Source organism: Pyrus communis, chromosome 13 (genome assembly GCF_041283825.1).
Source record: "Pyrus communis isolate YQ-2024b chromosome 13, ASM4128382v1, whole genome shotgun sequence".
Taxonomy (NCBI): domain Eukaryota; kingdom Viridiplantae; phylum Streptophyta; class Magnoliopsida; order Rosales; family Rosaceae; genus Pyrus; species Pyrus communis.
The window spans coordinates 14,542,485-14,607,269 of NC_142577.1; the positions used below are offsets into that span (position 1 = coordinate 14,542,485).

At 37.1% G+C, this 64,785-nt stretch overlaps 3 protein-coding genes and 1 pseudogene across 3 annotated transcripts; 3 read left to right on the plus strand and 1 right to left on the minus strand.

Annotated features, from left to right (window-relative positions):
* Positions 1-12,040: 12,040 nt before the first annotated feature.
* On the minus strand, positions 12,041-13,572 carry LOC137725035 (protein EI24 homolog). Its single transcript, XM_068463645.2, has 6 exons — positions 13,496-13,572; positions 13,101-13,153; positions 12,707-12,820; positions 12,506-12,569; positions 12,236-12,321; positions 12,041-12,155 (listed from the first exon to the last, which is right to left on the minus strand). The coding sequence occupies exons 3-6, from the start codon at positions 12,784-12,786 to the stop codon at positions 12,041-12,043; spliced, it is 345 nt and encodes a 114-aa protein (XP_068319746.1). The 5' UTR covers positions 12,787-12,820; positions 13,101-13,153; positions 13,496-13,572.
* Positions 13,573-32,334: 18,762 nt separating this feature from the next.
* LOC137737697 (mitochondrial import receptor subunit TOM7-1) lies at positions 32,335-32,903 on the plus strand. The gene has a single exon (XM_068477241.2). The coding sequence runs from the start codon at positions 32,405-32,407 to the stop codon at positions 32,624-32,626; it is 222 nt and encodes a 73-aa protein (XP_068333342.2). The 5' UTR covers positions 32,335-32,404; the 3' UTR covers positions 32,627-32,903.
* Positions 32,904-40,134: 7,231 nt separating this feature from the next.
* Positions 40,135-41,937, plus strand: LOC137736066 (methyl-CpG-binding domain-containing protein 2-like; annotated as a pseudogene).
* A 1,200-nt stretch (positions 41,938-43,137) lies between these two features.
* On the plus strand, positions 43,138-43,569 carry LOC137736067 (uncharacterized). Its single transcript, XM_088683425.1, has one exon. The coding sequence runs from the start codon at positions 43,138-43,140 to the stop codon at positions 43,567-43,569; it is 432 nt and encodes a 143-aa protein (XP_088539551.1).
* The last annotated feature ends 21,216 nt before the right edge of the window (positions 43,570-64,785 follow it).

The window sequence follows — 64,785 nt, forward strand, 5'->3', positions numbered from 1 at the left end:
GTTGTCACTAAACTAACAATAGTGCATCACTCAGAAGTTCATCGCTTTATGCCCCAAACTGTTCGTCACACACCAGACTTGACATTCTTTATCCCTCGTTATGAAATAAAAAACAATGTCATGTCTCATAAGTATTATGTGTCCATATCTTATGTTTGATGACAAATATCAAAAGACCACGCAACTAATGAATCACATGGCATGGTGTTTTCTTTGAACTATCTTCCTTAAGCTCTCATTTCAGTCTAATTTGATTTAACTACTTGCCTAGACACGCCTCTCAGGACAGTAGCTAACTTGACCGTCTTAGATAAACGTGCTAAAGTAGCGATCATTAAACCTCATTTTCTAACAGACTTTAGTTCAAAGGGCATAAGGGTGGCATCGTATAGATTCCTTGTGGTTTACACAATGATTGAAGCAAGGATCAATTCATCACTCCCACTATTAGTCAGTTATAGCACATACAATATGATTTGTATGTTATGGTGTATCCTCATTTCAATGACTGTGTCACATGTCCATTAGACATACACTATACGGATCTTAGTCTAGTCGCTACACAAGCACCTAACTTGAGTCTTTTAGCTTAGTCACCTTCTTGGCACCCTCATATCTGACTTTACAAGCTTCACACATGAAACAAATCTCATGTTCGACTTCTGTTAAGTCTCATCTTAGACATTTCTAAGGCGACATTTACTTTATGCATATTGGTACGTTCAACATACACGTGTTCGGTCTTGCAACCCAATGCGTTGAAGACACAAATGTCTCATCCTATTCGCTATCTTAGCGCCAGGGCGAATCATTCGTGTGAAAAACCAAATCTAGCTTGGTGACACTCGTAAAGATGTGTAAACATACATTTCAAAAATAAATAAATATGAAATGAAAAACTTCAATGCCTTTTTATTCAATAATAATGCTAAATACAAAGAAAAACACATTAAACCCTACATAAACCCATATTCTTTACATGAATCAGAAACAAGTTTTTAATTATGGGTTTAGTCATGGGATTAGCGAGCATATTGCTGGTTAAGATATGTTTCAACATTACTTTACCCTTGGTAACCTTGTTCCTAAAGAAATTATATCGTGTATCTATATGCTTAGAATTGCCATGATATTTAGGATCTTTAGTGTATGCTAAGGCCGAAGTACTATCACAGTAGACAAGTACAGCTTCTTGAGCATAAGCTGTAACTCTTATCTGTCATATAAACCTCATATGCCAAACAACTTCTTGAATAGTTGATCCAAGGGCAACATATTCTAACTCTATTCTGGACAGAGCAATACAAGTTTGCTTCTTGCTACACTAAGAAACAATTCCACCTCCAAGGATAAAAGCATACCGTAAGGTGAACTTGCGTTCATCTCTATCACTTGCCCAGTCTGCATCATTATATCCTCTCAATGTTAGATCTCCTCCTTGGTAACATAAGGCTAAATCTTTTATTCCTTGCAAGTATCTCATAGTCCTCTTGACGACTTACCAATGAGTTTGTCCAGGATTACTTTAATAACGGCTTATCATGCCTACAGCATGGCAAATGTCCTGACACATGCAAAGCATCGTGTATATCAAACTTCTTATTGTAGAGGCATAAGGGACGTTTGCCATTTGTTCTTTCTCTTTCTTAGTCTTTAAACACTATTCTAAGGACAATATCGCACCTCTTTCCATAAGAGTGCTTATGGGTTTGGAGTTCTCCATCTTAAATCGTTCAAGTACCTTCTTAATGTAAATCTCTTGAGACAAACTTAGAAGTTTCCTTGAGCGATCTCTCGTGATCTTAACTCCAAAAACATAATGTGCTTCACCCATATCTATCATCTCAAAATAGGATGACAACCATGCTTTCGTGGTTTTTATGAGGGTTTTGTCATTTCACCCTATTAGGATGTCGTCAACATATAGAGAAAGTATGAGAATACTTTTCCTAGATTTCTTAAGATACACACAATGGTCTTCCTCAATCATCTCAAAACCAAATGAAGTGATTGAATTATGGAATCTAATGTTCCACTATCTAGATGCTTGCGTAAGGCTATATATGAAACGTTTTACGCAGTAAACTTTGCGCTCTTATCCCTAGGCCTCAAAGCCTAGAGGTTAATCCATGTATATCTCCTCGTCTAGTTCTCCATTAAGAAATGTTATCTTAACATCCATTTGGTAAAGTTCCAAATCTAGTTAAGCAATAATAGCTAAAATAAGGTGAATAAAGGAAAATCTCACCATAAGGGAGAATGTCTCTTCATAGTCTACACCAAATTGCTGAGTGTATCATTTCGCCATAAGGCGTGCCTTATATTTGTCAATTGAACCATCTACCTTGCATTTGATTTTTAAAACCCACTTGTTTACAATGGTTTTACGCCCAGGTGGAAGATCAACTAACTCCCAAATAGTATTTTTGTGACACGCCCGACCCTGATATTCCCGAACACCACGGTAAGCACGTACTGGCCTACACCCGAAGGTGACGAAGCCACATTAAGATGCATGAGAAATAATAGATATAAACAGTGCTTATAAATTTAAATACAATGATTATGCAATTAAGGAACATGTTCAAAGCATACAACTAATTAGAACACTAAAAAGAATGATATAAAATTCAATGAACGAAGGAATGGATCCTACATTGAGATGACTCGAAGATGCTGATGCGGGAGTGCCTTGATGTCGGGATTATATGCCTCGAATCTAAGTCTTGAGGGGGCGCAAAACAAACATGAGTATACCAAGTTGATATATACATATACATATATATATATATAATACTGAAACAGTTGTCAACATACTAACCCCCAAAGTTTTTATGAAAACTAATAGCATAATAGGTGATAGATTTGCCGAAAACCCTAGTCTGCCATAAAACCTTTCATAAAAACATATCTCATATATAATGTGCTAACTAGTGGTATCAGTATCGCCCATATGCACAGAACAGTGCCCTACACACGCCCGCCCGAAGGCAATATAAGTATCATCTCCCATACACACAGAACAGTGCCCTACACATGGCCGCCCCCGTAGGCAGAACAGTGACCACTAGATAAACACAAAAACCATTGAACATAGTCTTTCCAACATAAATACATATATATCGAAACCACTTCGTAGTATATAGTCATCCATCATATCTACTACAAAGAGTGTGTAAAAACATGTTCATAAATAGTATATAGTCATCCATCATATATACTACAAAGAACATAAGTTCGATAAAATATGGTATTCCAAAATATTCTCAGTAAAACATGATAATCATATAATGTAAATTCAATTTACTTATAAAACGTTTCATAAAACATAATCATTAAATCATGCTTTTCATGTATGTATTTCTACTATTAAAACATGCATTTTAGAATAGGTCCACTCATAGATACTTCGTCGCCGTAGAGCCATTCAAACTAGCGAAGACGAAAACGCCACGAATAATTGCCCTTAATCACATAAAGGGTCCAATTAATAAAACTCTATTAAAACGATTGAATTTGGGAAAACGAACGTCATAAATAGATCTAGGACATCGAACTTAGCCTAGGAATCGAAACTTGAAAAAAGTCAACGTTGACGGGTCAAAGTCAATGGGTCTGGGTCAACAGGTTTGGGTCAACCGAGTTTGGGCTTGGGTTAGGGTTAGATCGGGTTGGGCTCCTGGGCTTGGGCCTAGGGTTTCTAATTTTTGGACTGAAGGACCGTGGTTTGGCCTGAGTTCAAAAGGGCCTAAGGCCCAAGTCAAAACGGCCCAAGGGCCTAGGTTTGAAAGGGTTTAGACTTGGGTTCAAAGTGGGTTGGGCTTAGCAGCCCAGCCCAAAGGCCTAGGGTAAATGGCTATGGGGATGGGCTGCCCAAATGGGCTAGGTTCTAGTTTGTGGGTCGAGTCGGCCCGGTTGGGGTCGTGGGTCATCGGAAGCAAGGAAGAAAAAAAATCGATTTTTGGCCAGGAAAACTCCCAACCTTCAACGGAGCTCAAATCCCAACTAATATTACAACCCAATCTATGAATTTGAAGCCCGTGAGAAAGTGAATCGAGTTATACCTTTCTCGTGGCCAACCGTGGCCGTAACTCGGTAAAATATGGGCTGTAATTGCGAGTTCACCCGCTAGAAACTAGATTTAGCACCCTAGTGGTATCTCCGTGCAACTCGTCGTCCCAAAAACATAGTCTAAGTTCGAAATAGGCCACATGGATGAAAATAAAAAGATTTCAAGTGTTCCCGAGGTTTACCAATTGTTGGAAAGATAAGGGACTCGTCAGAGTTCCTCTGTGCTCCACAGAGACAAAGAGAGAAATTGAGAGAGGGAGAGCTAACGCGGTGATGATAGTGGTGTTGTCGTTGTTGTCACTGTGTAGGTGGTTGCATAGGTGTGTAGGTGTGGATCGCCGGGGAAGGGAGAGCAAGGAGAGGGAGAGATCTATGAGAGATAAAGAGAGTGAGTTCGGGGGACAAAGTGTGAGCTGAAGAAGATGGGATAGGTGTGAGAGTTGCCATATGGCAAGCAGGGAAGAGGGGGATTGGGGACAAACAAAACGGGGGTGAGCCCTACGCGGCTCATAATTTTCCCAAGATAAAATATCCCATTTTTCGTGAAATTACATAAATGCCCTCCCGATTCAAAATCCGTTAAATAATCAGGGCAGGTTGTTATAATTTTTGTCCATGAAGCTCATATCTTCCTCCATTGCAGTTATCCACTTTTGTTTGGCCGTTGAAGACAACGCTTCTTTGTAAGAAGAATGTTCGTCTTCCTCTGAAGGTATGCAAATGTAGGCCTCCCCATCAACCTCAAAATGACATTTGGGAATGTGGCCTCTCTTGCTTCTTCAAACTGTGTGACCTTGAATTTCATAGGGTACGCTCTCATCATTGGGTGTATTCTCTTGAGTGTTTATGGATACATTACTCCCATTGGGTTGTGTAGTCCCACTCGGATCAAGTCCCCCTACATTATATTCAACGACCATTGGATTGGAAATTAATTCCCCTCCTTCGCTTGAAGATGTTACAAGTTCTTCATCTTTCTCCAACTCATGGAGATTAAGGCTTTTGACAGTATTGCCAAGTTTTGGGAAGTCATTCTCTATGAATTCCACATCACGTGAATCAATCTCAATTCTCCCTCCATCTGGATGTTCACCATACTTCACATAACCTTTCGAGTTTTCACAATATCTTATAAAGATATGTTTATTTGCTCTAGGACCCAACTTTCCAAACTTATATGATTGAGTATGAACAAATCCAGCACAACCCCAAGGATGCAAATTACCCAAATTGGGTTTTACATCATTCCAAAGCTCGTATGGGGTTAAGGGAACCGTCTTTGAAGGCACACGGTTAAGGATATACGTCGCAGTCAATAATGCATCACCTCATAAAAATATGGGGAGATTTGCCTGCGCCATCATAGACCTTACAATGTCAAATAAAGTTCTGTTTCTCATTTCAGCAACATCATTTTGTTATGGCGTGTAAGGAACAGAAAGTTGTCTGCATATCCCCTTACTTTCATAAAAAACCTTGAATTGGTCAGATAAATACTCGCGTCCACGATCAGTGCGAAGGCTTTTACAGTCTTCCCTTTTTTATTCTCAACCTTAACTACAAAGCATTTAAAACAATCTAAAGCTTCATAGCAATGAGTGATCAAGTACACATAAGCATATCGCGTGTAATCGTTAGTCAAAGTCAGAAAATAAGAGTCACCATGACGGGCCTTCACACTCATTGGTCCACAGTTATCAGAGTGGATTAACTCTGACGGTTGAGTAGCTCGAATTACTATTCCAAAAGGCTTTCTAACTGTTTTTCCAACTAAACAAGGCTCACAAACAGGCAGATTGACATTAGTGAATGACCCCAACAGGCCTTTTCTAACTAACCTTGTCATTCTATCTTGCCTTATATACCCTAGTCTAGCGTGCCATGTTTCAGAATTAACATGCTTAATAATAGTTACTAAATAAGTAGAAGAACAAGAATCAATCAAATCCAAGCAAACAAAATCGTTCTTTATTGAACCATATCCAATTTCAACTTGATCCAAATAAATCACCAGTCTAGATAGGCTTAAGTAAAAACAATATCCTTTGTACAAAACTGCAGTAGCTAAAAGTAAATTAAATTGCATTCCAGGGGTGTGCAAGACATCATGCAAAAGTAGTTGACACCCAATGCTTAGTTAAAGTCAATACGAATTAACTCCCAAAGCTTCTGTACGACTTCCTTCACCCACGTACACCTAGTATGACTTTGCTGGAAAACGTTGATAATTTTTGAACCCCCTTTTATCTCAAATCACATGCTTGGTTGCTCTTGTGTCTACAATCCAATTGTCGGATGTGTTAGCAACATGTATATGCAAACATACACAAACAATGATAGATTTAGGGTTAGGGATTACCTTTTTATTCGGCTCAGTGCAATTATAAGTGAAGTGTCCTTTTTTTTTTTACAATTAAAGCACATTGACTTGGATTCATCTTTCTCACCACGTTTACCTATGTGGGCCTTGATCTTATTAGAATTAGGAGCAAGCTTTGCATCTTTTTTCTCAAACTTGGTCTAAACCTTTCCTTTGAACTGGTTATCCTTTTTGGACCCACCTTGAGTCAAAAAGGCAATACTTTGGGTTGCCACTCGACGCTCACCTTCTAGTTCAACATGACGCGAGATGTCATGAAAGTTCTTAATCTGATCATTGTGCGTCATGATCTGTTTAAGGGCATCCCACAAGTCTAGGAGGGACCTAATCATAGCTTGGACTTGCTATTTATCGGTAAGGATACTCCCAACAGCTTTCAAATCTCGTATCATGCTGGACATCTTCTTAAGATGTTCAGATACAGAGTGCTTAGGATCTATCCTGTAAACCTTAACCTTCAACATTAGACTTCTCAGTCTAGTAGTTGAGGTTCCACCAAAAGTAAATTTTAGTTGGTCCCACATCTCCTTGGCGGTCGAGTACCCTTCATACTCACCAATAAGATCATCATGCATGCTGCTTAACATAGTAAGGCACGCACTTCAATCTTTCTTGAACCAAGATTCATAAGACCTTACTCTAGCTGTATGCAGAGCCGCAGTGGTTCCATCTCTCTCAAGATCAGGCTCATCCACCGAAGCCTCCAAAGGCTCTAAGAGCTCTTGTTCATTGAGAAGATATTGGATCTTCCTATGCCAAATATCATAGTTGGTTCCAACCAGCTTTTCTCCTTTGGTCAAATTAGCAACAACATTTTTGGTAGCCATTTCTTTCTACAAAGGTGAAATAATTTTGACATTATTAATTACACATCTTACATTTATTTATTTCAAAAACTCACTAGAAAATATTTCACTTTTTCTCCTAGGTTGAAATTGAAAAATCCGCTAAGTCACTCATAATTACCATTCAATTCTAAGAGTCAAGATCATATTTTCTAATTATTTTCAAAATAAATCTTATTTAAACATTATTATGTTTTAAACTTTTCCATTTTGCATGCAACATCTAATTAAGTGCACAACGATTAGGTTTTTAGATAATGGACTCGACATGTGAGCCTCCTTAAGTGCGGCCAGGTTAAATCCAGGAAGGGTGGTAGTGCGAAGCTTTTAAAAACCAAACCTCTTTGACACCCAAAGTGTCTCCTTAAACATTTTTCCTAGACACAACATCAAATAAGCGAACCCCAATATAATTTCATTATTTTTTATTAATTGGGTAATCTTTTTTATATATTCTCCTAAAGAATATTCCTTTCTAATTTAAAATGCTCAATCAACATGAGCAAATTTGACAGACATTATCTCTTTTTTATTTTCCTAAAATCTTGGCATGTGTTGGATATTGTTTTTTAAAGGTTAATTAAGAACGTTTCCTTAATTTTAGTAAATTAAAAACATCTCTAATACCAAACCTAAATATACACAGTCAGTGAACCACAATGATTCACTCGCCAACCATGTCCCAAAAACACGGCCCACGCGTCGCCCTAAGCTGCAGTGCAAAATTAATTAATTAAATTATTATTCTTTTAATAATTAATTTAATATTGCACGAACCCGCTAGTCGTGGGTGGCGCGTGACACACAAGCACCGTCTTCTGGCAGTTCGATGCTGTTCTTTTGACATCCGTTGGATTGAACTCCCTGAGATGAATCTGATGGTGTAGCTAACATCCACGAAAGCCTTGAGTTGTACTCGTACTTGCTTAGGCCAAGAGTGGAAGAGATGGACCATTGTTCATCATCTTCTTCCGAAAAATTTGGAATTTTTCACTCTTGCGATGCCTGTTTACAGATGCCATAACTTAGCGAATGCGCATCCGTTTTATTCGTATTTTATGTTGTTAGAAGGATCGGATTACCATCTATAGTTAAGTCTTCTTTGGCGAATCCCAAAAACAACTCTAATCGCACGAAAAAAGGGTCACAAAAACCTTGAAAAAATTTGTTTTTCATGCTATTACGAAACTAACGTTTCAATTATCTCTCTAACCACTTGGTTTTAACCCAAGCATTAAAACCCAGAAAAAATAAGCATGGCAAAAACGAAAATTTTAAAGACAAGCATTCATGGCATATTCATATATATCTCATGCTTTCAAGGTTTTCATACATGGCATATTCATATATATCTCATGCTTTCATGCGAGGAGTGTGTGAGTGGCTTTGATACCACTGTTGGAAGACTATAAATGAATTCAAAAGGACATGTGTACCTTTTATGCGGAAGCTTGAATCTCAACACGCTCCTACAAACATGAACAACTACTCTGACCCTCCGTGCACTTCTAGAACCTCGCAGGTCATTGGGTTGGCTACTGTATGTTGAGTTGCCCCTTGGTTTTTGCCTCCCAAGACCTAGAGCCGAAAGTGATAGCTCTAAAGACCTAACTAGAATATTTGAACTATGGAAAAGCTTGTGTTTCTTGTGTCTTTACTCTTCTCCAAAGCCTCCTTATATAGTGGTTGGGAAGAGTGTACAAAGACTGAAAAGCTCATGAAAATCCCAAGTATATTCTAATATGAATATTTCTTGATTTTCATCTAATTATCACATAGATAATTAGGAGGTTAATATCCTCATATGGGTGGAATATCCTTTGATATTTATTTATCCCATAAGATAAATCCTACAGAAACAAGCAAGAATCAAGGGAGAAAAGGTTGGATACGGTGTCTATTCCAGATCTTAATGAGATGGCGGTGGATGATGAGGATGTGATTGACAATCATTTGGCAATTATGCCATATGAGGGCCCTATTCTTTATTCTCAAGGTTAATGGGAGATTATGGCAGATCCAAAATGACTTTCTTTGCAATTAATGGGACATCATGTCAAGCATATTTTTGGGGACTCACATTGGGGAAAGGTTGAAACAATGGACAACTTGCAGATTTCTACCCAAGGGCCAGAATATCCATTTATTGGAAGAATCAGTGATGACCCTCGCCGCTCAGTGGGTACTGCAACAAGGATCATAAGAGAGTTAACAATTGGGTGTGCCCACCCAACTGATTTGGACAGGTTGTCGGGGTCTGACCCGGTTGGATTGGATATGTTTATTTTTAGAAGTGGGGGCCGTGACAATGCTAATAATTTGAAGTCTACACTAGCTTATAGTAAAGGTAGACGTGCTTCATAGAGAAAGAAGACTAAACTTCCTTGTCTTGGCAAAAAGTTTGTCCGTGAGCCAAGGTGGGATTGCGAGAAACATGCCACTAAGCAAAGAGTAGTGGATGAGGTGTCATTGAATTCCATAGCGGCGAAGGCTGATAGGTATTAGTCCTGCCGAACCCAATGAGTTGCTTAAGCTAGAATTGCAAGGGTCTTGGGAATCTCCATGCAATTTGGACACTAAAGAGTCTTATCCTCTGTAAAGATCCCATGGTGGTTTTTTTATGTGAAACGAAAAGTTCGAGAGACCATATGGAAAAACTAAAGTTACAATTAAGGTTTGATTGCTTCTTTACTGTTCCGAGTAGAGGTAGTTCAGGTGGTTTGTATGTGATGTGGAAAGACGGAGCTAACTTGCTTTTGAGCTCCTATTCGAATAATCACATTGATTTTGAGGTTGGTGGCGTAGGAGAACTTAACCATTGGAGACTCACATGTTTTTATGGTTTTCCGGCAAAAGCTGATAGACATAAATCATGGAGTTTACTTGGGCAACTACATGCTAACTCTTCTTTGCCATGGTGTTGTATTGGTGATTTTAATAAAGTTTTATGGACGGATGAACAAGAAAGGGGTGATTTGCGATGTGAGAGACAGATGTCGGGTTTTCGTAATTGTTAGCACGTTGTAGTCTCATCGATATGGGTTATTAGGGGAACAAGTTCACCTGGGCTACGACTCGGGGATGAGGCACTAAAGTTCATCTTGATAGAGCCATTGCTTCGCAAGAATGGTTGGATTTATTCCCAAAGTTTAAGGTGGTACATTTGAAACCCGCGACTTCTAATCATGTACCTATTTTAATGGAGTAGGTGGTGAAGAAAAGGGTGAAGTTTAAAATGATGTTTCGTTATGAGGAGGGATGGTCTACCCGTGAGGGGTATGCCGAGATAGTGAAGGCTGGTAGGCAAACGGCATTCTCGGGGTTGCCAATGTTTCGGGTTACTGAAAAATTTAAGGGCACTCGGGTTTAACTCTTAAAGTAAAAGGAGGATAAACTCTATTCTTTGTTTAGGCAACCATTTACAGAGACGATTGTTACTTAGAGGTAGGAGTTGTATTCCAAACTCCACTCACTTGTGGCGCAAGAGGAGGCATTCTGGAGACTAAGAGCAAAAGAAAATTGGTTGAAGCTTGGGGATTCAAATACAAAGTACTTTCACCAAAAAGTTGTGAGACATCAACGACAAAATGGGTTGTATGGTTTGTTAGATGACTCAGGGGTGTGGCATGAGACTAAGGGCCCGTTTGTTTGATAGGATTAAGGAGGACTGGACTGGACTGGACTATAGTCCCTTGTTTGGTCTGCTGCAGGATTTGGTTTAATGAGATTAGGTGGGATTCGCTCGGATTAAACACCTCCTTACGAGGTCTTAACCAGGATCCCCAAAATTGGGCGGACTCGTAAGCCCAGAGAAAATCGCGAGGGTGACTTCCTGCTCGTCCTCCTTGCCGTCGCTCATCGTCGTCTTCCCTCATCGTCGTCTTGCCCTCGCTCATCGTCGTCTTCCTCACCCTCATCTCTGCGTCTTCCTCATCTGCATCTGCTCGCCCTCATCTGCTCCGAGTTGTCTGGTAAACTTCGAATCTTCGATTTATTTCGTCATTTGTTTTGCAGATCGTGATATTACTGAACTTTATTTGATTTTGTTGTTTTGGGTTTGAGAAATTTTGAATCCTAGACCTCTGCACTTGAACAAATTAGGGTTTTGATTTTTAGGTCAAATTGAGATTGATTAGAGCATCTGAACTTCACTAAAATTCACTGTCAATCTGCAACCTTGGTAGAAGTAGCCTGCTTAGCATGTTGGGTATGTTGATTATGATGTTGTTAGGATTCGGAAGTACATTGGCTTTTGTGGGTTTTATTTGGCTTAAGAAATGGTTATCGGCTTGGTAAATGGTTATCTGCAACCTTGGTAAATGGTTGTCGGCTTAAGAAATCATATGTGGGTTTTATTTGGATTAAATCCTATTTTAGGAGTTTGCTGCTGCAAAAGCAGATGTAAGTGAGATGAAACATGAAACTGGGTTTGGCAGTTGAGAATTGAGCTGAGAAAATGGGGTAGTGTTTCACTTTATCATCCTTTTGTGTTCAATCTGATGTTGTTAGGATTCGGAAGTACATTGGCTTTTGTGTTTTGGTAGTTATAATGCCTTGATTTGTTCGCTTTAATTTTGGATTTCCATATGAATGTTCATCTGTTGAATGCAAATTATGTTACTTTTGGTAAATGGTTATCGGCTTAAGAAATCAAAGTGGCTTAAGGATCAACTTTGTTGTTATAAAATTGCCTTTGCTAGGTAACTCATGTATACAACTTACAAGTACTCCTATATTAATTTGTTTAGTGAATATGATAAATTGTTGTATATTTACCAAAACCAGCAAAAAATGCCCAATTAGATTCAAAGAAATCCAGCCTTTTTTCAAGACGAACTTCAGAAAAATTCCATTTGTACCTAAAAGAGTTCAAAAGGAGCATTAGCACACACTTATCTAGGAAATTAGATTAAGCCAAAAAGGTATATGCACCACGTACTCGAAACAGTAATAGGCATACATCCAGGACAGAAGCAGAAAATTTACTGCCTTCCCCACATATGGTATATATCCAGTCACATATACCTGCAGAAGCCATCGATTCTGTCATCCAAAAAGTGGCACATAAGCCATGGAGCATATTGCAATTTGAATATAAACTCCTCTCTCTCTATCGTTCTCTAAGTCTAATAAGTATGAAAACTAAATCCTGTTCCTCCCTTTATGAATCCATACACCCAAATAAATAAAGAATAAAAGATATCTATACCTCTAGGAAGAAACAGGTCAAAAGAAGTACTGAATACACCTGCTCTCCTATACCAATCATGACCCTGCAGATTAAACAGATGCATACACAACTCATGAGATACATAAATATCTATTCAACAAGAAATGTCTGAAATAATAAATATATAAAACAATAACAATAATAAAAACCTTAAGCTCTATTTAAGAATAAGTTAATTACCCTTCTACGCCAGCAGGTCTTTCCAAACCAACATCATTTTGTCTGACAGGATCCAATGTGGTTGGCGTGGATCTCCCCATTGCAGAAAATCCATACTTAGCAATGTCATTGTACCTTTAGTTAAAATAAAATTGTAGATTTGGATAATCACATAGTAGAAATTGGAAAAAGAAAGACATCGGGAAGTGGAAATGTCAAGACATGCAGAACTTTAAACAAAATATCATATATTAAAAACTATTGTCACTCCAATCAGAACTTTAAACATTCTGCATTGCAAGAAATAGATGTATACCTTACCTGTGCTCAGTTCATACCTATGGTAATTAAAACAGAATCAAGTAAATAACGTAGGGGTAAAACAATTAAGCAAAAGGGGATAATTTGGTAGTACCAGAGGTTGCTCAGGATAATGCTGAATATGTACAGTGGGTAGAACCAAGTTACCTGCAAAGCAAAAATAAATAAATGAAAATTATGTATTCCGTGAATTGAGAAAGGAATTGAATCCCTTCAGTAATTCAGGCATCTATAGTGATAAAGAAATATTTTGTAAGATAACAAACAAACCAAGATTACATACCAGTACAATAATCAGAAACAAGAGAATTAAACATCCAATATTACATGACACATACACTTTCTTTAGCCATATCACGAAGATTACAAAACTTAATGAGGCAAAACATTACACAAAAAATGCATATTCATCCATTTTGCCACTAAGAAATATTCAATAGAATGCCATCCATGCACAAAGTGAGGATCTTAAATTGGCTGCATACTTACATAAAAGAGTTGTACGAGTCCATGCCGCAAGACGGAATAAAATTTCAATGTACCAACAAATGAGCAGAGCTCTTGAGAACTATATTCTGGGCATCTATCAGGTAATATCCAGTGTAGAGTTGGGATGATGACTGAGTTAAGGATAATTATACTGCAAAGAGACAGAATAAGGAATTTGAATGTCAATACTAACGCATGCAGATTTAGAATGCACTTTGTCCAGCAAAACACTGAAAGCACTTTTATATGTAGCTTCTACGTTATGTGATGTCTATGTAGAGGTAATACTGGGAAATGGAAACTAAGATAACCAGATATAAGCATCTATAAGCATCTAAAAGCTATTATCGATTTTATATTACATATTCATCCATGATTCGTACAATATCAGTACTTGCACACATTCTTTCTTTCACATCGGAGTAAGTTAAGCTTTTGAGAACAGCATGTCATTGAAAACTCATGTTCAGGTAACGTTGCAAGGTGATGTCCAAACCAGGTTGAACTAAAATTTGTGGTCAGGAGCTGTATCTTTGTCCATTTGTTTTCACCTATGAGGAAATGTATCTGATATTTTGAACATTTCTGAATCTATCAGTGGCTATGATTTATGCATTGTTGGAAGAGATGTTTCTCTTAGTCTAGTTGTGCAACTTCCTTTACTGATATTTGGAAAATGTCTTGAGTTTGAATCTTCATCCCTAGTTTAAAACTGCTCGAATCTTCTGCTTCATATTATCTGACAGCTCTCATTCAGATTTGTTTGACATGTTTTGTTTGAACCTCTCATTCAGATTTTTCGTACATATTTTTTAAAACCCTCTTCTCTACACCACGAGTTGTATTTTAAACTAAAACACTGCACGATTGATTAGTTCAAGTGCAACTTGTCATTTCCCTACCTATTTTTCCATGATTTCTGTTTTTCTAGGTATAAGTATACCTAGAAATTTTGTACTTGTTTCAGTTTGCTTTTGATATTTGCGGTAATGTTGTTTTATCAGCTGATATAGCATAGCTGGATTATATTATTTGGTTTGTTCTTTGTGCCAGATGGAAAGCATGCAGTAGCATAATGTCCTTAATATTTTTTTCCTTTTTTTTTTTGTTTGGATAGATATGGATCGAAGGAAGTTTTTATTGATCTTATTGTTAGAGATGTCTCATTTAGAGACGATTTGCATTTGTACGATTCTTGTGTTGCTGATGCTAAGGGCAAAACAGAGACATGTTGAACGACGCACCTTGACTAACCGTTCACTTGTTAGACGAGAGATTAGTTTGAGTTATCTGAATGGTATAATAGGGAATACTGATGTTGAATGTGTCAACGAATTGAGAATGGATAGAAGGACTTTTGGCATATTATGTGACTTACTTCGTCAAGATGGGAGGGTAAAAACGGATGGTTTGATCTCTGTAGAGGAGCAGGTGTGTATGACTTTACAAATACTAGCACATCATACTAAGATTCGTAGTGTTGGTGGTAGATTTTATAGGTCGGGAAAGACTATAAGTAGGTATTTCAATAGTGTATTGCAAGGAATTTTGCGATTACAAGGTATCCTACTAAAAGTCCCTCAACCTGTGCCTATTGATTCTACAGATCCTAGGTGGCGATGTTTTAAGGTATGTTGATAATTATTTTCATTTTCCCTAAGCTTTAACTCTTCATTCCCTTTGTATAAATTAACAAAAGCTTTTTTTTTTTTTTAGAATTGCTTGGGAGCATTAGATGGAACACACATTGATGTGCATGTACCTGAAATTGACAAACCAAGATACCGAACTAGAAAGGGTCGAGTCGCAACTAATGTATTAGGTGTGTGTTCAGGAGATATGCAGTTCATATATGTGTTTCCGGGGTGGGAGGGTTCCGCATCAGACTCTAGAGTGCTACATGATGCAATTACTAGGCCTAATGGTTTTAAGGTACCAACGGGTAAGATTATTAGTTAGTCTCAACTTTGTAAGTTAGGTCTAGTTTTGTTTGTGAACTACAAAATACTAATATAAGGTCTTTTTTTTTATTAGGTTATTATTACCTTGTAGATGGTGGTTATACAAATGGTGAAGGATTCCTTGCACCCTATAGAGGAATACCTTATCATTTATCTGAATGGGAAGGACGAACACCTTCTAATAAGGAAGAATATTTTAACATGAAGCATTCTAAGGCAAGGAATGTAATTGAACGTTGTTTTGGCTTGCTAAAAGGAAGGTGGGGGATACTAAGGAGTCCATCTTTCTATCCGATAAGGACACAAGGTCGAATAATTACCGCTTGTTGCCTACTACACAATCTTATTAGGCAAGAGATGTCTGTAGATCCAATGGAGAATGTGCCAATAATAGAAGATGGACAAAATACAAAAGAAGGTGAATATGTTGGTAGTGTTGAAACATCTGACCAGTGGACTGCAAAGAGGAATGCCATGGCTCAGGAAATGTATAATGAGTGGAGAGCAATTAGGAACCAGCAACCGAACTAGCTATATGTGTTAATGATAAGATTTTATTTTAGTTTTCCTTTTTATCATGCATATGTTGGATATTATTAAAATGATTGGATATTATGCAAATTGATTGGATATTATGCAAATTGATTGGATATTATGCAAATTGATTCTTTGTATTGTATTTTAGTACATTCAAATATTTTTTTGTTTAGGTATGGATAACCACAATAATTTGAAGGCTTCTCAAGAGCCAAAGGGAAGAAGGTGTAAATGGGAAGCATTTGAGGAAGAAGTATTACTATCCGTTCTTGAGGATTTTGTTGCTCGGAAGCAACGATGTGACACAGGTGCTTTCAAACAAGGTACTTTGATTGAAATAGCGAAAGCTGTCAATGTTTTATGTCCTAATTCAAATATAAAGGCAACTCCACATATTGAGTCAAAGTTGAAGAAATGGAAAAAAACATATAGTTTGGTCCTTGACATGATAAACACAAGTGGATTTGCATGGAATGATGTCAAAAAGTGCGTTGAAGTTGACAGTGATGACGCATGGCTTTCTTATGTGCAGGTTCATATCCTATTTTATTTATACATTAGTTATATTCTTGCTGCTATATTTGTTATGCATGCTAAATTTTAGTTTTGCTATGTTCATATAATCTTAGAAAAATAAAGAAGCTGATGGATGGAGAAGCAAACCTTTTCCACTGTACGATAGATTTGCATATATATTTGGAAAAGATCGGGCTACGGGTAATGTAGCCGAAACCCCTGCTGAAATGATGGAGGAACAAAGTCATGATCAGGTTGGTGCAAGTGATATTGGAGGTGAAAATGTTGTATCTTCAATGAACCAACAAAGCCAACAAAGCACCCCATCTGAAAATAGCCAAAGAAAGAGGAAAAGAGCTATGGGAAATTCAAGTGATGGAACCGAGGCAATTATTAGTGGACTGAAAGAATTTTATGTTGAAAGTGGGAAGAGGATGCAAATGGTAACTGAAGCTTTAGTTCAAGGTACTGCAAATCATACTGACATAGCTAACGAACTTGAAGCAATGGGTCTTTCTCCTATGGATCAAATTGATGCATTGACTCTTATTTTGGAAAAACCACAAAATGTGGGAGTGTTTAGGGCAATCAATTCGGGACTCAAGAAAGTGTTCGTCCAAAGGCTTTTAAGCGACAAAGCAAGCGGATGAGTATATTATGTGGTGCCCTTAGACATGGATGTATTTTATTAATCGTACAATCTTAGGTTATGGCTTCTAACTTAGCTTTGCACTATGACGTATTTTGGCTAATGTTAACTAGGATTTTGTAAAGTATGGAGATCTACTTTGGAATGCTATACTATAGTTAACTGGCATTTTGTAAAATATCCTGGATGAAAATTTAGTGAATGATGTATTTGTCGGACTAAGAAATCCTTGGATCAAGTTATGTTGATATAAGTATTTGATGGCTAATGACGTTTAATGTGTGATAAGAAGACAAATTAAATCAACTTTTAAGGGCAAGTTGTGGATTGATTACAATAACAATTCAAGAGATTAAACTCAGGGCAATGTGCCCAAATATTTGTAGTAATTTGTAAGATTGTTACTCCCATTTCAATTTCAATGCTGCTACACCTATGCCAACCCCAATTCCAATTCCAAACCCTCCAATTTTTAGGGCGTTGGGCACATGTATTGGAGCTATTAAAATAGAACAATAATGTAATCCTAGTCTAAGCAAACACAAATATGGTGAATAATCCTGTTTTCATTATCCTGCTTCTTAGTCCGACACTGCACCAAACGCTTCACTAAGTTAGTCCAGCTTAGTCTAGTCTAAGCCAGTCCAACTTAGTCCCTGCAGCTAGTCCAGTCCGAGACAGTCCGGTGCAACAAACGCACCCTAAAGGAGCTATGGAACAAATAATTGTCAATTACTTTACCAATTTATTTGATTCCAGGGGGCTTGGGTGGTGGATGATGTTTTTCATTGGGAGAAACCCAAAGTCACAACAGCTATGAACCAGGATCTCCTATTGCCGTTTACGAACGAAGAAATTAAAGATGTTATCTTCCAAATGCATCCCACAAAAGCCCCAAGGCCAGATGGAATGTCTCCAGGTTTTTATCATAAGCAATGAGATGTTGTTGGACAAGATGTGTGTAATGGGGTGCGGCATGTGTTGAATTCAGGAGAATTGCTTTGGAAAATTAATTTTACGCAAGTCACACTCATTCCAAAGAACAAAGATCCAACCAAGATGACGCAACTTCGACCTATAAGTTTATGCAATGTGATTTATAAAATTTGTTCTAAAGTCTTGACAAACAGGCTCAAACAAATTTTGTCGCAAGTTATTTCTCATTCCCAAAGTGCATTCGTCCTGGGTAGGTTGACTTCGGATAATTGCTCATTATATTTATAAGAAGAAGAGTGGTTGAAATGGGGTTGTGGCGCTCAAATTGGATATCAGTAAAGCTTACGATCAACTTGAGTGAGGGGTTTCTTGAACAAATGATGAGAAAATTGGGCTTTGCGCGGATTCAGCTAGTTATGGTATGTGTGACCATGATTTCTTACTCATTTAAGCTTAACGGCAAACCTGTGGGGTATGTTTTTCCTAAACAGGGTATCCGCCAAGGTGATCTATTGTTCCTTTTTTTGTTCGTTATTTGTGCGGAGTGCCTCTTGGCTTTGTTTGATGTGTGGGAACAACAAAAAAGGATTTGTGGTGTGACAATTTGTGTTGGTGCTTCTACTATTCATCACCCTTTGTTTGCGATGATAGTTTTGCATTTGCTCGGAGCTCTTTGAATGAGTGTATACAAGTGAAAAGCTTGTTGGAAACTTATAAGAAAGCTTCCGGACAAGCATTGAACTTTTCTAAAAGTTGTGTCGCATTTAGTGGGAACGTGAATAAATTTGATGGGCAACTACTAGTTAATTGTTTGGGTGTGGCAAGGGTTGAGCACCATGATCATTATTTGGGGCTTCCGGTATTTGTGGGGAAATCGAAAAAAGCAACCTTTGCTTATCTAAAAGACAAATTATGGAAAAAGCTCGATGTTTGAAGAGGAAACCTGCTGAGTAGTGCTAGGAATGAGATTTTGATTAAAACGGTGGCTCAAGCAGTACCGTTATATACAATGCAAACTTTTTTACTTCCTAAAACACTATGTCAGGAGTTGAACAGTATGGTTGCCCAATTTTGGTGGGGTTTGAGGCTGGCAAGAGGAAAATCCATTGGGTCAATTGGAGAAATTTGTGTAAATCCAAGAGTGAAGGGAGCTAGGATTTAAAGACCTTTATGCTTTTAACCTTGCGTTACTAGCTAAACAAGGTTGGAGATTTATTCATCATCCATCCACTCTTGCGCCCGATTGTTTAAGACAAAGTACTTCCCGGATACTGATTTCCTTGATGCCCCGATGAAGAAGAATGCGTCATACATTTGGAGGAGTATTGTGGAATCCCTAATGATTATTTGGAAAGGCACTAGGTGTCGAGTGAGGGATGGCCTTAAAATTAGAATTTGGGGTCATAGTTGGCTGCCTCGAGCTTCCTTTTTTAAGGTCTTAGTCCTATCCCGATGGGTTGGAGTCATGAGTTGACGATACGTAGTTTACTTATCGATGCAGAGAAGACGGAATGGAATGCATCTTTGATCCGTGGTATTTTCAGTGAGGATAAAGCAACCCTAATTTTTAAGTATTCCTTTAAGCTTATTTCACGCACGGGATGTTTTGATTTGGATAGCAGAAAAGAATGGAATCTTCACAACCAAGAGCGTCTACCATGCGACACGTTCGTGCAGCGATGTTTTGGGGATACACCTAGTGGTTCGGCTTTGAGTGCCAAGGTCAAGTTTCTGTGGAAAGCGTTGTGGAGAGCCCATGTCCTTGGAAAAGTCAAGATAGGTGTGTGGTGGGGTTGTTGGAATGCCATTCCAACTCTGCAAAATTTGTTGAAGCGCAAGGTTATGTCGGAGGCAATTTGTATGTTCTGTGGTAATGACTAGGAAACGGTGGAGCATGCCTTATTACATTGTACGAGGACGAGTGCAATTTTGTTATCTAGTGCATTGGGCTTGCGGACTGGTAGGGATTTGTGTGAGGGGTTCGCGGATTGGATCGCTAGGGTGGCCTCTTCGTTGTTGATAGGGATTTTACAACACACGCAAACGAGCTAAAAACTCCTATAATACTTGCAAGAATGATAAAGTTATTGTAGTATAAACGGATCTCGCAAGGTTGTTCTCCACATGAATTATTAAATAATTCGAAACAAACCAAATTCCAACTAATTATTGTCAAATAGACATTTGAGATAATTGCTTTTTATGACCTAATTTAATAAAACGAATTTAATTAATAAAAATAAAACGATCTACAATATTCAAGCTGAAAGAAAAGGAAAAGTTTTGGAGAAATTAAATTAAGAAAGCATTAGGCTTCCACCATCACCTAGCAATCCTATGAACTTTTACCAATTACTTAATATTTACACATGCCACTTTGAAGGTTAGGTTTTCCTAATTTATATTCTACTTGGAACCTCCAACATAGAACGTATATCTAACATGCAATCCATCCGGACGTTCGGATCAAATCTGAACATGAGAGACTCATTATGCTTTATGAAAACCCTTTGAAAAATCATGCAACCCTTAAGACATGGTGTTCATCTTAAGTGAAATTACAATTATTAATCACAAGAAGCCAGCAACAATTTCAGGGAACCTTCCGACCAAAATTGCATCAAATTACTTTTCTAAAGATCCTAATGATTATCAAGCATTAAGACAATTAGATAGTTTTAATCACAGTGTTTAATAAGTCAAAGCAGGCATGCAATCAATCATAAGCAATTAAATAAAAATTACATATTTATGCTAAGGCTCAAGGCTTCACCCTAACAAAAGGAATTAGTTACTAATATTCATAATTAAAATCATAGAAAATATTATTAAGAATAAAAGGAATGAAAACACTTAAAGTAGAAAATCTCTAAGAACCCTGGCAATTCTCTCTGTCTTCAAAGTTTCATAAAAGAAAGCGTAACCCAAAACTAGGGCCGACTAAACCCTTAAATATCTCCCTAAAAACCAGCCGCACAATCCCTGAGAACCAAGTCTCTTATTTCCACTAGGAAGCTAACTAATAATAAAATATATTAAAACATAAAGTCCTAATTAAGTTAGGATAAACTGCACAGAAACTGTCTAGCCACGTTTTATCCTCAAATCTCATCCAAATTCGGCCCAAGATAGCTTGTTTTAAAGATCAAGACATTCTGAACACATCTCCAAAAGGACACAAAACCATCCAAGATCATCTTAGGCTCCAAAAACGCAATTCAAGTCCAAAACGTCACTATTCCAGCACCGCGCACTACTCATTTATTTTATTGCCAGAAAATCATCGCTTGGTAGAAAAATCTGATATTTTGATACGATCAAGCCAAGTGACTCACAAACGTCTTCTAACTGGAATTACTTCAAAATTCATCCATTTGACCATGCTTTGCTCCAGAGGAAGTCGAAAGTCCTATTTTGAAAATACAATTCAAAGTATCAAAATTCTTCCAAAATAATAACCAAAATATACTAAGAATAGGGTTAAATATATAATATAAAATATACTCATCAGTTGTCAAAAGATAGCTTTGAGTTGTTGTTGTTCACGGTGTGGAGCATTTGGACTGACCGAAACTCTTTCTTATGGCGGGGTGTAGTCTCGAGTCCAAGAGATATCCATTCCAGAGTGCAGTCGTGGCAGACAGAATATTAAAAGTGGCATGGAAGTGAACATGGCTACAAGTTGAAAGAGCCTCAGAGGTGGTGTAAACCAGATCAAGGGTGGCTGAAAATTAATTTTGACGGGGCATGGGATGAGCATCGTCAAATGGGTGGCTGCGGAGTGGTGGTAAGGGACACAAGAGGGGAGTTCGTGGCTGCTAAAGCGCAGTGATTTGAGGATGTATGCTCACCGTTGCTGGCCGAGAGCTTGGTTGCTCATGCAGCAGCAGAGTTTGCGCAGAAGTGGGGGGGATGCCCAGCTGCAACTAGAAGGAGATGCCTTAATGGTGGTGGCAAGTATTCAAAAGGATGCTAGCGCCAATTTCACTTAATTTGACCATATCATTGATGACTCCCGACGCTTATTGTGCAATGTTTCCCAGGGCAAGATTAACTTTTGCAAACGGGAGGCTAATAAAGTGGCCCACCGTCTTGCAAGGTTTAGCCTCATCTCTGTTCTTGACGTGGCTTAGTTTGAAGACCCTCTAGATATTATTTTAGATGTTTTTGTAGAAGATAAAATTTAATTTATGTTTATGTTGGTGCGAGACGCTCTTTTTCCATTAGACTAGTTTGATCCCGACAAGTTTTTTATCGAAGCACATGTTATGCACCCTTCTTCAGTTTTATATGTTTTCAACTACTATATATCAATGAATATCGTACTTCCTCTTAAAAAAAAATTGGTACATTATATAATTAATTTTATTTTGTTACATTAGGTCATCCCGTAATTTGAGCATTTCAGGTTTAATTCAAGCAGTAAGGGTGAAGTTAAAATGACTAAATTGTTGTGGATTCAAATTTGATCATTTCTGATATATTTCTTTTCATTTATTGCTTACGAGTTTTAAAATCATACCCAAACAATCTTAGAAGAACATACTAGCTGCTCACGAGTTTTATCTTATAAATGAAATTTGAACGTACCAAAAACAAGTTGAAGTTGTATTGTTTTGCTCAAAATGTGTATGTAGCAATTTACAATCAACTTCCATTACAACAACCAAATTTGTTTATTATTGTTATTTTCATCCATTTTCTTATGCTTATTTATTTTTATTTTTATTTTTGTCAAATTCTTATGGTTAAATTTCACAACATCCAAGTTTTTATTAAGAATTACTAGTCATATGCATATACGTTGTACGTGTGTAATTTAAATTTGTCTACTATTTGTTATAAAAATATTTATATCACTTCTTTAAAAAAAAAACTTGAAAAAAAAAAATTTGGGTGTGAAACTTTGAAGAAGGGATTAAGGGGGTGGTTTTAAAGTGGGAGACGTGGGTTTAAAGAAAAAAACCTCCTCCATTTTTTTTATTTTATTATTTTTTAAATAGGATATGTTATCTTTATATGGTTGTGAGGTTCGTGTAAAAAACAGAAAATTTGAGTGGTATGTAATAGCTGTTATAAACTTTTTATTTAAGTGTGATTGTGTAAAATCTTAGATTATATTTGATTCTAGTTATTCTTCTCTATTAGGACTTATATTCCTTGGAGGATAAGGATTTCTTCCATCCCTTATTACTATAAATTAAGGCACTTCATAGGGAAAATAACACATCCTCTACATAACCCTACAAACACATCTCTCTCTATTCTCTCTGTGTCGCCGGCCCTCTCTCCCTTGTCAGTTAAATATAGGCCACAACACGTTATCAGCATGCTCCTACTGCTGCGCTTAGGATTCAACGTGGAAGTTTTCTACATCAAACCAGTTCATTAATATCATCACACAATCAGGTTTTTTCAAAACAACGGTTTGTATATCGATATTTTTGCAGCCTTGGTAGCATGAACATTCACCATAACGCATGACTCAACTTTACGTTTTTCGAATTTTAGATTCTACATAAATTGTGCATGCATTATATCCATAATTGTTGAATTAAGTGAATTTGATATTTATCATGAATTGCATCAAATATATGTCCATTGTGACAGCCCGTCCCAGACTTTTCGTACTGTAAGGGTGAAATGACAGTTTTGCCCCTAGTTTGGTTGTTTCGTTGTGTGGTTGTTTTTGGGTTTTTTTTGGCTGATTTTGGACCACACACACACCACACTCATTTCTTCTCTCTCTCTCTGCCCTGTCATGAGCCCCTCTCTCTCTCCCATTCCTATTTTCTTGTTTTGGACGTTGGGATTGTGAGTTGCAGGTTTGGCCGGAGTTGGTGGTGTTTTCCCGGTGAGATTCCGTTGGTTTTGGTGCTTGAAAGTGGTATGGATTTGTTCCTCTTGTTGTGAGCTTCATATTGGTACCAATTTTATGAAATTTGGTTGAAAAACGAGTGAGATACAAAGCTTTGAAATTTTCCTGGTTTTCCGGCGCCAGAGTTTGGCCGGAGAAGATGACGGAATATTCCGTCAGTTTGGACGGAATATTCCTAACGACGTTAACGGAATCCGTCAGAGTTAACGGAATATTCCTGACGGCGTTAACTGACGCCGTCAGTGTGCCAGGCACTTGCCTGCGTGTGGGCGGCGCATGGGGGCACATGCAGCGTCGAAAAATTATTTTAAAAATATGGGGATGTTCGTGAGGTTGAGTAGATCACATTGGTGTATTCATACACCCTATTTGAGCATTGTGTGAGAAGTTATTTCGTATTGTTGGTTATGTGCTTTAAAATTTACGTATTTATAGTTGTTTCGCATATAGGTGAGACCTATCCCGAGGACGAGCGCGGTCACTCGAGGCAAGGGGGTTACGACCCTTCTACATACCAGTGAGTGGGCTTTTGGTTTTCCGTATATACCTATATACTTATGTTTTTCCCAGAAAGTGAAATGAAACGTTTATACGTTTATATGCCATGCATTATGTTTGCCCATTTAATTATGCATTATTAGTTGCACATATATATGTGTGTTGGTGCTGCGGATGCACAGGGAAGTGCCAGGTAAGTTATGGTTTATGTTTATGTTCAGTAGTGATTTGAGATGCATAGAGAGCTCATAACCTGCAACCCCGGTGTTAGTGCTCCCGCCCAGAGTTGGGCACAGTCCTTCACGTGATGTTCACCTCCTGCACCACACGCTCATCTTGGATCCAAGTTAGGTGCACAGTCTTGTCGTACAGACCACTTTAGGTGGTTCCGACTCGTAGGTGACTCGCGATTATTCGCCTAGTCTTCACGTGATCGTAGCATTTGAGCGTACTTATATTACACCCAGTCCTGTCGTACATACCACTTTAGGTGGTTTCGACTCGTGTGCAGGTATGGTTAGTGAGTTGGAGATTTGAGCTCTAGATTCAGCCGTACAGGTCACGTTAGGTGACTCCGGCTGACAGATTACATGGCATTGGTTGGCATTACCTGAGTACTTGTATTTTATTTCGAGACATTTGGCATGGCATATTTCTGAGCATGAGATATATATATATATATATATATATATATTCTATTTTTCTGGGAAGTATACAGGTTTTACGGCGAGGGATTAGAACTTTGTTTTTGAAATGGTTTTTGAAAAGCTTTATTTTTGTCCACTCACGCTTTCTGTTTTGTGTCCCTCCAGGTTCTAGTTTGGCTAGCACTTTTGGTGGCTCCCCAGAGGATTTTCCTGGCTTATCTGACAAATTATCACCAGTGTAAGACCACCTTTGGGTGTGTTTATTTAGTGTTGTTTCTCCCGGACTGCACTAGGTCTTCCGTGCTCTGAACTTTTGTTTTCACACTTACGCTTGCACATGTATGTTATTACTTTGTGTATAGCTGAGTTTTTATTTATTCGTGCTTTTATTATTATTTATTAGCTTCCGCACTATGCACATGGTTACGTCACTTCCACGTGACGACCAGCATGCCCTGATCTCAGTCGGGGTGTGTCATCCATGCATTAAAATTATTTGATTAAATATGAATTGAATTAATTTGGAAATTGAAAAAAAATAATAATAAAATATAAATTAGGGTTTCATTAAAACCCCACCACCGAGTGAGCCGCAGCTGTCGGGCTGCCAAGCCCAGCATGCTAGGCCAGCAGCCTAGGCCGCTAGAGCTGAGCCAACCCACGGAGCTAGCAGCTCCATGCCCTAGAACCCATAACCCAACGCCATCATCGGCGTCACCACTGATTTTTGACAAAGGCATGGCTTGCAACCATGCCCAGCCTCCACAGTTGCAATTCCCGACGACCTGAAGTCATCGGTATCATAATCGTGGCCGAGATTCTTCGTAATCTCATCGGAGTCGAAAACCCTAACTCAAACACGAGGGTTTCTTGGATTGTTGACGTTGAGATTTCATTATTTGTCACCTGAAAAAAAAAAAAAAAAAAAAAAAAAAAAAAAAAAAAAAAAAAGGTTCTACGGTGAGCCGTGGCCTCAAGATCACTGCCAGAAGCGAAAGGTCCGGCTTTCTTCCTTGACGAGTGCGCCCAGCATACGGCTGGGGTGTTTTTGGTCCAAGACTAAGCCCACTTAGGCCTAAAACCCAGCATTGGTTTTTTAGGGCTTATATGCTACAACCCACAGCAGCTCCTCCCTTCGGCCACTCGCGACACCATCCTACATGGTTTCGATGGCCCCGTGCATGACGCCGCAGCCAATCCCAGCTCTCTATTGGAGAATCAATGCACTGCAACACGTCCCACTTGATCCACGCCCATTTAGGCCTCTGGTATATTGGGGCTGAAGCCCTCCTTAGCTTGATCAACCCATTCCAGCCCAATTTCTAGGCTTGGACCTCACAGCACAAATTTGATAAGCCCACCCATGGGCTTTCGTCCATATTTTGGACCCCGAGGTTTAATTGTTTTTCTTTTTTTAAGACAATTTGGGTTTTATAATTTTTCACCTGCATTTTAATTTTGGCCCGAAGTCCAAATAATTAATTCAATTATAATTTTAGACCTACAAATCTATTTGCATATTTTCTTGTTGCATATTTCTGTATATATATTTGTGTTTGCCAACAGAAACATATGAACCTAAAGTTCATAATTATTTCGAAGCCTGAAGTTTCTAGAAATATGTCTTGTTTGAAAACCTGAAGTTTTTTTTAAAAACATCACCCATGAAAACCCGAAGTTTTTTTTTTCATGACAATTTAAACCAATACATGTCCATTAGAACCTTAATGTTCTACTCCTATGTGAATGGATTGATTTTTTTCTCCATTACACTAACCACATCTTGTCCATTTATTTTGTGATAGGAACATGTCGAATTTGAACAAACTCAACTTCACTGCTTCAGAGGTTTCTAGAAGAAACTACCTCAAGAGGCTCTAAGATGTGAAGCTCCACCTCACCGTAAAGAATTTGCGTCCTGCCATTAAAGATGAGACGGACAACCCCGGTTGGCAAAGCTGAGAAAGCCACTACTATGATCTTCATCCGAAGACATACTCATGATGCACTACAAACCGAGTACTTTGCTGAAGAAGTACCACGAGCACTTTGGGTCACTTTGGCTGATCACTTTGGGTCACTTTGGCTGATCACTTTGATCACCAAAATGACAACTTCTTGCCTGAAACAAGACATGACTGGCAGCATCTGTGCTTCTAAGACTTTAAATCTATGAATGAATATAATTATGAAGTTTGTCGAATCCGATCACTTCTCAAGTTCTGTAATAAGAACTTGACTGAAGAGGATCTCTTGGAGAAGACCTATTCGACCTTATTTGCCACTAATATTGCCATGCAACAACAATATAGGGCTCAGAAGTTCACCAAGTTTTCGGATTTGATCTCTGTTTTACTTATCCCTAAAAAGCAAAATCAGTTGTTGATGAAAAATCATCAAGCTCAACCTACTAGGGCGACTACTGTGCCTGAAGCACATTATAGCACAAACCAATGCCCAAAATGCCAACATAGGCATGGTAGGGGTGCCTAGAAGCCACCCCATGTCAAGGTCAACAAAGCCAAGGCCCACTTAAGGGAGGAAACCGAGCCCAGAAGGGCCCTAACTTGACTCCCAAGGCCCTAAACTTCATGAATAAGGGTAAAGCACTAGAAACCATGGATCCAGACATGTGTTATTGTTGTTGTTCAAATGACCATTGGATTATTTGTTAGTGATTTGTTTTTGGATATTAAGTTTTTAATTAATTACTACCCTTGAATACTTAAATTATTTTAAATGGATATTTATTTTTAACACTTTTATGCATGTGACCGATTCAAATTAATTTTTATTTCTAGGTATGACTAGTGGGAAAGTTAGTTGTCTGGCAAATAGTGTAACCACGCATACTATTTTACGTGAACGCATCTATTTCACTAACTTCATATCTAAGAATGCACCTCTGACAACCTTCTAAGGCCCATCCAACTTGATCGAAAGATACGGTAAACCACGTATAATGTTATCTAATGGAATAATTTTGACCTTTGATAAGGCACTTTATTCTCCATGTTCCGGACATTGCTGAGTTTCTAGGACATTAGGGATAATAATTACCACGCTAAAACCTATGTAGACAATAGAGTTGAATTTTTGTGCATAACTTCCTACAAATATGGCCAGAAACGTATTCTAGAGAAGATGGAGCGTATTCCGAGTGGTCTGTATACTACAACCATATGCCTTATAATATGCCCTATAGAAAGCCACTATGTGGCCGGCCCTGGGACCGTGCACGAAATTACATTTTGGCATGATAGTTTGGGACACCCTGGACAAACAGCGATGCGCCGTATCCTCAAATCATCACATGGGCATCCACTAACCCGAAGTTTAGGTTCGATTCAAGGAATCGCATGTCAAACCTACTCTATGGGAAAGCTTATTATTAAGCCTTTTTATGACAAAATTCATTAGAATCCTCCTGGTCTTCTACAAAAAATTCAGAGGGACATTTGTGGACCGATTCACCCTCCCTACGGACCATTTAGATTTTTTATGGTTTGACGCTTCCATACGTTGGTCACACGTATGCTTGTTGTCCACAAGGAACACTGCATTTTCTAAATTGTTGGCTTAGGTTATCAAGCTTAGGGCTCACCACCCTGATTATCCGATCAAATCTATTCGATTAGATAATGCTGGAGAATTCACATCTAAAACTTTTGATGACTATTGCATGTCAGTTAGGGTTGAAGTTGAACATCCAGTACCCCATGTTCAGACCCAGAACGGCCTGGCAAAGGCATTCATTAAGCGCTTACATATGATTGCTCGATCGTTGGTCATACATACCAAGCTCCCGATCGCTGCTTGGGGCCACGTAATATTGCACGCAGCCATGTTGGTCTACCTAAAGCCTGTTGTGACCCAACCATATAGCGTTATTCAGTTAGTTACCAAATACGAACCCGACATATCGCATGTGTGCATTTTTGGTTGTGCAGTCTGCATGCCGATTTCGCCATCTTTATGTACAAAAACGAGGCCTCAGCGAAGGGTATGAATCTATGTCGGATATGATTCTCCTTCAATTATTCGTTACTTAGAACCTTTGACAAGCAATTTTTTTCCGCTTGTTTTGCAGATTGTCACTTCTATGAGACAGTCTTCCCGTCATTAAGGGGAGATAAGAACATAAATGTTCATGAAGAACGACACGAATTATCGTAGACGACTCCCATTTTGCCTCATTTAGATCCCCACACCGCTTAATCCGAAACTAAAGTGTAGCGCATATTAAATCTTCAGAGTGTAGCTCAGAGCATGCCAGATGCTTTCACTTATCTAGCGTGGGTGACAAGATCATATATTCCAGCTGCAAATGTGCCTACAAAGATGGATGTACCAAATGTATGACAGAATTCCCTCCTGGAGGCCTAGGATGCCACTTTGGCCGATCCACGTACATTAGCAGCTAGCCAATCATCTGCCCTGGTACATAAGAGGAAACCCACGACACAGGCCCCTGAAGAGCCTACCATGAATTTGACTGTCACTTACTCATTCTATCTAACTCATGAGGAAATTCTAGATTACGGAAGCGTCCTTGAAGAGATGAATCCACCTCTCGAGAATTGTGAGATTTCAATCCATTATGCTAGCTTAGATGATGTTTGGTGTAGAAATGAGATGAATGTTGATGATGCATTAGCATATGCAGTAGCTACTAAGATCATGTTAAGCGATGACACTGAACCTTGTTCTGTTGATAAATATCGACGTAGAACTAATTGGTTAAACTAGAAATAAGCAATCCAAGTCAAACTTGATTCACTTGCGAAACGTAAGGTGTTTGGACTTGTAGCTCCTACTCCTCCACATGTGAAGCCTGTTGGTTACAAGTGGGTTTTCTTTCTGAAGTGTAATGAGAAGAACGAAATTGTGCATTACAAAGCTCGTCTTGTTGCGTAAGGCTTCTCACAACACCCAGGATTAACTATCACGAAACTTTTCAACCGTTATGGATGTGATTACTTTTCGCTACCTTATCAGTTTGGTAGTTTTTGAAAAATTGAGTATGCAACTGATGGACGTAATAAATGCATATCTTTAAGGGGATCTTGATACAGAAATTTATATGAAAGTTCCCAAATGACTTACATTGACTAGATCAAATATTTCCAAACCCCGAAACACGCTCTCAATTCAGCTGAGACGTTCGCTCTACAATTTAAAGCAATCAGGAAGAATGTGGTATAACTGTTTGAGTGAATACTTGACTAGCCAAGGATATGTGAACGACGAACTATGCCCTTATATGTTCATTAAGAAGTCACATTCCGGTTTTGCAATAATTACAGTTTATGTCGATGACACGAACCTCATCAGAACTCCTGAAGAATTTGAGATGAAAGATCTAGGAAAGACTCGATACTGTCTAGGCCTTGAGATAGAGTACCATTCGAATGAATCTTAGTACATCAATCGAACTACACCCAGAAGGTGTTGCGCCACTTTAATGAGGATAAAGCAAATCCTTCAAGTACTCCTGTTATCGTTTGATCGCTAGATGCAAAACGAGATCCCTTTCATTCGAGTGAGGATGATGAAGAGATTTTGGAGCCTAAAGTTCCTTATCTAAGTGTGATAGGCGCTTTATTGTACTTAGCTCAGTGCACTAGACTTGACATCTCCTTCGTTGTTAATCTTTTAGGAAGATACAGTAATGCACCAACATGCAGACACTGGACTGGTGTTAAAGACATCTTCCGTTACCTCAAGGGTATCACGGATTTGGGCTTGTTCTATCCCTATGGATCCTCGAGTGATGCCGCACCCCTTTATCTTGAGTCGATTCTTGCCTTGTTGGTTATGCCGAAGCAGGATACTTATTTGATCTGCACAAAGCACGATCTCAAACGGGTTATGTATTTACCGTTAGAGGAATCACAATCTCTTAGAGGTCAACTAAATAGACCTTAGTTGCCACTTCATCTAACCATGCTGAAATTCTCACCCTACATGAAGCAATTTGGGAATGCTTCTGGCTGAGAGCAGTTATGGGCCATATTCGAAGCTCATGTGATTTTTACCCCGTCATTGACGTCTCAACGACGATCTATGAAGACAACGTAACATGCATCAAATGGTTCAAGAAAGGTTACATCAAAAGAGACAACACCAAGCACATTGCGCTAAAGTTCTTCTTCTCACATCAACAACAAGAACATCAGAAGATTGAAGTCACACAAATTCGTTCACAAGACAATATGGCCGACCTCTTCACCAAATCACTACCGAATGCGACGTTTCAGAAGCTTGTTCAAGGAATAAGTATGCGTAAACTTTCTAAGTTGTAACACTACTAGTTCTCTTTGGAATTATGTCAAACTTAGGGAGAGTTTCCTAAAATATACTTACTTGATCTTAATGTACTCTTTTTTCCCTACGATTAGGAGCATTTTTCCCACTGGGTTTTTGCTACCTAACAAGGTTTTGATGAAGCACCTACCTTGGATTGATTATATCCCTAATGAGGTTTCGTAGACATTTCATTTGACTTTGCATTTCTCACACATTTTTACTTAGCCTAGAGGTTTTGTACCTACTCAGGTTTTACCATAGTCATTGGGTTTTTTGTGAGACTTGCTTCCATATGCAAGTTCCTACCTTATTTAAGAGTAGCATGTTCCCAAAATCAGTGCTGACGAGTTGACTTCCTTAACTCTACATGATGCCGAATTTACTTGAGTATTTACACACTCAAGGGGAAGTGTTATAAATTTCTTATTTAAATGTGATTGTGTAAATCCTAAATTTGATTTTATTCTAGTTATTCTTTCCTATTAGGACTTGTATTCCTTAGAGGATAAGGATTTATTCCCTCCCTTATTACTATAAATAAAGGCATTGCGTAAGTGGAAGAACATATCCTCTACACAACCCTACAAACATATCTCTCTCTATTTTCTCTGCGCCACCAGCCCTCTCTCCCTTGTCAGTTAAATATATGTCACAACAATAACCAAATTGTCATGTCTTTTAATTTTGTGTTAGCTTTGATAAGAGGGTTAGAAAAATAATTTCATGAAATTTTGGTTCACAAAAAAAGTTTTATAATACGTAGTCGCTTAGATGATTTATTTTTTTTTCTTTTGTGAGAGTGAGAGAGAGGGAGAGAGAGAGAGAGGAAAAAAAAACGACGGCTGTGATGCACGCTACACAAAAAGTGGTGTCTGGACACTTGTTAGGGCCCCAACCCCCAAGCAAGCCGATCAATATAATTAGGGTTTGGAGAGCGAGAGGCGCGCAGACTCACACGAGCTCCAGAAGAAAAATTCAATGGCGTCGAAGATATCTCTGAAAACCAAGGGCAAGACTCCGGCGAAGGGCTCCAAGGGCTCGGAAGAGCGCTCGGTGGCTCAGTCCGTGAAGGAGTGGAGCACGTGGGCCATGAAGAAGGCCAAGGTCGTCACCCACTACGGCTTCATCCCGCTGGTCATCATCATCGGCATGAACTCGGATCCCAAGCCGCAACTTTCCCAGCTGCTCAGCCCGGTCTGATCTGATCCGGGTCGGATCATTCAAATTCCGTGATGGGTTTTCGATATTGTCTTTAATGGGTTAATGGGTCAGTGCTTATTCGTCGAATCTACATGTTCTGGTTATGGGTAGGAGGTATTAGGGTTGAGTTATTTGATTTGAGGAATTTTATGTATGCTTGCTTAAACTGACGAATGGGCACTTTTCACTGAGGATTTTGCCTTTTGTTGTTGGATTTATGGAATATATACAGTTGGGGTTTCTGCTTCCTAATAATCCAATTTGATTGCAATTTTAAGTGTATGATTCATATTGGGTTTCTTAGTTTTGTGTAATGTTATTTCTTTCTTTTTCGAATTGGATTGCTCTCTCCTGCTTTTTCGTGTACAATTTGATTGTCTGCCTTTTCTGTTTGGTATTTCTTTGATTAATTTGTGTTGAGGTTCATAAAGTAAACAATTTGAGACCTCGCATTGGCGTGTGATTCTGTGATGCTATTTTTCGAGAAATTGTTGTACTATCATTGAGTATTTCTCCTTTGCTATGCAGATAGCATTTTGCTTATTTAGGGATGCATAGCAATGGTCGCTAGTTTGTATCCCCAGCATCAGGTTGAAAACAGTAGACTGCTCTATGGTTTTGAGGCATTGAAAAATTGATCATAGTAGTTGAAGTGTTTGATTTGTTACAAATTTGTGGACCAAGACAAAGCCCCTTATTCAGGCTAAAACCAAAGGGGTCAAACTGAAGGGACTTCGGTTAGATTCCTTCTCTTATTTCAGAAAAGAAAAAATGGTTTTGAGCTTCTCTTTTTTATTTTGAAGGGCTGATATAGGGTTAAACCCTAGAATCTCCTATTCGAGATATCCAAACATTGGATTCCTGTTCCACAAGTTCCTACAGGTATCGTTTGGTATGCAGACGGAACAGAACGGGACAGAACGGGACGGAACGGAGCGGGAGCAAAGATGCCCTTGGATGGAAACAAGGAGGAAGAAGGAGACGGGGAGGTTATAATTTTGTGTTCCACGGATGTGGAACGAGTCGTTCTAGGGGGTGAGGTGGAACGAAAATTCATCCAAAACTCGTCCTGTGGAATAGCTCGTTCCACCCATTTTAGGCGCACCAAACGTGGGACGGAACACCTTATCCCATTCTGTTCTGTCCTGTCCCACGTACCAAACAGTACCACAAGTCACAAATAACTCCTAGCTAGAGCATCCTATTTCATATGCATAACCATCCAATAGAAGGATTTAGGCCACCAAGGATTGGATGATGGACAATAAAATAAGGCCTATGGTTCAGTAGTCTTTAGCCGAAGCATCGTGATTTGGGAAAGAAGTTCGAAGTTTATTGACTTGAATTATTAGATTACTTGGGAGCTCGACATAAAATCACCGGAATTGAATTCTCCACAATTCGACTTAGCTTAGGTAGTCATGACAAACTGTTTTGTGTCACTCATGTGGAATAGCTCAAGTTGATAATCAATACTCGCTTATAGGGAGAATAAGAATTTCTCATAAGCCGCTAATCAATTGGAATAGTTCAAATTGGTCATTGCATTGTTAATTAGAACATATATCGTACACCCATTTGAGAAATAAATTGAATAAATTAACAAAAATGATTAAAATATGTTGAACATACATTTAATTGATGAAATAGAAAGATAAGTTAATAGTTAATTATTCCAGCAAAGGCCAATAGATTTAAGTTGTATAAAAACTCAAATTCATAAAGCCCAATGAGCCCAAAGAGAACCCAAGGATGGTTATAGAAGTTAGAGAGCGAGTTAGGGTTTTGACTCACTCAAGGAATTTTCAAGGAACCATTCAAGGAGGAGATCAAGGCCCTTCCTCAAGGGTGATAAACTTTGTTTAACAAAGTAGTGCTTCAAGAGGCTGGATTCAAATCTTTATCCTTTGTATCTAAAGTTTAAAAAGGTTCATTATTCATTAGGCTTTGAAGAATTTGGTTTTGGATTTGTTTTGATTTCTCATTTATGCCCACCCAGTGATTGGGAAAAGCATGGTGTCGTAGCAGTCACCCATGGCATCATCGGCCGATTGAGCGCGAAAAAAAAATATTTTTTTTATCCTTTTTAGAGCTGGACCATAACGGGAAAAAACCTACGACATCATTTTTTTTGTTTTTTACAAGGGCGCCTTTAATAAAGGCATATATTTTAATTTCATAGTCAAAATATATATGCCTTTAGAGATTTTAATAAATTTTTCCCTACAATTTTGTTGTTACATGTATTATAACTAACCATTTGTTTGCCTCAAAATTACAAGACTGCCACTGACACGGAATTTCTAAATTCTTCGGACACAAAAAAGCACAAATTTAAATTTTTAGTAAAACAAAATTACCTACAATCTAACATTGTGGATGCCCTTCACATATATTTATAAAATTAAAAAATTAAAAAAAAAGTGATGCTACTCTATTTTTTACAATAGTGAATAAGAGAATTGTTTAGTTTTGTTGTACAAAAAAAAAAGACAAAGGGGTTCTCTCTTCTTGGGATAAGCATTGGGTAGTTTAGCTTGGGTTGACATTTTTGAAACTCATTGTCGCCCAAGTAAATAAGCAAACCAACCCACCCAAACCATTCTTAGGTAGGTTGGGTTGGGCAAGTTCTATAGTTTGGCCTTAATTATTTTTTCTTGTTCCAAATGTGAGTATCGATGATAAATATTCAAGGTCCATGTCATATTCAACCTAAATCATTTGGATTTTCTAACCCCTGGATCTAAAGTCGGTGAAAAAACTATCCACGCTTGACGCGTGAGTAAAAATTAAAATAAAAACAATATAAAACTTCTCTTAAAAAAATAACCTGAAAATCATTACAGGTTTACAGAAAAATAATAAAACTCTCAAATCCCAAATTTAACACAATCTCAGCTTGTCTAGCTCTTGTCTTCCCAAATAACTCATCTGTAAAATAAAAAGTGAGAGATGAGCAACCATTGTAGGACCAAATTCTGCACAGGCAGTTCCTCTAGCTAGAGTGAGTGATTCCAGTAGATGTGGTGGGCAGTAAATTATTATTATTATTATTATTATTATTATTATTAGGGTAATGACAGGAAGACCACATTTTTAAACCAAATTTGGAAACCAAATGATGTGGTTGTAGATGATTAGATTATGGGAAATTTTATTTGAACTCATATAACCTCTTATTACACCCAATTTACTCTCTACACCCATATAATTTTTAATTAAACTATTGATATCTTTTTAAACCTAAATTTACTGCCTAAATCACCCTCACAACCCAATCCAATATGTAAATTTATCTTTACACCCATTCAAAAAATTAAAAACCATAAAATTCATTACACTTTCAAACTTACTGGGTTAACAATGTGTCATTGTTGCCAAAGTTTCATTTGCCCAATAGATTAAAAGACTACCTTGAGTTCCTATTTCTTCTAATTTCTTGGTTCATAGCGCACAACAATGGCGACAACTCGTTTCCCCTCGTTGACAACTTTGTTGCTACTGGTCCAATACTCTTGTATATACATACCTATCTTAAAAATAGGTTCAGTAGCAGGACAAGCCAAGTTCAGCACAGACCAGGCTGCCATTCCATTACATATACGTATCACGTATGTGTTGGTTTTTCAGGATTTCTAAACTTGATTGGCAGTAAAGATAGGGGAGTGGTTGTTTGTGCAGGCTAATGCTCTAAAATGTCATATTCTTGTTGTTGTCTTCAACATGTCCTCTTTAATAATTTTGCCTCTAACCCTAAACAATTTAAGTGGCAGTTTACCAAACAATATATGCCAACATCTTCCAAGCATTCAGGGGTTGCATTTGCCATGCAACCAATTTGATGGAGGGTGAACATAGGATAAATACTATGGAGTGTTTGATTATTGAATTCACTTTTAAAGTTTAAGTTGGGTGTGGAAAGAAGTAATATGGGTTCAAATAAAATTTCTCTTAGATTATTATTAAGTGTTGATTAACGTGGTTGTTTCTTATTAGTGACACGTCATTTGGTTTGCAAAATTATTAATATTGTTAGAAGAAATGGTGGTGGTTATGGTGGTGCTTTCAATTCTAACATTTCATTGAAAGATGACAAACTCTTTGTTGCTCTCAATGCTCATCACGCTCTATCTCCTACCCAGTTGTGTTTTAAACTCATTTGTTATTTTGAATTTTTGATCACCCAATTGTTTATTTTGGCTGAATTGAAAAACTCAATTGGTTGTTTTAGGAGGAATTAAATTCCTTTATCCTTTTCATGCTATGTCGATATTGGCTATTTGTTTACTATATGAAATGGGGAAAGGGAAGAGAGAGAGAGAGAGAGAGAGAGAGAGAGAGAGAAAATGGAGTAAGAGAGAAGTGTGAAAATATGCTAAAGATAAAGGGTATTTTCGTAACTTACACTTTTGAGGAAACAAAGCCAATGATGTCATCTTTCATATATATATATATATATATATATATTGTTGTAGGCTTATTTGACAGAACTATTCTAAGAGAATAGAGAGGGGGAGGCCAGTGGCAATAAGAGAGAGAAGAGAAAGATTTAATTGTGAGGTGTGTGTTGTATCACCCCATTGTGCCCTTATTTATAGTCGTAGGATATGTTAAATCCTTCCCCTTTTAGGATTACAACTCTAATAGGATAATAACTACTAAAGGGAATATTCAAAGATATCCCTAGATACACTAGGATTTACACAATCACGTTCACGTTCTTATTCTAAATACAACTACAACACTCCCCCTTGAGTATGTAAATACTCAAACAAAACATCGCATCAGATATTCAATAGTTGAGGTAAAACAGTTTATGAAGTCAGCGGCACAACGGACGAATGCGAGTCTCAAATATAAAGAAATTATGCATTGGTAGTAAAACTCACAAAACGTCGCTATGATAAAACCAAAGGCAGGTGAAAACCCATAGACTAAGGAGAAAAGTGAGAAGTATGCATAATGTCTAAAATAAACATCAAACAGGACGAAAGTAATGAACTCAATGGAGTATGATCATCCCAGGATGGGTGCCTCATCAAAACCTCGTTAGGTAGCAAAAATCCAGTGGGAAAAATGTTCCTAATCGTAGGAAAAATAGTACATTAAGATCTAGTGAATATGCTTTAGGATACTCCCCTTGAGTTAGACATAACTTCCAATAAGAGAACTACAATCAATTCAACTTAGATAATTTATGCATACCAATTCCTTGGACGAGCTTCTGAAAAGTAGACTTGGGCAATGACTTGGTAAAGAGATCGGCCAGGTTGTCTTGAGAATGGATTTGCTTGACTTCAAAGTTCTAATGCTGTTGTTGCTGGTGAGAATAAAAGAATTTTGGCGCTATGTGCTTGGTGTTGTCTCCATTGATGTATCCCTTCTTTAACTATTTGATACATGCTGCATTGTCTTCAAAGATCGTCGTAGGAAGGTCAACGACGGATGTAAGACCACTAATGCTTTGAATATGTTCCTTGACTACTCTTAACCAAAAGCACTCACGCAATGTTTCAGGCAGGGCGAGGATCTCAACATGGTTCGAAGAAGTCGTAACTAATGTTTGCTTGGTAGACCTCTAAGATATAGCGGTGTCTTCAATGGTAAAGACATAACCCATTTGAGAATGTGCCCTATGTGGGTCAGGCAGATATCCAGCATCTGCATAACTAACAAGGCAGAAATCAACCCAAGAATCAAGGGAGGTGGCGGCTCCTCTCGATGATTCGTGGGTGTAAAACTAGCCCAAGTCTGTCGTACCCTTAAGGTAGCAGAAAATGTCTTCAACACCATTCCAATGTTTGCGTGTGGGCGCATTGCTGTATCTAGCCAAAAGATTAATAGCGAATGAGATGTCGGGTCTAATGCATTAAGCCAAGTACAATAAAGCCCCAATTGCACTTAGGTATGGAACTTTAGGCTCCAAAATCTCTTCCTTATCCTTCTTTGGACGGAAAGAATCTCGCTTAGCATCTAGAGTCCGAACGACCATAGGAGTACTCGAAGGCTTCACTTTATCCTTATTAAAACGTCGTAACACCTTTTGGGTGTAGTTCGATTGATGTACTAGAATTCCGTCCGAACAATGCTCAATATCCAAGCCGAGACAATATCGAGTTTTCCTAACATCTTCATCTCAAATTTCGATTTCAAGTGAACAGTAATTTCCTCAAGCCCTGCGGGAGTTCCAATGAGGTTTATGTCGTCGACATAAACTGTAACGATTACAAATCCAAAATATGACTTCTTTATGAACATGCATGGGCATAATTCGTTATTCACATAACCCTGACTTGTCAAATATTCATTCAGACAGTTATACCACATCAACTCAGATTGTTTCAATGAAAGTCCTTTTGGAACTAGTCAATGGAAGTCCTTTTGGAACTTTCATGTAGATTTCCATATCTAGATCCCCATAGAGATACGCGGTTATCACATCCATATCTAGATTTCCATATCCTTTTGGAACTTTTTATGACGTCCATTACGGGGGAATACATATCCTCGTAATCAATCCTAGCGCGCTGAGAGAAGCCTTGCACTACGAGGCGTGCTTTGTATCACACTATTTCATTATTCTCATTACGATTCCTCACGAAAACCCACTTGCAGCCCACGGGCTTCACATGTGGTGGAGTATTAGCTAGAAAACAAACACTGCAATGCAGTGTCTGAATCCAAATGTACAAATGACATGTAAGAGGCCTGTGAGTGATGGCAAAAACAAAATCAGGAAACAGACACTGCATTGCAGTGTCTGATCCGTAAAACTATGAGAAATTGAGTGTTAGTTGAAGTGGATGTCAGCTATAATGGCAAGTTTTATAAGTTTTGTTTATTTTAAATGCATTTAAGTATCACAATACGTTATTGACCTATTTACAATTAACATAAATATTATTAATCTATTGTTAATATCGTAACTTTTTATTGATTTTTCACAAAATCACCCAATATATAATTTGATTTTAAATTTTGCGGTTAATTTTGAAAGCATAAGTTGAGCTTATGAACATAAGGAGGACAAAGGAGATATTTTCGATAAAATCACCTGGATTATATCTACAAGCACATAATAAAGGTATTTCTCCATAAAAATTCACTTTCTAAATAAATTCAATAAAGTGGTGCATGCACACCCGAATGTCATAAATTTTACAAATTAGTTGTCGTTTTGTTTGTGGAATTCTCTCTTCATTCTTCCATCATCTCACCCATGATTGAGCCTCCAGTCACTAGATGATGATGATGAGTCCCCGTCCTCACCTCCGACCCTAGGATTTACTCATTTACTCATAACCACCGTCCCTGATCGATCCTACTCCGCCGCCTTCATCATCATTCCTAACAGATCTCTCGTCATCATCCTTGTAAGAATGAAACTAGATCCGAGTCTGTATAAATCTTCCATTTTTTTCTCACTGGTTTTTTTATTGTAGGAGGTGTTTGAGATCTGCTATTTTCTTTTTTTCCCAATGGATTCTCGGAATTTCTGTGTTGTTTCCATGGATTCTCGAAATCCCTACAAGATAACGTTCAAGAAGCTCACAAGAAAAGAAGAAAAAAATACGCCCTCTCAAGACGCCATTGACGTCCCTCTATCTTCCTTTTCCTCTTTCTCGGGTTCGGATGATGAAACCCTTCAAACCCATTTCCAACCGAACGAGCTAGCGTATCACCCTGCAACTGCAGCAGCCAATGCCAATGCCGCGGCCATAGTGCATGACAATACTAACACCTCAATTTCGTCTCTGTTTGATCACCTGAACAATTTGGTGTCATTTCCATGGACATATCTGTTTAATCATCCACCTACAGTTTTGCCGTCTGTTGGCGTTTTCACTATGCAATGTGCCAATTGCTTCAAATGGAGGCTTGCTCTATCGAATGAGAAGTACGAGGAGATTCGGAGCACATTCTGGAAGTGCCCTTTTACTGCGAAACCACACGCGAATGGCAGAATTTTGTTTCTTGTGATGACCCGGAAGACATTACTCAGGATGGAAGCAGGCTCTGGGCCATTAATAGGCCTAACATTGCTCAGCCCCCGCCCGGGTGGCAGCGATTGCTGAGGATCAGAGGTGAAGGAGGCACCCGATTCGCAGACGTGTATGTAATCTATGATGCAACATTATCATATTCATCAGCATTGCCAACATGCAACCTAGTTTTGTGACATGCCCATTTCACGATTTTGTGTATTCAGATACTATGAATCGCCATCAGGCAAGAAGCTTCGCTTTTCGGTGGAGATCCAGCAGTACGTTTTTGTGATTCTTGCTTAGTTTAGCTTGAATTTCACAATCATCATTTGGTTGATAGCTAATTAGCTATGCTGGTTTTGATATTTTCAAGTATTTGCTTCAACATCCTGAGTATCTAGATGCAGGGGTTAACATGTCACAGTTCTTATTTGTGACTCCGAAGCCTTTGCAGGAAAATTATGTGAGGAAGCATCCTGAGAATTATTCAAAGAAGCACCCTGCATATTTGACAAACTCTACTGATACTCCAAGACTTCTTGCACCTGGTGACGAAGGTATGACATTATGAATTCTTATGGAATGTGTGCTTATGTGCTTTTAGTTGCTTCATTTTAAGTGTGGCTTATGTTAGTGTTTTGCATCAGATCTTTATATAATGGCATGTTTAAAACCAAATTGTCGTCCTAATGAGTGGAAACGCTTCCACTGGTGCCCACTTGCTCAAGACTAAAGTATCTGTCAAGAAAACTAGGGAAGTGTTTGTTGGAAGGCCTTATGTATTTTGTAATATATTTTGGTTTTGCATTCTAGTGATTTACTTAATAGCTATGGTCTCTAAGGCACCTCGATAGAAAGCATGGTCAGTTAATGCGTTTGGAAATTCACACTTGATAATAATGTTGCAAAGTGTGATGTCCTTTCCATGTACTGTTCATTATGTTCCTGCATATCTATTTGGTTTTACGGAACTTTCTTGCTTCTTGGACATGACCGATACAATGACAATTAGTACAATGTCATGTATGAAAATGAGGGAGGGAATGAAGACTTTGAAAAGAGACCTTTGATTTTGGATGTCCTATTACTTCAGGGATGGTATCTTTCATTGCTTGCACAAAAAGAAATAATGACACAAAACTAATATTATTGTGTCTGTTTGCAGTAAATCCGGTAGCATAGGTTGCTCTAGCTAACGGTCCAGACTTGCAACCTCGTCGACTAGCACTCCCTCCTCTAAAATTAAGGGAACCTCTGTTTGATCCTTTGGTTTGACCAACAAAGAAGCGAGCAACGAACTCTAGCATCAAAGACTTACAAGGTTGATCCAAACATTAGCACATAGTCAAGTCCAGAGGGGCCTGATCAATCTTGAAACAGTACTTATCTACACAACTTCATCCAAATCGTCCTTATATGGTGACTGAATGTTCATTTAGTGTTTCCACCTCGTTTTGCTTGTTAGTACATAGTTATATACACTATATCTGGAGAAGAATTAGAAAGGTTTCCAACTCATTTGAGGAAGAAAAGAAAACGGAATTAAAGTTTTGTAGGCTTGATTTCCTGTGATATTTTTCTTTTTTTCTTTTTTTTTTCTTTTTAAAAAAAGGACATCCATATTGTATCAGCCATGTCAGATCCAAAGACGAACAAATTCACGTGTAAATGGATGGCGGGTATTTTTAGATGCACTTCAAAAGTGGCTTATGAAAAGATTTTTTGCTTTATGCGAGTATACCAGGTTTTTCATTTTTTCTCCTATTGAATTGACAAAGTCGTTGAGCAGTCAATCCGTCCTATTCAAGATTTTAATGAGTCAATCTTAGTCCAGTAAAGTCGATAGAGTAGGCAAATATATACCTACTCTCCTTTAACAGGCAGTATTATCTACTTAGGCCATCTCCAACCGAGGGCTAGCAAGAGGGCTCGTTTTAGCCCTCTGGCCCTTCAAGATCCTCTAAGATATTAATATTTTAATGAACAGTACAAGGCCATATTTGCCTCCGTCTCCAACCGAGGGTCAGAGGGCTCGTTTTAGCCCTGTCACAAAAAACCATCTCCAACCGAGGGCCAAATGGCCATAAGGCCAAACACAATGTATTATTTAAAACTACAACTTAAATTCAAATCCAACGGCTAAGTGACGTCAGCATGACATCAGCTAGCCTTTGGATTTGAATTTTTCTTTTGCTATAAATAGGGTGGATATTGGGCTATAATTCACACATCTTTGAATTCAATCTATTTCAATTCAATCTTTTTGAATTCAAGTTTGCAATGAATTCCAACTTTGGATCCTCTTCGGATGCCAACTGGAGGTCCTCATCTAATTCCAAATTGGAAGCAAAATGGGCGCAAATGAGATGAGAATATGAGTTATCTGATGAAGAAGTTCAAGTAAGGCGCAACAAACAAAACATAGCAGCAGCCATGGCTGTGGCCATGGTGTGTCAGCCAACTGAGGAACAACCTCAATGGGGTGGCTCTATTGCTGGTCGCTCTTACAAACCACAAAACAGAGAAATGTCACATGCCAATCTAATGAACAACTACTTCAACCCCAACTTGGTGTACACAGAAGAGGATTTCAGACATCGCCTCCAGATGAGGCGTCATGTCTTCGAGCGTTTACTTCGTTATGTCCAGCAGGTCAATCCATACTTTCAACAGAAACGGGATAGAGCAGGTCGCCCTAGTTTCTCACCTCATCAGAAGGTTACTATTGCACTTCGAATGATGAACTATGGCTCCCCAGCTGATTCAATGGATGAAACCTATGGTATGTCTGAGTCTACATGCCTTGATACTCTTGAACAATTTTGTGACACAATTCTTCAGGTTTACAAAGACGAGTACCTTCGCGAGCCAAATCAAGAAGATCTGAATCGGCTTATTCACAAAGCTGAAGACCGTGGGTTTCCAAGCATGATTGAGTCATTAGACTGCATGCATTAAGATTGGAAGAACTGTCCCACTAGATGGCAAGGAGGCTTTAGCGGAAGGTTGAGAAAGCCAACTGTTATGTTAGAGGCGGTTGCCTCATATGACACATGAATTTGGCATGCTTTCTTTGGAGCCCTTGGATCCCAAAATGACATTATAGTTCTTGGGCATTCACCCCTCTTCAATAACTTGATGGAAGGTAAAGCACCTCAACTTGACTACTACATCAACAACCGTCAATACAATACGGGGTATTACTTGGCAGATGGCATCTACCCAAAGTGGGCGACACTTGTCCAAGCAATTCCAAACCCTAGGAATGACACAAAAAAGGTTGTTTACCTTACACCAAGAGGCATACCAGAAAGATGTTGAGAGAGCTTTCGGTATTCTACAAGCACGGTAGAAGATTATTAGCGAACCGGCAAGAGGGTGGAGTCGAGAAAATTTGGACTCCATCATGATGTCTTGCATCATATTACATAATATGATAGTGAGGATAAGCGAGATGGGTATATTGATGGAGAGTCCGATGACGACCAAGAAGATCCAAATAGTTCAAAAAGGGCTTGTGCAAAAATATATGATGGGCCTAATTTGCCTTTCAATCCAAGAACTAGTAGTATATCTATAAATGAGTACATGAGGCGCTATAGAATGATACGCTCTCGTGCCACAAACAAGAATCTACAACAGGATCTTGTTGCACATCTTTGGGCCAAAAGAAGCATAGAGTAGGCGTTTAAGTTTTATGTTGTTAAATGTTTTTTTAAATGTTGTTTAAGTTTCATGTTGTTAAATGTTTTTTTTTATGTTATATAATTTGTATGTTGGTTAATGTTATTTAATGTTGTTTCATATTGTTTAATGTTGTTTCATGTTACTTAATTTAATTTAATGTTGTATAATGGATTAGGAAGTTATAGGAAAAAATATAATTTAAAAAAAAATATGAAACAAATTTTGTGAAATAGAAGTTATAGGATAAAAATAGAATTTAAAATAAAATAAAGCAAATTTTGTGAAATAGAAGTTATAAGAAAAAATGGAATTTAAAAAAACATGAAACAAATTTTGTAAAATAAAAGTTATAGAAAAAAATAGAATTTAAAAAAATATATTAAAAATAGAAGTTATAGGAAAAATTTTGTAAAAAAAAAAGTAATAATAAAACTATAAAAAAAAAAAAAAAAAAAAAAGTCAATGCAACGACTAGCTGACGTCATCTAGCCGTTGCATTTGAATTTTTTTCTTAAGTATTCATGTTGGTTATAACCGACAGGAATACATTTATATTAAATAATATAAATGTATTCTTGTCGGTTATAACTAACAGGAGAGCTGATTATTCTGGCCAACCCCGGGCTGGCTGGCTGTATGCAGCCAGTCCTCCAGCCCTCTCCAATTCCGTAAGGTCCTCTTAGATTCCACAGCCCTCTGGCCTAGCCCTTGGTTGAAGACTGTTTTTGGGCTATTTTCAACCCTCTGACCCACTGGACCCTTCGGTTGAAGATAACCTTAAAAGCTGGATAGGTATACCAGATTCCACTAAGTTTTTTTTTTTTTTTTTTTTTAACAATCGATATAATCTACACTTAAAAATGAGGAGTTAGCTTAATCTCACAATGAACCAGTAATAATGTGGTTCAAATTTACCTTTAATGAGAATCGCATTTAAAATCTCTTACTTGTAAGTAAAAAATATATATTATTAAATTATAGTACGAAATGCCCGAATTCCAATTAGTTTGTATAGTATAATTTTGCCTGTTTTGTTTGCAGGATATGCTCAGCATCTCAAAAGGCCCAGGCAAATGAGATCCTTTCTTGATCCTAATCCATTTAATTTTCATGATCCATAAATTTGGATTTTTGAAATTTAATCTAACGATTAAAATTATTATAACTTTTAATGAGATCTTCTATTTGTAACCGATCATTAGATCAAATTTTAAAGATCCAAATTTATGAATCATAAGGCTCAGGCCGAAGAAATCCGAGAGGATCCTTTCTGTAAAAAACATGTTGCTTGACGCACTTTGGACCCACTAATATTTTATTAAAATGAAACAAGTAATAGATATATAATATAATATATTGCGAATTGCCTCCATTTTGCCCTATCCTCGAGAAAGCGCGACGTTTAAAGACAAATGAACCAGCTAAAATGTCACATCAGCCACTAAAGTACAATTTTATCACACCAGCCAGCCTAGCCATTTCATTAAATACAGCTGTGTAAACAATTATTTTTAAATAATCAATGTCAAATCATGCTCGTTATCATCTCTAATTTAACATGCTAAATATAGTTTCTTAATAATTTATTAATTTTAAATTTATACTTTAAATTTATTAGTTATTAAACTATTTTTGGATGTTTTTAAATCTCACTATTGAATTTGAATCAATTGTTCCAATTGAGGAACTGAGCCCCAATAAAAAAGTTGAAAGGGTGCTACATTTGGCCATCATGATACCTTTTTAGCCAAATAATGATCTTGTGGACTCCATAGGCAAGCATCGGTTAGAGTAAAATTTTTGGACAAATTAGGCCATTTTTTTATTTTTGAACATTTAACCCTCTCCATTGGGATGCCCTTAGTGAACGAAACTAAGAGCCTATCTAAAATTTACAAGTAGAATGGCTAAAAACGTTTACTTACTAAAAGTGTTTATGATTTGGTTTGGGCCACAAAATGAGCGTATTAGAGAAAAACTTGTTAAATAATAAGAAACACTTTCAAGTGGTCTTCCGGAAAAAAATACTTCCCAAGAGGAACCACTTGATTTTAAATAAAAAGTTCAAACACGTTTCTAATGAAAGTATTTACAGCAAAAACATTTATAAATTAAAGTGTTTCATTAAGAAGCTATCTAAAACGAATCCTAATTCGAGAGTTTGGCATTTTTCTATTTCATAAATTTAGATAATTCCTTCTATCGCTTATATATAAAATAAAAAAATTAAAAATTAAAAAATTAAAAAAGTTTGGCAGGTGCAATTAACCCATGGAAAAGCTACTATTGACTTGAATGAGGCAATTAAATCCAAATGCCAGTGTTATATTTATCATTTCTTATATCATTTTTTAATAAATAGGTTGTGTGGTTCAGTAAACTTTTACATCACCATTCTATTCATTTGTGAGTTGCTGCTCCTTTTGAACAAGAACGAAATTCGAAATGTAGCCACACTTTGTAGAAAACCAAACTAAGGTGAGAAAATATTTCTAAAAGCATTGATTTTCATTGCTTCATTCCTCTGTATAAATAGTTACATAAGGTTGATGTACAAGAGTGCTATTAGGATTTTAAGTTCCCATCTATATCAGATACAAGAGATAAGAATATTATTATCAAAAGTCAGAATACAATACTAAGTTTAACATATGTTGGACTCTTGTTTAACAACCCCCTTGGTGTCGAAGGATGAACAAGTTTTGACCGAAGAAGAAGATGACATGGCTTGTTAAGGCCCTTGGTGAGTAAGTCAGCAAGCTGGTCAACGGAAGGCAGAAAACGAACCTGCTGACTGCCCAAAGCTACACGTGCACGGACAAAGTGGTAATCTAACTCAATGTGGCGAGTCCGAGCATGGAATACGGGGTTTGCATCCATGTAAATGGTACTGAGGTTGTCATAGTAGAGGTGAATAGGAAACTGCGCTGCAATACCTAACTCATAAAACAGGTAGGAGAGCCACGTATTTTCTGCACACGCATGAGATAAAGCTCGATATTCGGACTCAATGCTAGACTTGGAGACTGTTGGTTGCTTCTTGGAACACCATGACACCAGATTACTGCCATGGTAAATTAAATATCCCATTGTTGAGCGAAGGGTATCAACATAACCACCCCAATCCGCATCCGAATAAGCAGACATACGAGAAAGAACAAGTTGGGGACGAAGTAACAACCCATGAGTAAGCGAGCCTTTGATATACAGTAGAATACGTTTAACAGCTAGAATGTATGGTTGGCGAAGATAAGCCATAAACTGGGCGACACTGTTGACGGCGAATTATATGTCCGGCCGAGTTAAGATCAAGTACTGGAGACAACTAACTAGAGCTCAAAATTCAGTAGGGGAAGAGAGCAACAGGCCATCATTGGTCGAGAGGGAAGTCTTGGCAGCAACTGGAGTAGAACATGGCTTGCATTCAACCATGTTTGCTCACTTCAATAAGTCATATGCATATTTTGTTTGGGAATGATGAATCCCAGTAGTGGTTGTTTGTACCTGAATACCCAAAAAACAATGTAAAGGACCTAAGTCCTTTAAGTCAAAAACAGAACCCAAAGACTGGATAAAGTCTTGTAAAAGTGTGGGATCATTGCCTGTCAAAACTATGTCCTTAACGTAGAGGATGAGCACTATAGTATGAGTACCACAGTTGAGAATAAAAAGGGAATTGTTTGGTCGACTTTGAAGGAAGCCGTAGGAAGAGACAAATGAACTAAACCTTGTAAACTAGGCCCGAGGTGCCTGTTTGAGGTCGTAGATGATAACTTATGAGTGATATGAAAAATGTATAAGGTAATAGCCAGCCCTACACATAGTGGCGAAGTCAGAAATTTTCGGTATGAGGGGTGAAATTTAAAAGTGTAAAAGGTTGAGAGAAAATGTAGACAACCAAATCCTTGTACATAGTAGATAAATATTAATGTCGTTCATAACTACTTGGAATACTCGAAGGAGGATTTGGAGTAACCAAAATATTCGAAGAAAGACTATCCGAAAATATTTGAATAAGGACTATCCATTGTACCCGAAATATTTGAAGAAGGATTTAAGCACTGTTTCTTATAGTATTCTTACATACATTACGTAATTGTACAATAGAAACAAAATAGATAAAAAGCAATTACTCTAAGGGAAGTGTTATTGGCACTCCAAAAATATCATTCTACACTCCTCACAATTGTATTTTTCTTTCCAAATATAGAAAGTTTGGAGTGTAGAATGAGATTTTTGGAGTGCCAATAACAATTCCCTTACACTAATTCTATCTCTACTAATTAATAAAACACTCATTGTCAACCAAAACCCTATGAAATTACCAATTTAACCCTCTAATTAAAATAGAACATGAATAAAAAATATAGGGCAGAAATTTAATTTCACACAACCAAATTTTGCTTTTTTTTTCAAAGCCTCACCTACATGTAATCCTAACATATCTCTAATTAAAAAAATAAATTTCATCTCCCATATTCTCTATCACTCTCTTCCTCTCTCCTCCTATTTCAAAAACAAAAATAAAATTTTTCTCACACACTTTGTGTGTGCCCATATGCTAGTATCAATTAAACAACTAATGCAAAACACCACTTACAAATTGTAGGTATTATAGTTGTCAAACAATGTGCATAGTTATTATTTTTAGATAAGTATGATAAATGTTTTATATAGAAAATAGATAAGTATACCTAGTTCATAAAATAAAAATTAATTAGAGATGCCTAGGTTCAAATGACATGTGAGCCTGGCAATTCCTGACACGACCCGATAACCTGACACGACGTGATACGAAATTAATAGGTATTTGGGTCGATACGATAACGAATCAGGTCGTTATCAGGTATACAAGTGGATAACACGATACACAATAAACAAAATATTAATTTTATAATTTTATAACCATAAAAAAAACTATAATAATTATATATATTAATTTAACAATTTTACACCCCTAAAAACTATAATTATATATATATATATATATATATTATATTAAATTTAAAAAATTGGTGACCATTGGATCGGCTGAGATTTAATGTCAGCCATCCATTATGCATTGGGTTGGAGGCTATCCTTCTCTTCTCTCTCATTCACTGTGATCTTTTCATAATTATTTTGGTAAACTTCTCATAATTTGAATGGTTTTTAATGTTTGGTTTTTCTATACTTAGTTTACGCAGAAGAAAGTTCTAACGTGGAAAACCTTACTGAAAACATCATCAACATAACTCTTGAAGGCAATAGATCAAGCCAAAGTTCCAACATGCAAGCTTTGAGTTCCATTGGCAAGGTTTAAACTTTTGAGAAAGGTTTCACAACCTTGAAAACAAAAACTTTTTCATTTTGCATATCCTTGCACATTTAATATTTTGTAATAGACTAGTAGGGTATGAACGTTTTTTTATTAGGCTCTTATTTTCGAGTGCAGATGTAGTACTTAAACGACAAATGTGTTTTAATGTTTTGAAGTAATATTTATGTGGCAATGTGTGGTATGTGCAAATTTAAGAAAAATATATTTTTTTCTTAACGGTTCATAACGGGTCGGGTCACTTTACTGTTAAGGACCCGTTAAGATAACGGGTGTGACACGACACGACACGACCCGTTAAGATAACAAGTGTTACACAAAAACGACACGAACAAGACAGACACGACCCGTTTGCCAGGCCTACATGTGGGCCATAAAGGTTAAAAGGATTTGTTATATTTGAATAAAACGTCATCGTCCACTTTAAGTGCTCAACCAAACGACATCGTTTGCTAAGATTTGTTTTATAATATTATTTCTTCTTCCTCCTCTTGACCTGGCTGCCATCGCTGCTTGGGTTTTGCCCTTCCTCACAAGGAGGTTTCAAGTCTTCTGGGGGGGTAAAATGGGCTTCAGTGAAGGGGTTTTTCGGCAGCCAGATGAGCAACTTCCAACTCTTTCCATAACGTATGTCCGCCCATGGCAGCAACAGAAGTTGTAGAACATTCTTACTGGTTTTCCGACTGACGAGAGGGGTAGGTACATGCTCCTGGGCTTATTTTTTGACGAGAAGAGGGGCGGCCGCCCCTCATTGAGAAGAATTGTTCCTATGATTTTGTTCTAAACCCAAAAGGAAACATCATCACGTATGAACATGCATATATTATCTTTACAAAGTTGATAAATTGATAATAGATGCTGGGATATTTTTGGAACATATAACACATTCTTCAATACAAGTTTGTGATTTGGAGTGTGCAATTGTGAAGTTCCTATATGATAAATGTGCAAACCTGCACCACTAGCTATGGTTATTGTATTACTGCCTTGATATGGATTTTGCCAATTCTAAGTTGGCTAACTCAGAAGTCATGTGTGAGGTTGCACTAGTGTCTGCAACCCAAAATTGCTCTGTAGGTGCAAATGGCTGATGATTAGCATGCATTACAATGAGAGTTGGTGTTGGAGATTTACCCTGATATGCAAAATTTCCTCTATGATAGCATTGGAGAGCTGAATGACCAAATTTCCAGCAAATTTAGCATTGAATTGGAAGATTAGAGCTTGCGTCTATTGCATATTTGGCAAGTTGGTATCTTAGATGGATGATTTGGGCAGTTGGCTTGAAATGGTCTTGGAGCACCAAGAACTCCAGAACTTCCATTTGGTGGAGGATTATAAGACCTTGGCCTAGATTGGGATGACATTCCTCTTCCTTTTCCTCTATAGTTGTTCCCCTTATAGCCTTCATAATTGAAAGAGCCTTGATAGTGACCACCAGAGTTGTAACTAGTAAAACTTGATCCACCACCATTGCTTTTGTAGTTTTGAGTAGTAGTTCCAGAGCTATAACCAAACTCAATAGAATGTGATGATTCTTGATCAAGAATTAATGGTTTTTCCTTGTTTGCTTCAGTGTAAGCAACCATTGCAAAACCAAATGGTGTTGAAGCTTCATAGTATTGACTAATTGTAGTCTTTTATGCTGGTAATTAAGAACAAAAATCTTTCAATACCACTCTCTCTTCCTCTTATGACACCTAAAAGTGTTGAATTCTGCAAGAAGACCTTTGAGTGCAAGGATGATTATATCATCATCTTCAAAAGTGACCCCTACAGCTGCAAGGTGATCCCTTGCATCCTTGATCTTTTGCTAGTACACATAAACTGATTCAGACCCTTTATTGATGTTCTGAAGCTCAGTTTTCATCTGAAATATTGTAGCTTTTGTTACTGTCGAGAACCTCTTAGCAAGATTGACCCACATTTCATGAGAACATCGACTTCCAATTATGTAGGACATTGCAGTAGTGGACAGAGTTACAATCAACAACTACATAAGAGCATGATCGTGCATTTTCCATACAAGATAATCATCTCTTTTAGCTCCTTCAGTGTTGGCTCTATTATTATATCTTAGAGGAAATTTTCTTGGTCCATCAACAAACCCCATAATTCCATGACTCTCAAAGAGTAATGTGATCTGAAAACTCCAAGTTAGATAGTTGGAATCATCTAACTTCACTATAACTGAGGTAGAAATAGTTGATATTAGGCCTGTGATGGGAGACTGAACAATCTTTAACTAATCAACAGTAAACACTGTTGATGCTTTGAAGAATTCTTTCACTGTGACGTTTTAGCAAATAGTTGGTGTGCAGAAGAAGAAGAAGAACAATTTCTTGAAGACTTTGAGGTTGAGGAAAGCCAATTTTATCACAAAACTAGTTGCAAATTAGAGAGTAGAGAAAAGAAATGAAAGCTTTAATGGAGGTGCAGAAGCGCTGAATCACTGCACATCAATGATACCATGTGAAGATTGAAGAAGAAGCTTCAATGGAAGCAGTTGCAGAAACTATGAGTTGCAGAAAGAGAGAGAAATTGAGAGTTTTGGAAGATGAGTTTTGTGTTACTTGAGTGAGAAGTAATGTTTACACTTTATCTATGTGTATTGATATTATTACATGGCTTGTAATATAAGCTAAGGTTTGGATAATATCCTAACTAACAACATATTCTAACAGTTTTAACAACCCTTATAACTCCATTTGCATCGTGTGACATCTGTCAGCATCTAAACCCTTGATTCTCCTTCACTCGGATCCTCATCCTTATGCTTGTTCACTCTACTTGGATCCTCATCTTTGTGTTTGTTTATACTCTTACAATAGCAAATATTTTGTCCATAGAAAACTACTGTTTCATTTGAGCATTACTCTAATACATTTCAAAATTTTATTTTCTCTTGGGCAAGGAATTCTCAGCCTCAGAGAATTTTAACATTAGTTTTTCTTTTTTTGGTGGACAACAAACGAAAATAATTCGATGATTTGTGAGGTTCCTCATTTTTTTTAGTCATTCTTTGAAATAGACTCTAATAACAAATTAATCATGGAAAAATCAAACAAAAACAATAAACACGATTAAACAGATTGTGTGAGACATTAAAACTGATGTGTGTGTTTATCATTTTCTTATTCATTAGAGAGGTCAAAGTCCTGCTTCCTTTGTTCCACTAGAAGTTGGTTTTCACACTCTTTTTCACTTTTCACCTCTTCTTTGTTTCCAGCCATTGAATTGTTGAATTGCTTGGGTGAATACGGTCTTCTTAACCACCTCCTATCCTGACTAGTAATATCGGTTATTATAAGACAAACGGCAAAATTTTCTGAACACCAATTTTCTTATGTAGATTGGAATATTGGATCCTTTTAATTTAGTTTGAATATGTATCGAATCACTCTACTATGGGCCTACATTAGTTCACCTAATGCATAATTTAGATAATATTGGGCCTGAAGTTCTGTCCTTTTCTTTTGGGTTTAAATCGACTAGGCCTGAAACAAAGTGCTGGGACAATTAGGCCCAGGCAAGATACACTTGAATAAACTAATACAATAATATAATTTCACACATAGACTAGATTGACCCCTTCATGTTTGCGTATATATTCTCTCTTCCAGTGGCAGAGCCTCTAGGACCATCATCCCGCCTTTTTTTTTTTCTTCTTGTTAATATAACAGATGGTGCTACTTAGTGGTGAGGTCAAAATTTTCCAATAAGAGGGGTGGAATTTAAAAGCGTAAAGGGTTCAGAAAAAATGTAGACAACCAAATTCTTATACATAGTGGACAATAGTAATGTCATTTATAACTACTTGGAATACTCAAAGGAGGATTTGGAGTAACCGAAATATTCGAAGAAAGACTATCCGAAAATATTCTTAGAATAACTATCCGTTGTACTCAGAATATTTGAAGAAGAATTTAAGCACTGTTTCTTATAGTATTATTATGTACATTATGTAATTGTACAATAGAAACAAAATAAGTAAAAAAAACATATTACACTAATTATATATCAATTAAACAACTAATGCAAAACACCAAATTGTAGGTATTATAGTCGTCAAACAATGTGCACAATTATTATTTTTAGATAAGTATGATAAATGTTTTATATAAAAAATTATATAAGCATACCTAGTTCATAAAAGGGAAAAAAACAAATAAAACATCAAACATAACGAATAAAAATTAATTAGAGATGCTTGGGTTCAAATGACGTGTGGGCCATAAAGGTCAAAGGATTTGTAATATTTGAATAAAACGTCATCATCCACTTTAAGTGTGGCTACACTCTCCTGGGCTTATTTTCTGACAAGAGGAGGGGAGTCACCCCTCCTTGCCCCGATGTAGCTTCACCCCCGGTGCTACTGTATATCAGTCTATTACATTTAAATTCAAGTTTGCACTCAATCTAAATTCTTTTCTGTTCTAGGTCAACCTTATTTTTCTTTCTATCCCTTTTATTGCGGTGCACTCTTCACTTCCCCACCTTCTTTGGCTCTAACTTATGTTTTAAAAATATTATTGCTTACTCTTTATCTCATATTCAGGTTTCTAGGTTCGTTTAATATTTTTAATTCTCTCTATTAAATTCAGGATCTTTCAATTTTTATACAAGTTACTTTAATTTCTCATATTCTACATTTAAATTACCTATATATACGTGAGACGTCATCTCACACATAAAATCATGGCTCCGTTTCTACGTAAAGTTGGCAAGAGTTGGTAAGTCGTATTCACATTTAATGTATAGAATGCAGTTGCCCATGGATTGTGGGGTGCCGGTGCCGGTGCCGGTGCCACGACAATTGAGAAATATGATATATGTATGTAGGCCATTACAATACAATAATTTAGATAAATAAACAAATAAAGGAATCTTTACAACCAAGAAAGTGGCTCTGTCTGTCCTCGTCAAGATTTTGACATTTGAAAAGGGATTTAGTTGGAGGATTATCCCAAATAATGCTACTCAATATGTATATACACACTAAAACAATGTTGATCTGCCAGATATAGTGTCAATTATTCTATTGTCCTCTTTATATGTTCCAAGTTTTCTTGTGGCTTCCATGTGGGCTACAAACAAAGAAGGATATGGAAATTGGGATCATTTACTAAAGCCCAATGGTCCAACTACAAGACTATATATGAAACACGACTAATTCCTTCTTTTAAAATAAAAAAAATGCACTCACTTATTGCAAATAACTTATCATTTAAATTTTATAATCAAAATCGATCAAATCTTGGCTTCATTTGAAGATCATCTTTATAGAACAGTATTTGAATTGGAACTCAATGTTTGGAACAAATTTTGGAGTGTTATCTTTTATGATAATTGTCCATTTAATTGATATATTTGGATGATCAAATTATCTCTGATTTAATTGGTTTTCTATAGAGGACCTTTAATGAAGATGTTTTGATTATAAAATTTATATGCTGTTGATACATTGGGAAGAGACATGTGTATTCCCTATGGGATGATGCAAGTTTTATCCAATTTGAACTCATGCACAATGAGTCAGTCATCATTAGGTGTCAGACTTGCTATTTATGAGAGTCGAACCTGAGAGGAATACTATTAGATTGCGTGACAATTCATTTTGTTCATTAGGAAGAAAATACGCAAGTTGAACTCTATGAAGCAAGTTACTTGCAATTCAAATGAAGTGATTAAAGTGAAATTTACACGAATAAAATTGTGAAAATTAAAACAAAATTAAAATGAAACTTCACTCAAACAATTCAATAAAGACCACAATCATAATTTAACCCTTAAATAAAAAAGAAGATGGTATTTCTATTTCATGTGGTGCCTGACAATCATTATGAACACACGTAGTAGAAGTAGTCGAATGCATATTTTAGATTGATATGTGACATGACATGAGTCCCTCTCCACAAGAGAAGAAAAGGGAGGCATGAGTTTCTGCACCTTTAATCACTTGCAAGTGCTGCCTCTGAATTCACTTAAGCATTATTGGATTTGGATGTGTTTATTGTGATCAGTCGGCATGTGGGATCGATCGAGCATGAAAAGACACAATGACATGGACTTTGTTTTGCATTTAATGTTTTTTGGTTCGTCTCCCTTGCTAATTGGATCTTTCTTTTTATATTATTCGATACATATATATGTGTGTGGTTCAGTGTGTGCTGTCCATGTCACATATACTTCATATCAATAATATTATGGTTTGCCTGTTTTGATATTTAATTTGTTAAAATTTACCATCTACTTGCAAGACGCATTCAATTCGAATGAGGTGAAGTGAATTTACTATGTTTTTTCTACCACAGAGATAAACTCACTCACTTTTGATAAGTGCTACACGATGAAAAACAAAGGAGAAATGAATGTTAAATTCATTAGTCAAAATTTTCGAAGCTTTTTGAATATGGTTATAGGAAAGGTGTACTGTACTCTTAACCATCTCCGAATTCATAATTTTCTATATTTATACGATTAATTAGAATCCCCTACATTTTTTTCAACTTGTTTTAGACTAAACAATTGTTCATTTATAAAATTTGATTAAGATGCTTTGATCAATTACCAACTTAGCATTTTTTTCTATATATATATATATCCACTTAAATTAGCTTACAACCAATTTCCACAATCCAGGATTTTAAATTCGTGACTTTTTATTTAAAATATTAATTGAATTAATTCTTCACTATCATTAAAAACTCTTTCTTCATTAAAAATGTCATTAATATTTTCCTAAGAAAATTTTACTATAGTTATATAAAAAATGTATTGAAATTTATGGTACGTTTGAAAATAAACGTATCGACTTTTGATATATTTAGATTCTAAATGTATCAAGAACAAAATGTATAAATGTACCATAAAATCAAACGTACTTGTTAGATCCCACATCGTTTAGGGGAGTGGATCATCTATGCCTTATATGTACATACTCACCTCCATATAGCACAATGGCTTTTGGGAGCTCACTGGCTTCGGGTTCCATCGGAACTTCGAAGTTAAGCGAGTTCGCGGAAGAGTAATCCCAAGATGGGTGACCCACTGGGAAATTCTTGTGTGAGTTCCCAGAAACAAAATCGTGAAGTTGTGGTCGGGGCCCAAAGCGGATATTATCGTGCTACAACGAAGTCGAGCTCAGGATGTGATGGAACCCGAGTCGGGATGTGACAGTACCTATATTAATATAGGTAATCAAATGTGCCAATAATCAAACACACCTCTAATAAAATTGTAAAAAAAAAAAATGTTTAATAAAAAATTCCTAAAAGGAACAGATGTTTAATCAAAGAAATTGAAAACTGAGGCGCCTGTATTAAAACGCTCCAAATTTCTAATATTATATAGGGTACTTCTATCCACACACTTCTTTTTAGCTCTCACACCCATATGTTAATTTGTGTCATTTGATCTTCTTCAATTCATTTGATCCAACGGTTGAAAATTGAGAAGTGTGTGAGGAAGGTAAAATGAGGTGTGTGAATAGTACCACCCATTATATATTATATACACACATTTTAATTATATTTGTTTCTCTAAAATAGTTCTTAGATGTGAATTGATGTTTCATGGTTAGGTTCTTGATTTGATAGTATTTTATTTCTAGTCATATGTTTGCATGTTGTTTGACATTATGCGATAAAACGTTTTTCCATTTGTCATGGGAAAATATAATTTTATTATCGATGAAATGGAAAATACACAACTAATGAGGAAATTGTTACCCTATGGTGCAATATTTGTGAAGAAATATTATTTTGTACTTGTTTTGTTTTTCCTCCGCTTTTGAAAGATTCTCCTCTTATGGATTAGTGTTTACTAAAATTCTAAAAGAAGTTAGGCGCTAGTCGGATGGTAGACTGAGGCCTAGCGCCTACGCGCGTGTCTGGACGAGGCCTCGACAAGGACTTAGACGGATTTAAGTATATTTATTATCTATCGTATAAATACATGCCTATTTATACTTACAAGAATACTAATTGTGTTAGGATACATAAATTACAAAAACAAAAAAGAAAAATTGACATACAAATTAAAATATTATAACATACTGAAAAATATGGGAAACAAACATATAATAAGTGTTCATTCAAGTATGCAACAAGTCTCTTACAATTTATTGAGCAAAAATGAAATCCAAAGTGAAGATTATCGATTTCTTATTCAAGTGAGAGTTAGGCGGGCTAAGTGGGTACCTAGGCGAGCTAGACAGACACCTAAAGAGGTCTAAGCACTATTTCTTAATTTTTAAATGCCTAAAAATTAATCGGGAGTAATGGTCGGTTGCTTATCATCTAGCCGGTGCTAGACTGGATTTTAGAACAATGTTTACTAATATAATCATAAAAGATAAATAAACAAACAATTCTAAGGAGAATAATCTAAAAGTCAAGTGAAAAATAAGATAAGTGCAGAATCGAAACACAATTTTGAATCCTGAATAAAGTCGTAATGGAATAAACACAAAAGCTCATCGACAATGAATGCTGGTACCTTGCCGAATTTCATTGATAGCTGAACATCTTCTTTTTCCTTTCTTTCTTTTTTGGCCAAATACATCCCATTTTCTCAGATTCTCTACCTACCTTTTTCAATATTTTACGCATATATATATATGGTCATATTCATCATGCATGTGAAATCCACGTTATATTCCACACGTCAAAGCTAAAGTCCAATATTATTCCACAGGGGCTGGCTGGCGACACCAGAACCATATACTTGTCAACTTGTCGCACATGTCCACCCATGGTTTTTTACTCTGGTGCCAACACCAATCAACTACTCCATTTTCTGGACCCTGGGTACACTCACACCTTACATGTCGAAACCCTATTGGCTCTTTGCCAACCATGTGCTTCTTTTACCCAGCATTTATCAAAGACATGTAGGACCATGGGACCCCTAATGGTAGGACAAGTCACAATGATTGGCCCTACCACTTGTAACAACCAAATACCAACACATAATGCACTGTTGCCTTTCTGCTCTACCCACACTATTCTTCTTCTGCCGGTGGTACTAGTACTGTAGACATTGGAATATCTATAGTTCCTTCCAAACTTGGCAACCTCCTTCTGAGTATATATATATTTTTTTGGTCAAACCCTTCTGAGAGTATATATACACTTCTTTTAAGTCACTTGAAGGAAGTATCATTTAAGGAAACATTAATCATGAACAGTGCCTCCTTCTAGGGCACTAAAAATGTAAAAGACTTCTTGTTTGTAAAACACAAGCATAGATGTAGTTGCAAAAATTATATGGTGTTTCATAGTATACAATACTTTAGGTTTTTCAAGCGTTAGATATTAATTTTTGTGTCTTTTGACCAAAGATCTAATGGTTAAAAAGTTTGGAACATAAGATACTAGAAGTGTTATAAAAAAATCCATAAGTAGTTGAAAGAAATTGAAGTTCTACATGTAAACATTAAAAACTAGGTAACATGAAGCACATGTGATTGTTGAGCTTCACACTTGAAGCTACTCAAATACCATAAAAAAAAAAAAGTTAAGATTTCATAACAAAATCAATTAGCGATATAGGGAGTAGATCAATTCCTACAAAGACATGCAAGGTTAGGGCATTTCTTCACATCTCATAGTGGCATGTGTTTACGTATATATCTTGTTTGGGAGTCTTTTTGTAGGAAGTATTTCCACCTACAAATTAAAGCTTTTTTTAGAAGTGGTTTTATGATAGCACATCAATACCTAATTAAAACTCCAAGTGCTTTAACTATTGAAAATGCATTGGAAGCACTAAAAAATACTGGTATATAAATGTTCACCAAAATACAAATAGTTGGTATATAGGACTCATGAACAATGTTTAATTAGCTCTACCAAATGACATGCGATCGAAAGGCCTTTTTTTATCAGTCTGGAGGTCTTAGCATTTCTAGAAGTACCTTAAACAAACCCTTAATATAAGATTAAGAGGATCTTGGCTGGAATGTTCTTGTTAAACAAAATGAATCAGAGGGTTTCCCAGCACCAATGAAATGTAATCATGCATATCATCTACCTGAAAACCTAATGCTAAATAAAAAAATGGGGTTTTCATTTGAACACCCATTTCCTTTCAATAAACTCTAATAAACATAAATTATACAATAATTGAAGATCTCCCATCTCTCCAGCTCCGCCTAATGAATCAGATCCCTGAATTAACAATTTGGTTGCACGCATCACTGCAATTTTTAATATGATATTTTCTAATGCCTCTTAAAAAAGTGGTTTGAAATATCATTTGCACAGGTCACTTCTTCGCACCTCTTTTTGGTTTCCTAAAATTAATAATAATTATGACAAATTGAACGGAATAACAGCATTTTTTTGGCCTCAATCAACCGCACATGGGGAGGGAATTAAAAAAGCCATTGTCACAGCGAGGAATGGTATGAAGATGTTGACATTTTAGAGATGATGATCTAGTTGGCAAATGTCTTTTTTAGTGCATTATTCACTATAATATTGTTGCTTCTTTTTAATAAATACATAATACTACCTGAACCATGTTCTTACTCAGAAGTACCTAAATTATCAGTAATTAACATCTTTTAAATAGAATGTCTTCAAATGCTTTGTACTACGATTCAATGGTACTATTGTTCACTTGTAAGTGAGAGGTTTTATGTTTGATTCTAGTGAGTTTGGAATCAGTTTATTCAAGTGATGATCAAATTATGAGGTAGTATGATTGAGATCTTAGTGTGAAGAGGATACAAAAAAAGTTGTAACTTAACAAATTAAAGTTGGGATGTAAAGAATGTGTATATATCAGTTATCCTCTTCCATCATTTTTCGCATAAGTGAACAAAAAGAGATCTGTCGTTTGAAGGAAGTACTTTGTGATGCTTATTAGCAACCGGTGTTTGATGGTCTTCGAAATCGAGGTTTGGAAGAGGAGCTTTCACGGGCAATTAAAAAGGAAGAAGTCTATTGGCGTACAAAGTCTCGAGTGCAATGGTTACGTGAAGGTGATAAAAACACTTGTTTCTTTCGTGCACAAACTTTGAAACAAAGAAGGAGAAATGCCATTGGTGTACAGATGTGAATCAAATCCATGGTATCGCCATTGAGTATTTCACATCTCTATTCACCACGGATCGGCCCACCAATTTCTTGGAGGTCCTGCAATGTGTGCTGACTAGGGTGGGTGAGATGGATAATAATTTGCTGATTGCCCCAAGTGACCAATGTGGAGATTGAAACAGCTATTTATCAAATGCACCCAACGAAATCACCAGGTCTGAATGGATTCAATGCAGGTTTTTACCATCACCATTGGGAGACGGTTGAGGGTGTAGTTATTGGTATGGTAAAATCCTTTTTTAGTTCGGGAAGAATGTTAAAAGATTTGAATCATACTAATATTGTGCTTATTCCTAAAGTGGATCACCCCACGAAAATGTCCCATTTCCGGCCGATTTCACTTTGTAATGTGGTGTACAAAATCATTTCTAAAGTTCTAACGAATAGATTGAAAAGAGTTATCCCTAAAGTCATTAGTCCGAATCAATCAGCGTTTGTGGCAGGAAGGCAAATCTCTGATAATATTTTAGTGGTGCATGAACTCTTACATTCTATGCAACATGGGAATGAGGAAGGTTTTGATTTTATGGCAATGAAATTGGATATGGCAAAAGCTTATGATCTGGTTGAATGGTTCTTTTTGAATGCTATGTTACATAAGTTGGGTTTCAAAAATATGTTTTGCCAATGGGTGATGGAGTGTGTACAAACCGTTTGTTATAGTGTGGTTGTGAATGGGGAGACAACGGGTTATATAATGCCAAGAAGGGGAATTTGGCAAGGTGATCCATTATTACCTTTTCTTTTCCTTATTTGTGCAAAATGCTTTTCATCTTTAATCCATAATGAAGAGAGGATGGGACGCATTTGAGGTATGTCAATAAATGCTTCTATCGAACCTCTACCACATGTGTTTTTTGTTGATGATTCAATTTTATTTTGCTGAGCTATGGAGATTGAGGCTCATAATGTTAAAGTTTTGCTCCAACAGTACACTGAGGGGTCTGGACAATTTATTAATCTAGATAAGAGCTTGGTAGGCTTTAGTGTGGGGTGTTCACAGGGGTGGAAAGCTCATTTATCGCAGATCTTGGGGACTAGACACCAGGAAGGTTTGGGAAGTATTTGGATATTCTAGCCAATTTTGGGGCATCGAAGAAAAAAGTGTTCAAAGATGTACGGAATAGATTGGATAAGCGAATTAATCGATGGGCGGAACAATTTTTGTCGGTAGCCGGAAATGAGGTTTTGATTAAGAGTGTTGCGGCTACCTTACCTATTTATACCATGTCATGTTTCCAACTGCCTATTCAATTGGCTGATAGGAGCATATTTATGCGACTTTGTTATTTTATTTCTTTGCATTTATTTAGTTAATTTCTATTTATTGTGGTAATTTAAGTTATTTTCGTATTGTAGGTCCAATTGGTAAAGATGACAATAAATGGCAAAATGGAGCAATTTGGAGCAGTTTTGGACTTGGATTGGATAGCAGGCGTGGAAAGCATATGGGCTGGACGTTTTTTGTGTTTAAATGGTGCTAGATATGTGCTAAAATCTGGAGAAATTAAAGTTGAGGCTTGGAAGGCAAGGAATTAGACAAGAAAGAGGAATCCTAGTTGGAGAGGAACATTATCTTATCTTGTCTTATCCAACCTTATCTTGTTTTCTCCAACCTTATCTTATCTTATCTTATCTTATCTCCTGCTGCAAGGAGGAATCCTAATCACATTCCAAGACTCTCTACCTGATTTTTAGAGTCCTAAAATAATTCAAAATGCCAAAACCTTTTCCTCCTTGGATTGAGCCATTCCCCCTATAAATATGAAATTCCTGCAGAGATTTAGGGTGTGCCATTCCTACCATTCATCCATTGAAGTTGCGGGAATTTTCAGAGTTCATTCTATCTTTGTTTTAAGTTTCAATATTTATTTTAGATTGCTTTTTAGTTATGATGAACATGTGTAACTAAGTTTCTTTTTAGTTAGAGGTGAATTCGAAGCTATAATCATATGTTTTATATAAATTGATTACATCCAGTTATTGTTTCATAAAATATGAATGCGATTTACTTATCTGTTTTATAGAGAACTTATTCTTGTATATTTATTAAGGTGCACAGTTAGTTTGCATGCAGGGACTTGACGCTAGAATATAAGGGAATTTCACCTAATCGTTATGAACTTATATTTGTAAGTAGTAAAAGTCACTAGTCATGATTGAGTTAAGTAAATTCTTGGCAGGAGTATCATGATTTTCATAGTTACGAATGCTTTGTCAATGCTTATGATTTTCACATAACTTAATTATCTTTGAGATGTATCTCTATCATGCTTTTCATAGTTAGGGAACTTGAGAAGAATAATTTGGTTGCGTCGCTGAGTCCAATTCAATGAACTTCGGAAAATCTGAGAGTTAATTAGTGTTGTTCACAGTTAATTTGGGGCATTGTCATTTATGGTTTATAGGAAAAATAACTGGAAATTGATTTGTATGCATATGTTTCATGTGTGGAGAATAATCCTTTAGCTATCCTTTCATCCATATTTCATTCACAACTTAATTAACTTGCTGCACTTTACTTTCATTTTAATTAAATTCGTCCAAATCCCCCCAGTCATTGTTTTGTTTTTAGTTTAACTTAGTTTTCAGTTTTATAAGTTTAATTTGTGTTGGCATCCCTTCTAATTCCCAGAATAGAACAATCCCTACTTACTCATACTACGATTGCATATTTTATAGGGTTTAATTTGTGTGTTAGTTTCTACCACATCATTGGCAAAGGACATTGAACAGGTTATAGCAAGATTTTGGTGGAGGGATCAAAAGTCAAAAAAGGGAGTTCATTGGATGGCTTGGAACAAAGTTGCGAAAAATAAGGTTTCTGGTGGTCTTGGTTTCAAGGAGATTATTGCTTTTAACCTAGCTATGTTGGCTAAGGTGGGATGGCGACTTATATGTAACCCAGACTCACTTTTGGCTAGAGTGCTTCAAGCTAAGTACTACCCTACTATGTCTTTTACGGATGCACCGGTGGGTAGAAGTACATCTTAGGGTTGGAATAGGATTTTACAGGGATGGAAAATATTGAAGGTTGGTGTAAGATGGTGGGTTGGAGATGGGAGGTGTATTCAAATTGCGAAGGATCCGTGGTTATCGATACTAAGGACGTTTCGACCTATGTCTCGTCATGAGGAGATGCCCATGTTAGTTGCTGATTTGATGGATCTTGGGGGTAAATGGAAACGTGCTGCTATTGAAAGGTGTTTCAATAAGGAAGAAGCTTGTACTATTCTAAGTATTCCACTTAGTCGATTTGGATGTCTAGATTGTATAATATGGCTTACACTCGTAATGGGATATACTCGATCAAATCTAGGTACCTGGTGGCGCAAGAAATGAATAGAAATGGAGAGCTTGGACGGAAAAGTGTGGGTCAATCTAGTAGGGCTGACAATAAGGACTTGATGTGGCGAGATATATGGAGGTTGAAGGTTCCACCAAAGTTATGTCATTTTGTCTGGACAGGATGTAAAATCATTTTGGCCATGTAAAATTGCAGCATAAGGGGGTTAAGTTGGAAACAAGCTGCCCATTTTGCACACATGAAACGGAAACGCAGGTACATCTTTTCTTTCGATGCCCATTTGCTCGGGTTTTCTGGTTTGGTTCTCCACTCCAATTAGATGTGACCATGGTGGTGGGTGAAGATTTCTTGGAATGTTGGAAATGGTTGTGTACGAAATATGGTGAGGAAATGGAGGCTAGTGATAATGGAGGATATGGAAATGTCGTAATAGTTTGGTTCAAAACATTGAGGTAAAACCCCTTGTTGCAATACATTTACTTAAACAACAATGGGAGGAGATGGTGGTTAGTGATGGGGAATCGAGGCAGCAGCTCCCTTGTGGGCAGTGAGTGAGACGTCAATGTCTTCAACAGTGGATCAAGCCACACTTTGGAACTTTAAAAATTAATTGTGATGGAGCTTGGTGCAGTCGAACTGGTATAGGTGGTGTTGGATGGGTGGCGAGGGATGTTGTGGGCATTTTCAAGGTGCTTGAGGTGTGGGAAATATTCCTTGTGTTTCGAGCATTATGGCCGAAGCGGAAACAATGAGAGTGG

Bases quoted from the DNA above. Each gene is read 5' to 3' on its own strand.
- LOC137725035 (XM_068463645.2), bottom strand. From the start codon at position 12,786: ATGGGGAGATCCACGCCAACCACATTGGATCCTGTCAGACAAAATGAT. The intron at 12,570-12,706 runs GTAATTAACTTA...TTTAATCTGCAG, and splicing joins AGACCTGCTGGCGTAGAAGG to GGTCATGATTGGTATAGGAG. The intron at 12,156-12,235 runs GTACGTGGTGCA...GAACTCTTTTAG, and splicing joins TATGCCTATTACTGTTTCGA to GTACAAATGGAATTTTTCTG.
- LOC137737697 (XM_068477241.2), top strand. From the start codon at position 32,405: ATGGCGTCGAAGATATCTCTGAAAACCAAGGGCAAGACTCCGGCGAAG.
- LOC137736067 (XM_088683425.1), top strand. From the start codon at position 43,138: ATGTCACATGCCAATCTAATGAACAACTACTTCAACCCCAACTTGGTG.